The 60,948-nt window shown below is 46.6% G+C and overlaps 1 protein-coding gene across 2 annotated transcripts; it reads right to left on the bottom strand.

Annotated features, from left to right (window-relative positions):
* Positions 1-12,086: 12,086 nt before the first annotated feature.
* On the bottom strand, positions 12,087-32,547 carry LOC144502905 (uncharacterized). Of its 2 annotated transcripts, none has more exons than XM_078227316.1 (2): positions 32,163-32,547; positions 12,087-15,979 (listed from the first exon to the last, which is right to left on the bottom strand). In XM_078227316.1, exon 2 carries the CDS (start codon positions 15,949-15,951, stop codon positions 14,872-14,874), a length of 1,080 nt encoding a protein of 359 aa, XP_078083442.1. In that variant the 5' UTR covers positions 15,952-15,979; positions 32,163-32,547; the 3' UTR covers positions 12,087-14,871. The 2 variants fall into 2 exon arrangements, with proteins under 2 accessions (XP_078083442.1, XP_078083443.1); XM_078227317.1 differs by lacking the exon at positions 32,163-32,547 and adding an exon at positions 31,087-31,204 and having other exon boundaries at positions 12,093-15,979.
* Positions 32,548-60,948: the final 28,401 nt, after the last annotated feature.

The following is a 60,948-nucleotide window of genomic DNA, read 5'->3' as shown; positions in this document are numbered from 1 at the left end:
GACATGATCTTTCCCTAACAAATCCATGCTGACTATCCCTGATCAATCCATGCCTTTCTAAGTGATGGTTTATCCTGTCTGTCACCACCTAAGTCAGACTGACTGGCCTAAAATTTTCTGGTCTATCCTTCCCACATTTTAAATAGTGGTACAACATTCGCAGACCTCCAAACTTCTGATATCTCACCCGTATCTGGTGAAGGTTGGAAAATAATCCTCAGAGAATCCACTATATCATCCTTGGCTTTCTTTATAAGCCCGTGATGCAATCCATCCAGCCCTGGTTATTTGTCTACCTTCAAAAAATGTTACTCCCTTCAGCACTTCCTCACTCATTATTATTATATCTAATATTTCACACTCCTCTTTAATTAAAATGTCTGCATCATCCCTCATCTTAGTGAAGACAGAGCCAAAGTACAGGATATGTGCTCATTTGGAAGAAGATGGACCAGTTAGTGACAGGCAGCATGGTTTTGTACGGGAAGGTCATGTCTCAGCAACTTGATTGAGTTTATTGAAGAGGTGACAATGGTAATTGATGAAGGAAGGGCTGTGGATGTAGTTTATATAGCGTTTAGTAAGGTGTTTGACAAGGTCCCACATGGGAGAATGGGACAAAAATTAAAATCACATGGGATTTTGAGTGGGATGGCCAGATGGATACAGAAGTGGCTTGGTTATAGACCACAGAGAGTAGCGGTGAAAGGGTGTTTTTCAGAATGGAGATATGTAGCTAGTGGTGCTTTGCAGGGATCAGTGCTGGGACCTCTGTTGTTTGTAATATATATAAGTGATCTGGAGGAAAATGTGTGTGGTCTGATTAGTAAGTTTGCGGAAGACACAAAGATTGGTGGAGTTGCTGATCATGCTGAGGATTGTCAGAGGATACAACAGGATATAGATAAATAGAAGACTTGGGTACAGAAATGGCAGATGGAGTTTAATCCAGACAAATGCGAGGTGATGCATTTTGGAAGATCAAATTTAGGTGTGAATTATACTGTAAATGGCAGAACCTTTAGGAACATTAACATACAGAGGGATCTGGGCGTGCAGGTCCACAGTTCCGTAAAAGTGGCAATACAGGTGGCCAAGGTGATTAAGAAGGCATATGGCATGTTTGTCTTCATCAGCCAGGGCATTGAGTGCAAGAGTTGGGAAATCATGTTGCAGCTATACAAAACATTTGTTAGGCTGCATTTGGAGTATTTTCTGCAGTTCTGGTCACCACACTACCAGAATATGGAAGCCTTGGAGAGAGTGCAAAGAAGGTTCACCAGGATGTTGCCTGGTCTCGAGGGTGTTGGCTATGAGGAGAGGTTGAACAAACTAGGATTGTTTTCACTGGAAAGCTGGAGGCTGAGGGGAGACCTGACAGAGATCTACAAAATTATGAGAGGCATCGACAGGGTGGATAGTCAGAGGCCTTTCCCCAGGGTGGAAGTGTCAATTACAAGGGGGCACAGATTCAAGGTGAGAGGGGGAAAGTTTAAGGGAAATGTGCAGAGGAAGTTTTTCATGCTGAGAGTGGTGGGTGCCTGGAACGCGCTGCCAGAGGAGGTGGTGGAAGCAGGTACATTAGCAACATTTAAGAGGCATCTGGATGGGTACATGAACAGGGAGGAAATAGAGGGAAACGGACCGAGTAAGGACAGGTTTTTTTTTACTTTAGTTAGGGCATCATGAATGACATGGGCTTAGAGAGCTGGAGGGCCTGTTCCTGTGCTGTACTTTTCTTTGTTTTTTGTACTCATGAAAGCTACAGACAATCACTGACATTGCAAAACATGGCACCTGGAGAAAAATGTAATAAAATACGCCAAGGTGCTTCACAGAGGCATTATCAAACAAAAGTTGACCAAAACCACGTAAGAGATATTAGGGTAGAGGTTGGTCAAAGAGGTAAGTTTTAAGGAGCATCTAAAAAGGAGAAAGAGTTTGGAGAGAAGTTTATGGCAGGAATTCCAGAGCTTAGGGCCCAGGTGGTTAAAGGCATGACTATCAGTGATTAAACAATTTAAATTAAGGATGCACAAAAGGCCAGAATTAGAGGAGTGCAGATATCTGGGGGGAGCTGGAGGACTTTGTGGATTTAGGGAGGGACAAGGCCATGGAGGGATTTGAAAACAAAGATGAGAATTTTAAAATCAAGGCGTCGCCAACATGGACCAGTGAGGACAGGGGTGATTGGTGATGCAAGTTAGGATACTTCAGCCAATCAGAATGGCTGAAAAATACTTCCAGGTCAGGTGTAGCACAGCTACGGGGTGTAGCACAGGGCGGCACGGTGGCACAGTGGTTAGCACTGCTGCCTCAGAGCGCCAGGGACCCAGATTCGATTCCCAGCTTGGGTCACTGTCTGTGTGGAGTTTGCACGTTCTCCCCGTGTCTGCGTGGGTCTCCTCTGGGTGCTCTTGTTTCCTCCCACAGTCTGAAAGACATGCTGGTTAGGTGCATTAAATTCTCCCTCAGTGTATCCGAACAGGCGCCGGAGTATAGCGACTAGGGGATTTTCACAGTAACTTCATTGCAGTGTTAATGTGAGCTGACTTGTGACAATCATAAATAAACTTTACTTTAACTGATGCCACGTAAGGCTCTCCTTAAACTGCCCCACATTTAGTCAGCCCCACTCCCAAAAACCCTCCTATTGTCCCGATGCGACAAACAGCCGTCCTATGGCCTCCCTTAGTGAAATTCCCACTTTGATACTAAATCAAGGTCATCATATACATCATGGGTTCCTAAAATTGTTTCACATTGGACCCTCACAGCCAGGCCTGGGATTCTTTCAAACCTATCTGTCTGAATGGGATTTGAACCCTTGTTCCAGGTGCTGCTTTAAAAGCTTAACATTTAAATCCCGAATTAATGGAAACATTTCCTCTTCTATAACGCAATAGCATTTTTAATTTAACAGTGCCATTTTCTTGACATCCATCCAATTCCATTCTCCAACTGTGCGTGGGTTACTTGCACTTAATGAGAACATTGTTATCACATTTATATCAGATATAATAGATACACAGAGTTTAACAGCACCGGACTGTATTGTAACAGGCTGCAATGTCAGTGCTTTAGTAGATTTCATAAGAATGTAGGAGCCAGAAAATGTCCATTCTTTGCAGAGCCCATCGTACTGCAATTTTGTTTTTTTTTCCTTTTCTGAAAGTTACGGGAGAGAGATTCGTTTCAGCTTCTGCCCAGAATGGCACGATGTCAGCAGATTTTGCTGCGACCAACTTCTGCATTTTAAGGTTCCCATTCCATTTTGAAGCTTATAGCAAGCAATAGACAACACTCAACATCCACCTCGCTGCATCTAGTCGGTTCGGGGAGAGCAAAATATTGCCCAAATCCTGCGCCGGGCTAGGCAGTCCCGTCAGTCATGGGCAGCAGTCAGACCTGGGCTCTTATTCCCATGACAGACTCCTGCCTTGTTACCACCTGATACAAGTGGGTTGCTGTGCAGGCTCCAATCACAGTTCTACAATTACATTTTAATATTCTCTTAGATTTCCAATTAATGCCAGCCTAATTTTTTTTTTAATTCAGTGACATGGCAGACCACTATCAGTAACAAATGCATATGATGATCATGCACTGTCCCACGTATCACCAATGTTATGTCTAAAGAAACACTCAAATTGGTAACTAGATACTTTTATCTCCTGACCTTCTAAAATATTCCATCAAGAATAAGCAATGCAAGAGACCTTCTAGTGTATTTAGTTCTTACTCCCATTAAATCACCATCTAGTGTTCAGTTACTAATGTGCACATCCTACACATCTCTTCCTTCACCTGGGATCACTAAAGTCAACTGTCGTGTCCCTTACTAATCATTCTGCCTGAGATCAAATAGCTCACAAATAGCAGAATGGGTGAGGAAGAGCATTCAACTTATCTAATTCAAAGATTCCCCCATCACAGCATCAAACTGTCTCTTGATTAACTCGACGTTTTTTATATTTATTCTGTGGATGTCGCTGGCTAGGCCAGCATTTATTGCTCATCTCTGATTATCTTTGAGAAGGTGGTGGTGAGCCGCCTTCTTGAATCACTGCAGTCCATATGGTGTAGGTACCACCCACACTGTTGCTAGGAAGGCAATTCCAAAATTTTGACCCATCAACAGTGAAGGAATGGCGATATCTGTTTCCACGTCAGGGTGGTGTGTGGCTTGGCGGGGAACTTGGAGTTGATGGTATTCCCACACATCTGCTGCCCTTATCCTTAGTCGGTGGTCACAGGTTTGGAAGGTGCTGTCGAAGGGAACTTGCTGAGTTGCTGCCACTGTGCCTCGGATGGAATGGATGTTGAATGTTGGTGGATGGAATGACAGTCAAGCGGGGCTGCTTTGTCCTGGATGGTGTTAAGCTTCTTGAGTGTTGTTGGAGCTGCACCCATCTAGGCAAGTGGGGAGTATTCCATCACATTCCTGACTTGTGCCTTGTAGAGAGTGGACAGGCTTTGGGGAGTCAGGAGGTGAGTTACTCTGAGTGAAAAACTTACTCCTGACATCTCCTCTGTACCTACTCCCCAGCACCTTAAACCTGTGTCCTCTTGTGGCAACCATTTCAGCCCTAGGAAAAAGCCTCTGACTGTCCACTCGTTCAATACCTCTCAACATCTTATACACCTCTATCAGGTCACCCCTCATCCTTCGTCTCTCCAAGGAGAAATGGCCGAGCTCACTCAACCTATCCTCATTAAGCATGCTCCCCAACCCAGATTTGTTTATACACTGTGTTGCAGGATAGAAGCAAATAGAGGCTCAGACTCACCACCGGGCCAGGGGACGCGTGGTACTGACCTCTTGTCTCTGATGTCATCCCAATCAAAGTTGTCAATGGTAAACACGTTGTAGACAGAATCTCACCATTGATACTCCCAATGTTTCAGGGAAAGAACTGTTGACATCCATCTTCCTGAAGGTTCACTGGCTCAGTGCACCATTCACTGTTACAAATCTGGAAAGGCCCCACTTCAATTCTTGATTGGGTTACCTGTTCCTAATACTCTTTGTGCAAGTACAGGAAACAATTAACTGAGGACCTCCGATTGTTTGTATGTATGATAATCGATACTCAAGAGTGGGTAATAAACGTGTGAATACAAACCAACAATGACTGCTTTTCAAAAGTAACTCACTGGCTGTGAAGCACAATGGGACGACCTGAGAATATGGAAGACACAATATTAATCAAATTCTTTCTTTTTTTAGACTTAGATATGGAATAAGGACCAGATGTTTGATGTGTAAGCATCTCTACCTTTGTTCTGTCTGCCTAATGTCCTCATCCCCTTCCAAATCACCATTGCATTAAGTGAACAATGTCAGATTCTCAATGTGTCTCAGGGTAGACTTTCCTATGATATGTCTTGTGCTATGTACCCTGTATTATCTCAGGTACTCTGTCTTGTGCCATACGCTACATGTTATGCATGTACTCTCCATGGGGCCATCTAATGTATTCTTCCATGTAACCCATAAATTGAGCATACCATTTGTACTGTAATATGTACTCTGCATTGTACTATGCACTCTGTATTGTTCAATGTTCCCTATATTTAATGCACAATTTACATGATTCAGTAATAAGGACAGCACGACTCCCATTGTGGATAAATGCATTCCATGTTTCAATGTTTAAACACAAAATTTGGTATGATAAGGGATCTCAGCAAACAAGTAGGTGGAATAGATGAACAACTTCAGCATCTTTGGTGGGGGAGGACAGAGGGTTATCAACTGGGGATCATTTCCCCGTTTTGCAAACATTATTTAATTGCAAGAAATGAAGAGAAACTGGGTAACAGCAACCCAGTCCATTTATTGTCGATTGTGGGAAAGTTACTGGGATTTGGCATGAGAGATGGAATAACTGAGCCCTTGGGTATCAGTCGAACAAGGAGAGTTGGCATAAATTTATGAAGGGTAGATCACATTGGACTAATTTAGTTGATTTTTTGGAGGAGGTAAGTAGAATGGTGGATAATGGATGGCATCTGCATGGACTTCCCGAAAGTTTTTGATAAAGTTCCAGACAAGAGATTTATTAGCAAAAACGAAATAGCTTGAAATGGACACGGGTTGGAAATTGGGCCAGCGAGTACAGATAAAAGAGGGTTCTTTGAACGGCGGGATGTGGCATGTGATGTTCCTGAGGGGTTTCAGCTTTCACCACTTATATAAATAGTGTGATCGAAGGAGTAAAGAGTTGATGTCTAAGTTTAGAGGTGGCACTAAGTTAGAGGCACAGTAAATTGTGAGGATTGAAGCAGGAAGTTACAGAGGAACGTGGATAGATTAATCAAGTGGTCCAAAGTGTGCCAAATGGAGTTCGATGTGGGTGAATGTGAGTTCATCCACTTTAGATCCAAGAAAGACAAATGAGAATATTTTCTTAAGGGTGAGAATCTAGGAATTGTGGAGGAGCAAAGAGATTAAGCAACGGTCAGTATTGTTCTTATTTGATTTGAAAACAATGGTCTTATTGTTGTGGAAAATAATGAATCGAGACCTTGGGCTGCAAGCAGCAAACACACTTGGAAAAGTAGCTTTGCCAGGTCACAGTGATCTTGGTTGCACGAAGCCTGTAGTTTCTTATTCGCTACCAGCTTGAACAGAATGTGTTGTCTGAAGGATCTTTCTCAGCTTTGCCAATGGCCTAGTGCGGTACTGAGCCATTCAGATCCACAGGATCCCAGGCTTGATCCACGGACTCTGCTGAGGTAGCTCCCGCCAGTGAGGATGGGATAAATCGGTCCTCGTGCCTGAGGCTAAGGAGTGAAAACATCAGTCAGATTCCCAACAGTAAGTGTCTCCTGCCAGAAAGTGGACCTGTGAAGATGTCCGACAAGGGCAGGATCAAACTTGGCTAAAATGCTCTCCTAAGATGCACTCCAGGGCGGCACGAATGGCAGAATGATTAGCATTGCTGCCTCACAGCACCAAGGACCCGGATTCGATTCCAGCCTTGGGTGACCTCCGGGTGTTCCGGTTTCCTCCCACAGTCCAAGGATATGTAGGTTAGTGGATTGGCCATGATAAATTGCCCCTTAGTGTCCAAAGATGTGTAGATTAGATGGATTAGCCATGGTAAATATATGGTTGTGGGGATAGGGTGAGGGAGAGGGCCTGGGTAAGATACTCTGTCAGAGTCGGTGCAGACTCGATGGGCCAAATGGCCTCCTTCTGCACTGTATGAATTCTATGATTCTGTGATTGCTGATTAGCCTTGTGACTTACTCTCTCAGGATTACATTGAGTATGTGGCACAGGAAGAGGCCATGGGCGGCAGGGTGGCATAGTGGTTAGCACTGCTGCCTCACAGCGCCAGGGAGCCAGGTTTGATTCCCAGCTTGAGTCACTGTCTGTGCGGACTCTGCACGTTCTCCCCATGTCTGCGTGGGTTTCCGCCCACGATCCAAAAGACGTGTGGTTAGGCCATTAGCCAGTCCATGTCAGTGTTTATGCTGTACTTGAACCACCTCCCATCTTTTCTCATCTGAAGTTATCATTATAACCATCTGTTCCCTTCTCCTTCAAATGCTTGTCCAGCTTCCTCTTAAATCCATCTATTCTATTTACTTCAACATTTCCCTGTGGTAGCGAGTTCCACATACTCACCATTCTTTGGGTCAAAAGAAGTTTCTTCTGAATTCCCTAATGGATTTCTTTGTGATGATCTTATATTAATGGCCTCCAATTATACTCTCTCCCCACAAGAGGAAACATTCTCTCTGTATCCAGTCTATCAAAACCTTTTATTAAGAGAAAAGAGACATGTTTGTCAATTTTTTCCTGACTTGTATGCCCCCGCATTTCTGGCATTATCCTTGTAAAACCTTCCTGCACCCTCTCCAGAACCTCTATATCCTTTTATTATAATTATGGTGACACAGTACTTTAACTCTGGACTAACCAAGGTTCAGCATGTCATAAGTTCCATACTATTCCTCTGGTAACACAGCCTAGGATTTGGTTTGATTTTCTATGGCCTAGCTAACCAATTTCCAGTGGTGGCTGAATGACGGCCTTAGTTTAATACTTTGGTGAGTCGGCAGTGGCCTTCAGGTGACTAGTTTCCCAGCAAGTAACATTCTGCAGTGAAGGGAATCAAAGGAAGAAAATTACTTCCATGGACCTGACACCTGTTGTCACTGGTAATAGTTTCTTTGGGATTTGGCAATCCATAGAGAATGATTTCTGGAACTTCCTGCAAACCAAATAAGCCAACCAATAGCATGATGCAAGGATTGGGTATACACTTCAGCAAGGGGCATCTGAAGATGTTGATGGTAGCTCTTCCATTTGCAGGTTTTACAATCAATGGAATCTTCCTTAACTAGAATCGGTGCTGTCGTGTATAGAACGTACACCAGTCAATTTTCTCACACCAAGCACCAATTGACCAGACTGACATGCTTTTAGCACTTTGTTTGAGGGAGGAACACTGACCAGGAACCATTCCCTGTCCTCTTCAGATCGTGCCATGAGATCTCTCTGGAGGGCGATCCCTCCGTTTAGAGTCTCAACCAAGGTTCACAGTACTTGCTCAGTGTTGAATTGAGGTGCCAGCCTAAATACTCAAGACTCAAGACTATAGTAGAGCTCAGCTCCACAACCTTTTGACCTACAGGGAAGCTTGGGCCCAATTTTAACTCTGTGCAATGGGTGGGTTTTGAATGGGTTAAAAATCAAGAATTTTGCGGACTGAGCCAGTGTGGTAATATAATTATCTTGCTCGAGCATCTTCGGCAGTGACAATACCCACTTTCAGGATGATTTATTTTTCGAAACAAGTTATTATTAAGAAGAGGGAGGCAGTTTAGAGCACAAACCAATAGACTGGGCAAAAATATTCCACCTTTGTCGCCATGCTTAACAAGAGACTGAAGGTTCTGATACTGAGGAATTGGGAGTGTCAGGGAAAGAGACCAAGGTTGAGGAGGTAGGTTTTGAACGTGAAGAGTGGTGTAGTAAAGCAGAGGGTCTTTTGGAAAGAATTCTGGAGAGCAAGACCATGATGATTGAAGATTCTGCTGTTAGAATGTAACCGGTGACAACTTTGTATTGGATGCAATGTGACCAATGGTAACAAGCTGTAAGGGTCAGCTGACCCAGTAAACCATGGAACCAATTACAAAATGATGTGATGATCAGCTGACTCACTCTAAATAAGAATCTGTTGGGAATTGTGGGGAGCTTGGAGTGGCCCAGGGCGAGGCCCCAAATTGGGAGTAATGAAGTTTCTTTATTAAACCCTTTCTTTGATTTAAGTTGGCGTAAGTTTTGTTATATTTTCATTGCCTGCATTTGAAGAGTTCCTTCTGAGGAAGCACCTGCCACTTGCAGCAGAATGGGGTGAGGGAAGGGGAGGGGGGAAGGAGGTACATAGAATGGTCTAGACTTAGGGAGGAGAGCTGCATTGTAGGACTGCACAATAAAAGCGGTGGAGAAAGAGGAGTTTGCAAATGGAAATCTGCATTTTAAAATCGGTATGTTAGACGACAGGGAGCCGAGCTTTAAAACCATCACGGAGGAGGGGCCCACAATTTCCTACATGTTGGTCTCTCACCTCCGGGCCATTTTTGCTGTGAGGTGAGCCCGGGCTTGGTGACGGCTGCCTGCCATTTACGGCCACTCTTCACACGTTGGGTGGGATCTTCCAGTCAGGATGCAGGCCCCTCACTGAGGTTGTAATATAGTCAATGGATGGAAGTGGCTTCCTGTGGACAGGCTGGGGGTGATGGGAGGGAGAGAAGCTCTTCAATCTGTTAGGGAACACCCCTCTCCCATCACTCACCAATGCTGAGGTTGTTGGCCGTCCAATGGAGGAGGTACCCTCCACGATGGTGGCCTCGCCACTGTGGCCCTTCCGATGGTAAAAACTGTTTAAAAATCTCTTTGGAGAGCACCTCCATCGTGAGGTTCCCATCCTGTCACTCCTACGTTGGCGGCCAAACCCAAACAGTGGGACTGCTGATGTGCCATCATTGGAGGACCCCCTATTGGATCTCCAGCCTCAGCAGCCCACCACAGCAAGCGGGCATCTTGGCCACAACTGTCCTCCTGGTCAAAAATTGCATTGGGTGTTTGGCGCTGATATGACATGGAGTAATTCACTTGACTTCAAGGTCCCGAGCTCTGTGGAAAAATTCAGCCTGGGGTGTCAGTCAGTTAGCAAGGGGCAATAGATGAAAGGACATTAGCGTGAAATGATGTGTAGGGCATGGCCATTTGGGGTGAGTGGGATCAAAGGTTATGGGGAGAAAGCAGGATTAGGTTATTGAGTTGGATGATCAGCCTTGATTGTGGCGAATGGAGCAGCAGGCTCGAAGGGCCAAATGGCCTCCTCCTGCTCCTATCTTCTATGTTTCTATGAGTAGCCCAAGGCTGGGAACAGAATGGAGCATGTGGGTTAAAGATGTGGATGAGGATTTCAGAAATGGTGGTGTGAGATAGAAGTGAAAGTCAATATTGGTGCACAGAAGTGGCCTTGAGCTCAACTAAGGGTGGAACAGAACACAGGTTGTACACTGTGTTCATGCAGTCAGGGAAGGGAATAGGATTGGCGACTGAGATCTGGTGAGAGCTGAATAGAACAGCTTAGACATTGCCAATGTTCAGCTGGAGGAAGCTGAGCTTATTTAAGAATTGGGCGAATGTAACAAATGCTTGAAGGTTGTTTATTTTCCTTCACCCAAAACAATGTGTCTCAACCACAATCTTAGAACAGTACCCTCTGTTCCATTATTGTGACATCCTTTCCCCACATCGGGGATCTTGTAGTCTGCATATTATTGTATGTTTGTGCTTAATTGGAGCCAGTTTTATGCTGTGTTGATTGAAGCTCAAACTCATTGTAAAATGGTTAGAGTGAAGACTTTTGTCTCATCAACTTTGCACAGGAATCAAAGTCAAGGGCCGGAGGGGAAAGGACAGTGCATGAACCTGCAGTGCCCTCGAAAAACTGAGCATGAGCCAAAGCCATTTTTAGTTTCATCGCCAACATGGCAAGGGCACAGTACTGGAGACAGTGGCACTGCCACTCACTGAGGAATGGTCCTGCAATGTGGCTGGAACTCCCCCACCTCTCATTGCTAATAAACATCTCAGTAACCGACACTGAGCTCATGGACTGTGAAGCTGTAAGTTCCTGTGCATAAAAATAGTCTCCAGGAAACAGACTGCAATGGCTGCTGCGCTGTCGATTGACACGAATGAATTGCTACGTGCAGTGATTCTCCCACAGTGAATGGTCGCATTGCTGTGACAGGGAGCTGAGGAAAGCTCTGGCCCTTCGCCACAGGGAGGAGATCTTCCTGCCCCTGTGGCTTGGGACAGGTTTCCCTAAATGGGGGGAAAAAGGGGATCAGTTCCTTCATGGCTCAGCGAGCACAGGCCACGCAGCAGCTGGTGTGAAGCTATGAGAAACAGGAAGGTTTTGAGTTCAGTCCCTGGTTTGTTGCTGCTAACCGATCACAGCTGGCTGAACATCTGGGCTGTGCAGTTGATTTTCGGAATCCCTAGAGTATCATAGAATCCCTACAGTGCAGAAGAAGGTCATTTGGCCCATCAATCCCACTCAGGCCCTATCCCCATAACCCCACGTATTTACCCTGCTAATCCCCTGACACCAAGGGCAATTTAGCATGGCCAATCAACCCTAACCCACACATCTTTGGAGTGTGGGAGGAAACCAGGGCACCTGGAGGAAACTCACATAGACACTGGGAGAATGTGCAAACTCCACACAGACAGTGATCCAAGGCTGGAATTGAACCCAGGTCCCTGGTGCCGAGAGGCAGCAGTGCTGACCATGGTGCCATCATTACGTAGGGTGAAGCTCAATCAGCCCCACTTTCAGCTTCATGATTAGCGATGGGAAATGCAGCCATATGGACACATGTTGAGAGGTTGGACCTGGTCATGAGCTCCCCACCTGAATTCCGCACTAACATCACTGCCTCAGACTTAGGCAGTAAGAACAGCATGGGAGAGTTGGTGTCATCTGCAGAATGGATCAGGAGAACATACTCTTTTAAAAAATTAATGCAGGCATTGTTTTATTAAAAATCGTTTATTATTGTATTTTTGCCAGCAGTAAATTTGCACTACATCTGAGCTCAACAGAAAAGCATTAAACAGAATGTTTAATATTGTCCAGCTTTGAGAGAGTTTCATGACGAAGCTCTAGATCTAAACATGGCTGCCTGGCATGGCGGACAGTGCCACAGAGTGTGGGGTAGGAATTCACTGCCACGAGCTTCACCTGGAGAGCTCTCCCCTTTGTTAGTGGAGTGTACGAAGAGACACCGAACGATGGAACTTCCCTTGGGAAGAAACATTCGGAAAGTCAGTCCCTGAAGATGGCCTTGTGAACTCCCCTTGCCCCCTGCAGCTGGTGACACAAGTAACAGGGTGCCTTTTAAGAGAAATGCTGTACTGGGGATTGGGGCCTAATATTAGGGACGGGGAGGGGGGAAACAGAGAAATGATAAATCATTTCGAAACAGGAAGAAATTTTGTGCTGATTACTATCATAGTTTTATGTTGTAGATTAATAAAACAAGCATAAAATATTTTTATTAAAATTGACATGAGCTTCCTCAAGAATATACGAGGCACAAACTGCAGTCATGCTGAAAACTGCACACAGTGTGATTCTGTGTCTGAAAAGGTTAACAACCAGGGCCTATTAACCCAGTGTTTGAATGATCTACATCTGAAGATTAACCTGATGTTGATAGACCTGCGTGCACTGTCTGTTTTTATTTCGGGGTTCCTTAGAATCCCTACAGTGCAAAAGAGGCCCCTTAGCCCACCAAGTCTGCACCGACTCTCTGACAGAGCATCTTACCCACACCCCCTCCCTCGCCCTACCCCATAACCCCACACATTAACGATGGCCAATCCCCCCCAACCTACACATCTTGGGCCACTAAGGGGCAATTTAGCACGGCCACTCCACCTAACCTGCACATCTTTGGACTGTAGGAGGAAACCGGAGCACCCGGAGGAAACCCATGGGAGAATGTGCAGACTCCACGCAGTCACCCGAGTCTGGAATCGAACCCGGGTCCCTGGAGCTGTGAGACAGCAGTGCTAGCCACTGCGCCACCCATCCGCGATCTTAAAAGTTTGAATTCACAACCCCTCCCACCTCTTCACTCCATTCCCCAACCCGCACAGAGCAGAGGCTGCAGCAACCTACGGGGCTGGGGAAGGAGAAAGCAGAGGAGGGGGCCTGACCCCCCTGGGTAGCTCTGTCTATGAAAAGGGGCTCTTTGTCCTGTTTGGTGTCGATGCTTGCGTGTCAAGGCCAGACAGTGAGAACAATGCACTCACTTCGGAAAATAACCTGTGATAAACCGAATTAAAAATAGATTTCCTCAATTTAATAAACTGAATTGTCGTCATGGGTAATGTGTCATGATTGCACCATGTTGAGTAAACTCAGACCCCCACGTGGTCGGCAGGCGGTTTTGGGGTTAAATCCAGTCTCCTTACCCCCTAAAACACACTGGCACTGAATTGACTCTGTAGCTGGTAACACTCTGCCTTCCTCCTGGAACTCTGTACGTCAGGAACACATGCAAGGAAAGTAACCTTTTGGAGTTTATTAGATTCTAAAGCTTTTCTCACAAAAAAAAGTGTGCCTAGTTTCACTAAAACTAAAAGCAAAGGAGAGTTCACCTCGAAAATCTGTGCTCATAAGCTTCCTGATTGAATGTTGCAGTTTAGTTTGATAAACTTCCTTCAAGGAGCTTTGCCTCTGTTAAACTGCTACACGGTTAATTGTGTTCAGATCCTGCCTGAACAACAATTCTTAAAAAAAAATGTTTATGTTTATCTGTTCATGAAACCTTAATGAGCATTTAGGGATGGGAGGTACATCGCCACATTTGAAATGGAAACCCTTTTTTCAGATGATTACTTTTGGTTGCTGCCAATGTGATGGGAAAATGCAAGTGTTTAAAACATCCAGCAATTCTTCACCAATAAAAAGTTTTTACTTTGGTTGCAATATATATATATATGGCTCCTTTGGGTGGTCTTTTAATTAGGTTGCATTTTGTGGGTACACACATTGCTTTAAGTTGGCTTGTTAGTAACGTTAGACAGAATGGTGAAAAAGTTTAATTACTACATCCCAGTGTGCAGGAATGCTTGCCATCAGCTAATCGACCCGTGTATTTGAGGTGTGTAGTATTCTGTCCTCAGCGAGGCTCAAAGGCGTGGACTCAAAATCTTTTCCTCGTAATACACGACTTTCAAATATCCAGCTCGATGGCCAGAATTTAGTTGCACGAGAACGGATCGAAAGTGGCAACACGACCGAAAAGTTCCAAGTCTAAAAGCCAGCAAATCAGTTGGCTGAGGTTCTGATTTGGAGTTACCTGGTTGGACACAATGGTTTAAATTCGAAGGATTGTCTGAGGACTGTATCTGCAATCCTTCAGAGTGGTGAAACTTGCCCAAAGAGCAACTTCAAGCATTCCTGGATAGTGGAATCTCCTTGTGGTTATCCCATTTAAAGAGCTATTCCCCCCATTGTCATGGGAATCAAAATCATTCTCATTGGCCTAGGGTAATGTTTCAATGCTGTGTTAAGAGAAATTATAAAACTTCATTTTTAAAACTTTTCTTTAACTGTTCAAAATTCTTGCAGTTTTTGGTGATCTTCCTTCTATATATCTTTTGTGCAGAAATTTTTTGAGAATTTTTTTCAAAAGCAACTGATTGAAAATTTACAGTTTTGTTGCAAGCTGAGCAAACACTCCAGATAGTCAACATTTAAATAGTCCTCTCTTTACATCCCATATTGATCTCACGTTGCTTCATCCTTTGATTGCTTAAATAGCTTTGCCATCACCGGGCACACCATTGGGATTCGGGATCAATGGGATTTTCTCTAGGTCGCTGAGGTCTACACTGGCCTCAGCAACATTGGATGCTTCATTAAGCCCCTTTGGCTTCTGGCCCTCTGAACTGCCCTTTGTCTCGGCTGCATCTGCAATGGGGGACTTGCTGCCCACGTCGTTCGCAGGCTGTTGATTGGAGTTGGTGTTTGGGTCTTCTCCACTTTCCGATTTCTTCTTTGTCCCCTTAGACTTGCCCTCCTCCTCATCATTTTCCTTGTTTTGTTTTCCATCTCCTTCTCCCTTTTGCTCTTTCTCCGTGGGCAGTTTATCACTTCCATCCTCTTTGCCGTCTGTTTCAGGTGCTTTATCGGCCTTGTTTTCTACTGTGCCCGATGTTTGGCCTTCGCTTTCTTTTGCTCCTGGTGCTGTGACACTTCCTCCCTCCTTGTCTGGGCTCTGAGAGCATTCTCCCTTTTCAGCTACATCGGCCTCTCCTTTGGGTGGTGTCTTCTTTTTGAGGTTGTGGCTGGCGTTGAGTATGTCTGCTTCCAGTTGCTTAGAAGAGCTTCCCCCGTCTTCCTTGGTCTCATCGTTGACCTTCTCGGGAATTTCATCAAACGTCTTGGCAGATCCGCCTTTGTCTTGCTCATCCACATACTTCTTCTTGGGGTATGAAGATGGGTAGTAGGCCGAAGCCTTGTAGTTTTGCTTTACCAGTACCACCGTACACACTATGACAATCAGTAAGATCAGAAGAATCCCACCGATGATGATTAAGCTCAGGTGCTGCTGAATGAACTTTATGATAGCAGCCCCAATGAGGATAGGTGGTGAAGTGGTAGCAGGAGCCTCACTTGAGAAAATAGAGTTGGTGCTGCTGATAACTGTTGAAATCTCGGTGCTTGTAAATGACACATCAGTTGTAGTGCTGCTGTCAGTATCAAGAGCGCCAGATGATTCTGCTGAATTTGAAGCTATAGATCCAAATGTGGTGCTGCTGCTGACGGGGTTTGTTGCTCTTGGGCGTACACATGTCAGAACAAGGAACCATATCGCCAGCAACACAGCCATTGTTATCTTCCACAGTTAGCTCAGAAATCTATTTAAATCAAGAAAGAACAAAACAACAGATTAGAATTTACAAAGGTGGTACTGTTCAAATACTATGGGGAGGAGCACTCCTAAACTACAGAGATCAGCGAGGTCCCAGATTCGAGGCAGGAAAACGAGGGGCGGAATCTTCCCGAGAAGTGGCAAAGTGACAGGGTCTGATTGAAGACTGGCAAGTTTCTCCCCCAGCGAACCAAGCTGGAACTCTCTCCGGATCTTACGGCACAGGTGAGCTTCACACAGTCATATAGAGGGATGGGACCCACACATGCTGGTAAAACCAACTGCAGAGATCAGGGTGCCTTGTTTAAAGAACGCTCCTGTCAAAGCAAAAAGTAACTTCTGCCCGACCCCACCAGTGAGGTCTCAGGGCCCCCAGAGGTGGCATCGCCGCCCCCCCCCCCCCCCCCCACCGGTGATCACAGCCAGCATTCCCCCCCGACCTACCCCGGTGATCAGAACCGGCATTCTCCCCCCCACCCCCAGTGATCAGAGCCAGCATCCCCCCCCCCCCCAATCGCCCTGGTGATCAGAGCTGGCATTTCCCCGGCCCCCATTGATTAGAGCCAGCGTTCCCCCCCCCACCCCTCAGTGATCAGAGCCAGCACCCCCCCCCCCCTCCCGGTAATCAGAGCCGGCATCACCCCCCCCCCCCCCCCCCCCACCCCCAACCACCTCAGTGATCAGAGCAGCCATTCCCCCTGCACCCCCTAAACAGTCAATGATGGCAACCTCACACCCTTAAAATTGCCAGCATCAAATCCTCACTCCCAACTCCCCACCCAAACCATCACCGACATACCCAGCATCTTCTGTCACCCACCACCACAAATAAATGAGTCCCCCCACCCCATGCATGAGGCTCCCATTAGGGTCTACGCCGGCACTGCCCCCTGGCACAGGTTGGCACTGCCAGGTTTCTTGCCACTTATTGGCAAGATTCTGTCCTGGGAATTAGAAGTTCTGCAGCTCTGGGTTAGAGAAGGAAAAATAAAAATCAATTAAGTAAGTCCCTGCCTGTGATTACTCTCCAGTGACCTGTATTTGAATTGTGCACGTATAGACACCAGGTTTGGAGTGGATTTAGACTGTGCGTGTGAAATGCCAAATGGGTGATAGCGAGTCACAGCCTGTTTTACATCTCTCCCAATATTTAAAACTGTGGGCATGCGAGCAGAAAGTGAAAGAAATAGCAACAGCCTCGATGAAACCAAAGCGTGCAGAGAGTGCAAGATGCACAAGTTCGGAAGTGGAGAGCTGGGGTCACAGTGATGCACGAGCGCTCATGAGCAACTTTTGCTGGTCAGGTTAGAGGAACCAAATCTATGTTTAAATTTAAACCAAAGGCAAGATAATTATATCACTCAAGTAACTCAGTTACCGGTACAGTATTACTGACATAGATTGAGCCATGAGGTACAATGTTACAGAAAAGTGATGTGTGGTAAGGTATAAAATGAGCTACAAGTTACACTACGAGATAGTGCAGGATGAAATCTTGTTACTATACAAGTCACACATGGCACAATATCACTGACGGAGCCAGTTTTGAGATCTCCAAATCCCGCTATGATTCGCTTGGTGAATGAGGTGAAGCAGCTGGCATTGACCAGGTTCCTGAATATTGTCGACCCGCATCGTCTCTCAGCTGCCCCTGCAGTTCCTACTCTGTCAGTTATCATCACACAAACCAGCCTCCCATCCATCGACTCTGTCTACACTTCCCGCTGCCTCAGGAAAAGCAGCCAGCATAATCAAGGACCCCACACACCCCGGACATACTTTCTTCCAAGGGCGGCACGGTAGCACAGTGGTTAGCACTGCTGCTTCACAGCTCCAGGGTCCTGGGTTCAATTCCTGGCTCGGTGGAGTTTGCACATTCTCCTCGTGTCTGCGTGGGTTTCCTCCGGGTGCTCCGGTTTCCTCCCACAGTCCAAAGATGTGCGGGTTAGGTTGATTGGCCAGGTTAAAAATTGCCCCTTAGAGTCCTGGGATGTGTAGGTTAGAGGGATTAGCGGGTAAAATATGTGGGGGTAGGGCTTGGGTTTGATTGTGGTCGGTGCAGACTCGATGGGCCGAATGGCCTCCTTCTGCACTGTAGGGTTTCTATGATTTCTATGATTTCTTCTGTCGGGAAAAATATATAAAAGCCTGAGGTCACGTACCAACCGACTCATGAACAGCTTCTTCCCTGCTGCCATCAGACTTTTGAATGTCCCTACCTTATATAAAGCTGATCTTTCTCTTCACTCTAGCTGTGACTGTAACACTACATTCTGCATCCTCCCCTTTCCTTCTCCCTTATGTACCCTATGAACAGTATGCTTTGTCTATATAGCACGGAAGAAACAATACTTTTTCACTGTATCCCGATACATGTGACAATAATAAATTATAATTTTAACCATGTTTCATTTAAAGCTCCCTCCAGTGGAGGCATAACACAGGCGAGATGCAAAGTGCCTTTGGCATTGCCCTATGTCTCACCCACTGGCTGAAGAGATGCCCACATCATCTCTCTGAGTGAAGGCCCATAGCATCTTGTGCCACTCGGGCACTTAACAGGTCAGCAGCAGGAAACCAAGGACCCTGGGTGGGTGCCTGGCATGCCAAGAACTGCTGGCCAATCAGTTCTCTGTACTCTGTCCTCCCCGTCACCAAACTCACCACAGGGGAGGACACGATTCCATCCTGTGAGCGCGACCATGCCAAAACTTAAGAAGTACTGCGTATTCGAACGATTAGGCCACGCACAAAAAAAGCATTGGGAGGGGACCAACCCGGATATATAGCCTGTTTGACAAAGGCATCACGATTCAGACACTCCCTACCTACCATGGGTAAAACCTGGAAAAATCGCTCTCAAATCTCCCAGAGGCACTAAAAACCTGTCTGGGAGAGCACATTAATCATGGCTTCTGTCACTTATTGGCACCTACCTTCTGCATGACATGATCTCTGCTTCAGCCAAGAACCCTTTTGAACAGAATCAGTGCCTCAAATCTGCAACTCTCTGGAAATGGAATCACCAGTTGCCTGATCTGGTCTTACTCATGTGTAACTTTTAACCATAAGCTTTGGTCCTCCCTAACCAGCCATTTGTAATAATTTGTCAGTGTGAATTAAATCCATTGATTGTTTTATGGACCACAATCAAATTGCTCCTCATATAAAATAAACCATGCTTCAAGCCTTCCTTGGTGGTTAAGGTGCTTGAAACTGGGAATAAATCCCAATGGCTCTCCACTGAGCCTTTTCCAAAGTTCCAATATCACCTACTAAACAAGGGGAATAAAACTGATGACAGGATTCTCAGTGAGACCTGACTAAGGTCTCGTACAAAGGTAAAAGGACAGTCCTCTGAATGCAGCCCAGTTTGCTGTTTACTTTAGTGACAGCTTCACAACACTGGCCATAAACCTTCAGAGAGCCATAGACAGTGACACCGAGATCTTGGCTGGGATTTTCCAGGCCTGCTCAACGCGGAGGTGCAAATCCCGTTCTGGCCATTAACTCTTGTGAGAGGGCCATAATTGGATTTGGACTGGGGAGACCTCAGAATGAGATCTTCCCCACCCCCAGCAAAGGCATAAACCTGATCATTAATTTAAATATATTTAAGAACATATTTTCTGGGAACATCAGATTTTCCCTCCCTGCAGGCGTGATGTCATGTCGCCAGGAATTATGCTGCTATGCAGTAGCTGAGACGATCACGCCAGGGGCATGGAGGCCAGTGTAGCCCCTGGGTGGTCAGGGACATGGCTGGGCAAGGGGTGGAGCCAGGGGCAAGGCCAAGGAGAAGGGGGCATGGGGCAGACAAGAATGGGAGAGAATTGTTGGCAGGGATGGATGGGGGAAGGTTGGAAATCGGCAGCGAAGGTGGACTGGGGGGGGGGGGGGGGGGGTGAGATTGTCGGTGAGGCTGGATGGGGAGGGGTTCCGATGTCTCTTAACTTTGAGATTGGGGCACCTTTTAAAAATGGCGCACTGATCTCAGTGGAGCCGGCCCTGTCGGTATGTTTAGGTACCGCCCCTCAATATTAACAGGGCGAAACAGCCCCCTCTCCCCCCCACTTTTTTTTGACCAAGTGTCAGAAGATCTGGAGAGAAAATCTGGCTGCTTCTCTGAGGAGAAACGCGGCAATTATCAGTCAGAACCTGACACTTTTCTACTTTCTGAGAAAAGTACACACCTTTTTTCCTTCTTCACTGCCTGTAAAATGTTTGTGAACTTCACATTGATCCTGTCCATGTGCATAACATTGCACTTGTCTAAATTAAACACTATCTGCAGTGGCGTAGTGGTATTGTCACTGGAAAAGACCCAGGGTAATGCCCAGGTTCGAATCCCACCATGGCAGATGGTGAAATTTGAATTCAATAAAAATCTGGAGTTAAAGGTCTAATGTTGACCACAAAACCTTTAGGGAAGGAAATCTGCCGCCTTTACCTGGTCTGGCCTACATGTGACTCGAGAGCCTCAGCAATGTGGCTGACTCTCAATAAACGCTGGCCCAGCCAGCGACGCCCATGAATGAATAATAAAAAAAGAAAGTGTAGACCCAAGTTCCCAATATTTAAAAATGTTCACCTCCACCAAGCTGTGAGAGAAAGCTCAGGGTCTTCACGTTCAAACCTGGAAGAATTCCATCCAATCTGATGTTCTGACACTTTTATAAATAATTGGCTTATAATCGTGATCCCAAACGCATCGCAGGTCACACTAAGCAGGAAGTCTCAATCCAATCCTGGCTCAATGAGCTAATCTCGCCCAGTTACACCCTCTTCACACCTTGGCTAGCGAGGGAAAACATTGTCCAGGGTTAACACTCTGGATCACCTACAGTTTGCGGATGTGGGGTCAGTACAGGATCAGGCTGGGTGGGGATATTCACCGGGGCCCTACAACTGCCAGCACTCACTCACTTGTATTCATGAAACATAGCCATTGGCCAAGCCGTTCTGGAATTTGCTGGAGCCCAGTATGAGGCACTGCAGTGAGGAAAGGGAACAGGAAAACTACATCGGTTCATTGTAGAACAAATCTTAAAAACCAAAAACCTGCAAGTGACTACAACTGAATTCCCCAGGTTTAAATGTTAACATGATCTCTGGACCTGATTTATTGCCACACATTCTGCATCTAAGCCCTTTAAATGTCTTAGAGCCTTGCAACTCACAACCACTTATCTGGGCATAGACGTAACATTTAGATTCTCTGCTCTCACCAGCTCAGTTTTTCAGCCTCAAGGATGTGATGTACTTCAGTCATGACTTTGAGGTGCAGTGAATCAGCACACCACAATGCCAGCATTGCTCTGCAGTGCTAACACCACTGAGTTATGTAACTGTAGGAGGCCACTTCATTTCCGGTGGGCCCCTGTATCACCTCAATGCCTGCTTTCCCCATACCTACTCGGGTATCTGTGAGGTTCTCAATCTATGCCATCCCTGCCCTCCCTTCCACCCCCCCTCATTCTCCACCTTCAATCACCTGTGTAAGGAGACCAATACTGAAATTCATTTCAAAAGTATTTCCCTTTTCAGAACTCTCTTGGTGGAGCCCACATCCCCTTGTCTGGTGCGAATGGTCATCATTTTGCTCGGAGCAGTGGCCTCCAGTGTTGCCCCGTGGAAGCACTAACTCCCAGGGTGTGGAATCCCTGTCTCCAGCCCACCTCCTTTGACCTGGCTGGCTTGGTAATGGGCAGGTAGAGGCTTCAGCCCCAACAAGGCCTATTTGGATCTCCCCAGCCAGAGATAAGAATGCAAAGAACAAAGAACAATACAGCACAGGAACAGGCCCTTCGGCCCTCCAAGCCCGTGCCGCTCCCTGGTCCAAACTAGACCATTCTTTTGTATCCCTCCATTCCCACTCCGTTCATATGGCTATCTAGATAAGTCTTAAACGTTCCCAGTGTGTCCGCCTCCACCACCTTGCCCGGCAGCGCATTCCAGGCCCCCACCACCCTGTGTGTAAAATATGTCCTTCTGATATCTGTGTTAAACCTCCCCCCCTTCACCTTGAACCTATGACCCCTCGTGAACGTCACCACCGACCTGGGGAAAAGCTTCCCACCGTACACCCTATCTATGCCTTTCATAATTTTATACACCTCGATTAAGTCTCCCCTCATCCTCCGTCTTTCCAGGGAGAACAACCCCAGTTTACCCAATCTCTCCTCATAACTAAGCCCCTCCATACCAGGCAACATCCTGGTAAACCTCCTCTGTACTCTCTCCAAAGCCTCCACGTCCTTCTGGTAGTGTGGCGACCAGAACTGGGCGCAGTATTCCAAATGCGGCCGAACCAACGTTCTATATAACTGCAACATCAGACCCCAACTTTTATACTCTATGCCCCGTCCTATAAAGGCAAGCATGCCATATGCCTTCTTCACCACCTTCTCTACCTGTGACGTCACCTTCAAGGATCTGTGGACTTGCACACCCAGGTCCCTCTGCGTATCTACACCCTTTATGGTTCTGCCATTTATCGTATAGCTCCCCCCTACGTTAGTTCTACCAAAATGCATCACTTCGCATTTATCAGGATTGAACTCCATCTGCCATTTCTTTGCCCAGATTTCCAGCCTATCTATATCCTTCTGTAGCCTCTGACAATGTTCCTCACTATCTGCAAGTCCTGCCAATTTTGTGTCGTCCGCAAACTTACTGATCATCCCAGTTACTCCTTCTTCCAGATCGTTTATATAAATCACAAACAGCAGAGGTCCCAATACAGAGCCCTGCGGAACACCACTAGTCACAGGCCTCCAGCCGGAAGAATGCAGTGTGGTTGGGTCCCTCCAGAGTTTCAGTGGGAGTCCCACGGAGCAACCATAGTTCCCGAGAGTCAGCAGACCGCTTGACCATTGTATGTATGTGGTCGAGTCTCAGGCCGATGGTCCCATACATCCTTCTCGGGCGGCACGGTGGCGCAGTGGTCAGCACTGCTGCTTCACAGCCTAGGGACACAGGTTCGATTTTGGCCTTGGGGGACTGTCCGTGTGGAGTTTTGCACATTCTCCCCGTGTCTGCATGGGTTTCCTCCCACACTCCAAAGATGTGCAGGTTAGGTTGATTGGCCGTGCTAAATTGCCCCTTAGTGTCAGGGGGATTAGAAGGGGTTACGTGGATAGGGCCTGGGTGGAATTGTTGTTGGTGCAGGCTTGATGGGCCAAATGGTCTCCTTCTGCACTGTAGGATTCTATGATTCTCAGCAGAGGTTACTGGACAGCAATCAGTGCGGATTTTCACCAAAGGTGCTAATAAATTTCTAACACTGCACGAAGCACCCCAACTTATCAGTAAACTCAGCCCTGGCAATGGTCTGACCTTCCTGGTTTTTATATCTTGGTACCCCACTGACTTTTTTATTTAATCATTCATCGTTGGCATTGTGGACAAGGCTAGGGTTTATTCCTTAAGATGATGGCGAGCTGCCTTTTAGGCTTCCTAGGCTATTCCACGGCGGGGGGGTTGGGAGTCAACCCCATTACTGTCGGTCTGAAGTCACATGTAGGCCAAACCATGTAAAAGTGGCAGATTTCCTTCCCTAAAGCATATTAATGGACCAGATGGGTTTTTCTGACAGTTTGGTAGTTTCACTGATGCTAGGCTTTTATTCCAGACTTTGAGTTCACAGCTACAGCGGTGGGATTTGAATTCTTACCACTGGACCATTAGTCCAGGTCTCTGATTATTAGTCCAGCAACATAACCACTAGGCCACCGTAACCCAGCTGGTGGCATTGCCCCAGAGTTATTATTTTCCAGATTGGGTTCCTGAATCTGACTGTTGTCGGGCTTCCGCCAAAGAACAGTGCAGCACAGGAATAGGCCCTTCGGCCCTCCAAGCCTGCACCGATCATGATGCCTGCCTAAACTAAAACCACATGCACTTACGGAGTCAGTATCCTTCCATTCCCATCCTATTCATGTATTCATCTAGTTGTCCCTTAAATGCCGCTATCATACCTGCTCCCACCAGGGCAATGCGTTCCAGACATTCATCACCCTCTCTGTATAAAACACTTGCCTTGCACATCTCCTTTAAACTTTTTCCCATGCACCTTAAACCTATGTCCCCTAGTACTTGGCTTTTCTACCCTAAGAAAGAGCATCTTGAATTAGTGGATGAGGGTGGCGCTCAGAGTCGCCTCCATGTTTGAGTGGCCTGCCAACATGCACTGTGATGCTTCACCTGATGAGTGGCCACTTGGGTACAAGACTAAAGGGCATCTGCTGACCATGGAACCAGGTCCAGTGTGTCAGCATCATCTTCAGGACAGAAAGGGAAGAAAAATGTGGAAAATAATTGGAGGCGGTCAGCCCCCGGGATTCTGTTCGATTTTGGATGGAGTGAGATGTCTCACATTCTTGGACAATGCTGCAGAGGAAACCACAGCATATGTGGTGTTACTTCAAATGTGAAGTTTTCTTTGAGCTCGATTTGGTTTTTAGGCTAGTTGTGGTTTTTTTTATTTTGGCTAAACATGAGAAAAATTAAAAACACGAAACTAATGATCAGACAAAGGCCAGAAATGTAATTTAGTAAAATGCAAATACTAGATTGTCAATGGTCCTTGAAGCACTGGGAACGGTAAAAAAAATCCACATTCTAGAAAAGGAAGAAATTTCAGGTCAGAGGCCTGATGAGTCTAACAGAAACTGTCATCATGTTGCTATAAATCTGGAGAGTTAACGCAGGCTCCAAGCATTACAGGGAGGCCAGCTCAGCAACCCAGTGAGAAGCTGTGGTTCTGTGGCCACACAGGAATGCCTTTATTTTAGCTTTTGAGTCCCTGTTGGTTTCTATTCACTTATTGGCAGAACGGAAGGAGAGGGGGGGAAAATGAAGCAACGGTAGCTGCCAGGAGAGATGAAGTTATGGGTAAGAAGGCAACAGTTAAGAACAGGGAGTTAAGAGAGTTGGAAGGACAAAAATGAGAGAGGTAGGAAAGAAAGGAGAAATGAACGAGACAGCACTTCACAGAGAGGAAAAAAGCGAGAGCTGGAAGGAAAACAGAAAGAGAAAAAAGCCGAAATAGTGAGTGTGCGAGAGAGTTAGAGGAAGTGAGACAGAGTAGGAGAAAGCAAATGAGAGGCCAGTGAATGCGAGAGAGAGAGAAAGTCAGCAAGGGGAGGGGGGGGGGGGGGTGCGGATAATGGTAATTACAAATAAGAGAGAGAGCAAAAGATGAAGTGGGGGTTGTGGATGAATATTAATAAGAGGCAGGGAGAGGAATGTATTAATGATGGATGGGGAGTGAGAGAGAGCAAGTAATGATCATAGAGAGAGCGTATATAAATGAAGAAAGTGAGGGAGTAATAGAAGAAATGAAAGAGAGGAAATTTGAGAGGGAATAGAAGTATAAAGTGGGAGGAAATATTAATGATAAAGAAATGGTGACAAAAGACCCAGGAAAAGAATTGAGGGGGATTACGAACTTGGATACAAACTAGAGCATGGGTACACCATTCAGCCCCTCAAGCCTGATCTGCCATTTAATAAGAACATAGCTGATTTAACAGTATCCTCAAATCTGCCCCCTGCCTACCCCTGATAACTTACCCCAAGAATCTATTCATCGCTGCCTTAAAAATATTCAAAGACTCTGCTTCCACCACCTTGCCAGGAAGAAAGTTGCAAAGACTCATGACCCTCTGATTGCAAAGAATGTCACCTCGTCTCAGTTTTGAATGCAAGAGCCCTTATTTTTAAACTATGACTGGTTCTAGATTCTCTCACAAGAGGAAACATCCTCTCCACATCCACCCTGTCAAGACCCTTCAGGATCTTATACCTTTCAATCAAGCTGCCTCTTACTCTCCTGAACTCCAGCGGATACAAACCTAACCTGTCCAACGTGACAACCCATCCATTCCAGGTATAAGTCTGGTAAACCTTCTCTGAACTGCTTCCAATTCATTTACACCTTCCTTAAATAAGATGACCAATACTGTACACATGATGTGGAGATGCCATCGTTGGACTGGGGTGGGCACAGTAAGAAGTCTCACAACACCAGGTTGAAGTCTGACCAATTCATTTGGAATCGCGAGCTTTCGGAGTGCCGTTCTTTCGGAGCAGCGTTCTGAAAGCTCGTGATTCCAAATAAACCTGTTGGACTTTAACCTGCTGTTGTGAGACTTCTTACAGTACTGTACACAGTACTCCGAATGTGGCCTCAACAATGCCTTGTACAACTGAAGCATAACCTCCCTGCTTTTGTGTTCAATTCCCCTCTCATTCTAGTGACTTTTGGGAGACACTCGAGATGGATAGCACGTGCACAAGCTGAAAATAACTATTGATGAAGGCTAAAAATACACAACCAAACTGTAAAGAACAATTGTTTGACTCGTGCATTGAAGAAGGAACCTTAAAAAACAGGAGTACCTAGAAATGGGAGGGGAACAGTGACGAGGAATCGGAGAGAGATTGTATCAAGCTGGTTCTGCAGGGAATTGTCTGCTGTGGGACACGAATATGTTACAGGCTGAAGTAAAGGTTTTGTTCAGTAACCCACATGAGTCCAACGTGGCTGTTTCTGGTTTCCTACCTCTAAAGGATATGCTAAGAATAAAAGCAGCAGAGTACAAAGATGTATCATCGCTGAATGAGAATCTGAAACCAGCTCAAGGGAAACAAGATGCAAGATTTATTTTAAGCAAATTAACTTGCGATTTTAACATTTTAAAAAAAAACAAATCGACTCGATTGATAGTACAATTTGTTGAGTAGATTGGCAACCCAGTAGTGCACAGTGTCCATGAGTGAACAGCAGGGCAGCCATCCCCACCACTGCTTTGTGCCGCACCATTTCACCAAGTGATTAGAGCGTTGCTCCATCAGTTGACCACAGTCTTGGCAATCTAGCTCTACATTTTTTGTGCAGTCATGAGGTTTTAACAGGTATTTTTATTATCCCAATAATTTTGCAAAGGCTGAAATATACATTCAAATATTAACAGCATTTGTAATTGCCTTTGTAAAAAATGATTTTACTTGATTTGATTTATTGTCACATGTATTAACATAGTGAAAAGTATTGTTTCTTGCGAGCTACACAGACAAAGCATACCGTTCATAGAGAAGGAAACGAGAGAGTGCAGAATGTAGTGTTACAGTCATACAAAGAACAAAGAACAGTACAGCACAGGAAACAGGCCCTTCGGCCCTCCAAGCCTGTGCCGCTCCTTGGTCCAACTAGACCAATCGTTTGTATCCCTCCATTCCCAGGCTGCTCATGTGACTCTCCAGGTAAGTCTTAAACGATGTCAGCGTGCCTGCCTCCACCACCCTACTTGGCAGCGCATTCCAGGCCCCCACCACCCTCTGTGTAAAAAACGTCCCTCTGATATCTGAGTTATACTTCGCCCCTCTCAGCTTGAGCCCGTGACCCCTCGTGATCGTCACCTCCGACCTGGGAAAAAGCTTCCTACTGTTCACCCTATCTATACCCTTCATAATCTTGTACACCTCTATTAGATCTCCCCTCATTCTCCGTCTTTCCAAGGAGAACAACCCCAGTCTACCCAATCTCTCCTCATAGCTAAGACCCTCCATACCAGGCAACATCCTGGTAAACCTTCTCTGAACTCTCTCTAACGCCTCCACGTCCTTCTGGTAGTGCGGCGACCAGAACTGGACGCAGTACTCCAAATGTGGCCTAACCAGCGTTCTATACAGCTGCATCATCAGACTCCAGCTTTTATACTCTATACCCCGTCCTATAAAGGCAAGCATACCATATGCCTTCTTCACCACCTTCTCCACCTGTGTTGCCACCTTCATAGTTAGGGTGTAGAGAAAGATCAACTTAATGCAAGGTAAGTTCATTCAAAAGTCTGACAGCAGCAGGGAAGAAGCTGTTCTTGAGTCGGTTGGTGCGTGACCTCAGACTTTTGTATCTTTTTCCCGAAGGAAGAAGGTGTTCTCAGGTATAGTAAGAAGTCTCAACACCAGGTTAAAGTTCAACAGGTTTATTTCGTATCATGAGCTTTCGGAGAGTTGCTCTTTCACTCACCTGCTGAAGGAGCAGTGCTCCGAAAGCTCGTGATTCCAAATAAACCTGCTGGACTTTAATCTGGTGTTGTGAGACTTCTTACTGTGTCCACCCCAGTCCAACGTGGCATCTCCACATCATTCTCAGGTGTGTCATTTACTTTAGACAGGTACACCCCTTTAAATTTATCCATCAGCCCATCAGAGAGGTTACATTTGGAATAGGAGGACTTAATTAAAGCACAAGGAAAGAGTCAAGTGATTTTATAACTAACTGATGAATGGATTCATTGAACCTTACTGCAAAAGGAGATCATTTGGCCCATTGTGTGTGTGCTGGCTCTTTGTAAGAACTATTCAGTTCGTTCCACTTCCTTGATCTTTCCCCCAAACCAACAAGTTTTCACTCACCAACAGTCTTTTAGGCTATTCCTCTGTATCATCTGGAGATTGATCAGGTTGACTGTGGGGTCTGATCAAAAAATTGATCCCAATAAGACTTGAATAGAAATGGGAGGAAAGGGTCGCAACATTGAGCAAGGACATTCTTTTTAAGCTTTGATGAGCAGTACGGCAAGGAATCATGTCACAGGCTTATAGATGTGGACGTGTACCCAAGATTCAACGCATAGCTACCAAATATTGTTCTGGGATCATAGAATCCCCACAGGGCAGAAGAGGCCATTCAGCCCATCGCGTCTGCACTGACTCTCTGACAGAGTATCTTACCCAGGCCCTCTCCACCGCCCTATCCCTGTAACCCCATGCACGTTCCCCGTGGGTTTCCTCCAGGTGCTCCGGTTACCTCCCACAGTCTAAAGATGTGTATATTAGATGGTTTGGCCGTGCTAAATTGCCCCTTAGGTGTCCAAAGATGTGTAGGTGCAGACTCACTGGACTGAAAGGCCTCTTTCTGTACTGTACGGATTTTATGTGTGAAAGGCAGAGAGTTGGAGTCAGGGGAGCTGCTATTCATTGCCTGAGTTGAGGCAAACTACATCATGTTGAATATGAGGGAAATATGTCTAAGGGTTTAGAGAGGAGACGACCAGGAAAATCAGAGGGAATGGAGAGCATCTGCAGGATAGTCTCAGCAGCAGTGGATTGTACATTGTTGAGAGTGCTGTCAGTACTTTATGGAGGAGGCACCATTTAGCTGGGAAATGTAGAGAGGATGGCCCCTCTCATGGGACAATCTAGAATGAGGGGTCACTGTTTAAAAATAAGGGGTCATTGATTTAAGACAGAGACAAGGGGATGTTTTTCTCTCAGAGGGTCATGAGACTTTGGAACTCTCTCCCTCAAAAGGAGTCTTCAAAATTTTTAAGACAGAGCCAGATAAATTCTTAATTAACAAGGGGCGTGGTGAAAGTTTATCGGAGCTAGGCAGGAATGTGGAGTTGAGGTTACAATCAGATCAACCAATTGTAACCTCAGAGTGGGCTGCTTCCATCCCAACCTGGGTGGAGGTCTGTAGGCCGGAGGAGGGTGGTCCTCCAGCCAACAGACTGAGAATCAACAATCTACTAAATGGCAACATCAGGAAAGTGCAGGATCTTGCAACAATTAAATGGGCCAATGGAATGTCTGGCACCACCGAATGAAGTGGTTAAATGCAACGTTATTCTTCAGGATCCCACTCACCAACTTCACAGCACCGCCCAATGCAAATTGGCAGGAAGGAATAAAACTCGGCGAGGGAGTCACCAGCTCCTCCCGGTAATTAACTCCAGGCCTCCCTCAATGAGGAGGCAGTGTGGAATGGATAGAGAACCAAGAAAACAAAACTCTTTGAAAATTGGGGGACAAAAAATCCCTTTGCATTCTCTAGCTGAACAACTATCTGAAAGTATTTTCAATTTTTTTAAAATGTTTTTTTTTTCAGGGAAGTGGGCATCGTTGGCAAGGCCAGCATTCATTGCCCATCCCTCTTGGCCCTTGAATTGAGTGGCTTGCTAGACCACTACAGAAGGCAATTTATGAGTCTCGCAAGTAGGCTTACATTAACACCGCATAGGAGTTACTGTGTTGCCGCACTTCGGTGCCTGTTCGGGTACACTGAGGGAGAATTTAGCATGGCCAATGCACCTAACCAGCACGTCTTTCGGACTGTGGGAGGAAACCGGAGCACCCGGAGGAAACCCATGCAGACATGGGGAGAACGTGCAAACTCCACACAGACGGTGACCCAAGCCGGGAATCGAACCTGAGTGAGGCTAACCACTGTGCTGTGGATCTGGAGTCACATGTAGGCTGGGCCATGCAAGGGCAGCATATTTCCTTCCCAAAACAAGGCTGGTTAACCAAATTGTTTTCTATTACTTCACGGTCACCATCACTGAGACTAGTTTCAAATTCCAAATTTTTATTAGTTGAATTTTAATTCCACCAGCTGTCACGGTGGGGTTTGAACCCACCTCCCTCAGAGCATTAGTCTACACCACTGGATTACTAGTTCAGCATTATTACCACTACTCCACCGTTTCCCTTGAAGTTTGACCCTGAAGTGATTTAATCCTAAAACTCAGTTAGCACTGCTGCCTCACAGCTCCAGGGACCTGGGTTCGATTCCCGGCTTGGGTCACTGTCTGTGCGGAGTCTGCATGTTCTCCCCGTGTCTGTGTGGGTTTTCTCCGGGTGCTCCTGTTTCCTCCCACAGTCCGAAAGACGTGCTGGTTAGGTGCATTGGCTGTGCTAAATTCTCCCTCAGTGTACCCAAACAGGCGCCGGAGTGTGGCGACTAGGGGATTTTCACAGTAACTTCACTGCAGCGTTAATGTCAGCCTATTTGTGACACTAATAAATTAACTTTTAAAAAAAATCTCAATCCCACCAATCAGCCCTGAAATGGTTAAACAAAACATCAAGTTACTGGCCTTCAGGAGAGACCTTGGTTCAAGGTAGACCCAGCACTGTCCACTGAATCTCCTTCTACTTGAACCTGCGTCAAACAATTGTTTCTGTAAGATAGTCTGTGAAGGCCCTTATTATTATGACTTTGAGTCGAGTTGTTGGCCATGAGCTGAGATACAGTGCCATGGAGTAGCTAAGATGGTAATATATTTGAGGTGCCCCACTCACCAGTTTCACAATATTGTTCATGCAGTTGGCAGGCAGGATCAGCCAGACTGTCAGGGTCCACTTGACAGTTCACAGCACTCCCAGAAATCGAATGGCCTGCTAATATCTACCGCCTTGCCTCAGTTGTGTTAGGGATGTTTATCCCTACAGATAGAGTAAGACCACAATACACAAGCAGGAGGAGAGACCTGGTGTCGGAGGAGAGGAAGGAAAAATTCAAGACGCAACGGGCAGAAATGAGAGGTCGAGGGAAGGAGACCATAAGGAGCAAATCAGGCTGAGTTGCCAGAAGCGAAATATGAGATGAGTGTAACAAAGCAAAAAGAGTGAAGGGGGGGGGGGGGGGTAAAGAAAGACAGGAATATATGAACAAAGAGAAAAGGCATTAATGAAGAAAGTGAGAGTACAGAATATTCTGCAGTGATTGGATGGATAAGTGCAGGAAAGAAAGTGTTGCAGTGCCAAGCAAAAAGAGACAAAAAAAATCTGAAAAAAAAGCTACATTTTTACCTTGTGCTGAATGCACTTCCAGCAATTTCAATTTTCATTTCAGATTTCTATCACTTTGTTTTACTGACTCAGAGTGAACCGCTCTTTACAATTATGATTCCACAGCACATATTTTAGTTTGAAAGGTAATAACAGTGGGGGGATATTTCAGTGGAGAACAATGGGTGAAGACTTCTTCAGTTTGGGCTGTCAAAGGGGCTCTACTTCTGAGTTGCTAAACAATGAAGAACGATCTTCCCCCTGTAACATATAACCAGCGAATCCTACACCTTTTTAAATAAGTAGGAAAGTAAACTTGGAAATGGAGAGGGGGGGGGGGGTGGAGGGATGGGGAGAGGAGAGAGGGGTCAGGAAAAGGAGAGAAGGCAAACTTTTTGCATAAATATTTAGGAATTTTTCCCCTTGCACTGGAAGCTGAAACTCAGACTACCTTCACAGTAATCTACATCACATGGCTTACAAAGATACTTGTTGCAGCTGCAACTTCAGGACGCAAGAGTGGGAAAGAAAAATCTCTTTTCTGCCGCAGCTCATAGCAATTCAGAGAAAAAAAAACTTCGACTTACCCCGTTGACCTTTTGAAATAAAATAAACGTCTTCTCAAGTGAGTGGCTTTGAGTGCAGGGGGGAAAAACGCTCTTGGAAATAAAGATACAAAGTTGGAAGGGGTGGGGGAGGTTTAAAAAGTTCTTTGCCGTTCTATGCAAAAGTTTTTCTTCTTGCGATGAATTCCCTCAAGCCATGGGTTCGGAATTAGGCTTGTGGGGTCTCCTCACTCTCTCTCTCTCTCTGCCTCTCTCCTCCTCACCAGCTTGTTTTTATTAGCTTGGAGTTTAATGTGGGGAGAGCGCTGCAGGGATGCAGTACTTATCAACAGCAGACTTCCTGCCAGACGCTTGTGAGCTGTGCAGAGAGCAGATCCCTTACTTAATGCTGCGAGGAGGCAGTTACAGTGTGTGTGAGCGAGAGAGAAGGGGCTGTATGCGTGCGTGTGTGTTTCAATTGAACGGAAGATTTCAGTGAATCATTGGTTACTAAGAAAAGATAGAAAGTGGATGAACTGAAACAACGTCTGCTGTCAATGTTTTTTTTAAACATGCCCTCCAGAAAACAGAAACTGTGTCTCAATGTTCTATAAACAAAAGGGGAGAGAGAAAAAAATAACTTGGTATTTTGAGTTATGGAATGTGTTGTATGTATCTGATGGAGAGTTATTTGTGAGGGGGGAATACCCCCCCCCCCTCCTCCCCCTCCTCTTGAAGAAGCTGTGGAACTTTCACCTCTGGGTTTGGAGATGATTGGTTCAAGTTTCCATTCCAGAGGTTTGAACGTGTAACCTAGGCTGGCACGCCAGTGCAGTACCGAAGGAACCCCGCACTGTTGGAGGTGCCATCATTCCGATGAAACAATAAGAAAAAACTCGAGGCCCCATCGCAGGAGAGCATAAGAGATCCCTCGGCACTCTTTCAAAGGGGCACAGATGTTATCCTTAGTGCCCCGTACAACATTGATCCAGCTAGGAGCATCACATTGCTGTTTGTGTTAGCTTGCCATGGCTGCCACATGCTCTACGTTGCAATGACCACATTTTACAAGTACTTTATTGACTGCTTTAGGATGTAATGAAGTCATGAAAGGTGCTGTGTGTGTAAGTTCTTTTTTTCTCCTTTTCCTGCTGATGGGGGGAGCTGTTCGATGGATGCCTGCTGTTCTTTGGCATCTCCTCAAGTGGGTGTTCTTCCAGTGAACCTAAAGAAAGAGGATTAATGGAGTATTCAACAGAGGCTGCATCACATCCAAGCCAGATCCTGTTCTCCCAAGATGTCCATTGGTGGTCACTTGGGGATTTGTTAAGAGGGTCTATGACTCATTTTTCCACTTGCCAATCTCAGAATACAGAAGCCAATTGTGGACAGCTGCTTAACGCTGCCTTGGCTGAGTTCAGTTGAATCAGCACATAGCAGCAATCAAAGCTGGGATCTCGCATTACAGAAGGGGGCCATTTGTCCCATCAAGTCCATGCCAGCTTTCTTTAGAGCAACCCTGTGTGATCCATTCCCCAGCATTGTCCACATGGCCCTGGAGTGTGTCCTGCTCTTTATGGCCCGCTGGGTAGTGCGGCTGCCCTCTCAGTCTAAATGGTCACTGGGAAGATGTTAAGAGGGATTATTTCTCAGTTTTCCACTCGTTAACCTAAGAGTATGGAAGCCAATTGTGGACAACTGCTTAATGCTGCCCGGCTACAGCAAGGATTACTCTCTGCTCTATTCCAAAGATTAGTTTGACAACCATTAAATGCAAGAAGTGACGTTTTTAAATCGGCATGTTCTTAAAGGACTGGCTTACAACATTGACCTTGGGTTCATCTCCCACTCATACAAATCGAATGAAGATGTCCTCTCTCCATCAGCTGTTGGCATCCTATATAACAAGAGTTTAAGCAGCATTAGTCTCTCAGGCTAGATCTTAATGAGTGCACACTTAGGGCACTAAATTGGTCCTAATTCATCACAAACTGACTTGTATTTGGAAGATAAGTTCTTACACTTGCTATTTCTATTATACTTTTAAATGCATTTGTATCGATTTCTTGCCTGCTACATTATTTGAATTTTAAACAGGATAATGAATTTATTCAAATACGTTAGGCTGTGCACTAAAAACAGAAGGAAGAGGGATGTCACCTCATAAATTGACAATGAGAAGGTGTAAAGATGGTTGGTGTCGGCAGTGGGAGAGCTGTATTGCCATCGCTCTGCCAAGTTTGAAGCTAAGGCACAGCATCAGAGTGAAGGAAACATTGGCTGAGGAATTCTTTGGAGCTACTCGTGGAGTTTCTGCCACACCTTGGAATCGTTACCATTGGCAGAGTGGAAACAGCTCCTAAGAATTGCCCAGTCATTTATCATGTCTCCTCTTGATAATGACACTGGGTCACTAACATTCACATCTCAACTGTCATTGAATCTCCACTTTATGACATTTTTAATTAATTGCTTCTGATTGAATGATCAGATTATTTTTTAAAAGATGCACAACGTTATCAGTCTAGAAGTTACTTTTACAAAGAATAGGGAAACCGGAAAATTCTTGATTCAAGAGTTTGGGGATTGTCCCTGAGTGTCAGGCAGACTAAGAGGGTAAATACGTGCGGTTACAAGGATAGGGCCTGGGTGGGATTGTTGTCGGTGCAGGCTCGATGGGCCAAATGGCCTCCTTCTGTACTGTAGGGATTCTATGATTCTAAAAAATGAGAAGCTCACAATCAGCACACAATCCACCATTCCAATTGGTTATTGATTATGTTCTATGGAATAGCCCAGTGAGGTAAGTAGTCACTGTGTCACATGCTCCAGGACTGGCTGTGGTCAATTAAGGACACAGTCAGATAGTGGATTCAAGTGGTCCTGTATTTCGATTTGCCATTCTGTCTGCAATCCCTCGACATAATAAAAAAAATTATTATATCTCATATGTTGTTATGTTAATATGTTATTGCTATAGCTATGGATACTCTAAACCTAAACAGATGCTCACCGCAAACATTTGGTTGTAAGTTAAAAATGTTGGAGTAGAATCATCAGTCAAATTGCTGCCCTTTCATCTTCAGACTCCAATGTTTAATCTACCCTTGAGTTGGTGGATGAAAGTTTGTTGTCTCTGTCGCTAAGGTCTGTTAACAAAATGAGCTCAGGGCAACCAAAATACCGATCTTCCAGTGGACACAAGTTACATAGAACACTGACCTTAAATCAGCAGTTAGAATCTCATTCAGAGAAGCCCCAAGTGTGCTTTCTGTGGAAATCAAAATGCTATTGGAACGTAGGGAATAAGAGCAGGAGTAGGCCATTCGGCCTCTTGAGCCTATTCTACAGTGAAGAAGGAGACCATTCGGCCCTTCAAATCTGCACCGACCACAATCCCACCCAACCCCTATCCCTGTAGCTCCACGTATTTACCCTGCCAATCACCCTGGCACTAAGAGACAATTTGCCATGGCCAATCAACCTAACCTGCACATCTTTGGACCGTGGGAGGAAACCAGAGCACCCGGAGAAAACCCACGCTGACACGGGGAGAACACGCAAACTCCACACAGACAGTGACCCAAGCCGGGAATCGAACCTGGGTCCCTGGCACTGTGGGGCAGCAGTGCTAATCACTGCCACCGTGCCGCCTTTTCTGCCATTCAACTAGATCATGGTTGATCTTCTACCTCAATGCCAAGTTCCTCCCCATATCCATCGATATCTTTCATCGAGAAATCTATCAATCTCTATCTTGAACATACTCAATGCCTGAGCCTCCAGAGCTCTCTGAGGTGGAGAATTCAAGAAATTCCTTCTCCTCAGTCTTAAATGGCCATTCCATTATTTGGAGACTGTAATCCTCTATGTTAGGGGCTGTGAGTTCATAAGAACATAAGAAATAGGAGCAGGAGTAGGCCATCTAGCCCCTCGAGCCTGCCCCGCCATTCAATAAGATCATGGCTGATCTGACGTGGATCAGTACCACTTACCCGCCTGATCCCCATAACCCTTAATTCCCTTACCGCTCAGGAATCCGTCCATCCGCGCTTTAAACATATTCAGCGAGGTAGCCTCCACCACCTCAGTGGGCAGAGAATTCCAGAGATTCACCACCCTCTGGGAGAAGAAGTTCCTCCTCAACTCTGTCTTAAACCGACCCCCCTTTATTTTGAGGCTGTGTCCTCTAGTTTTAACTTCCTTACTAAGTGGAAAGAATCTCTCCGCCTCCACCCTATCCAGCCCCCGCATTATCTTATAAGTCTCCATAAGATCCCCCCTCATCCTTCTAAACTCCAACGAGTACAAACCCAATCTCCTCAGCCTCTCCTCATAATCCAAACCCCTCATCTCCGGTATCAACCTGGTGAACCTTCTCTGCACTCCCTCCAATGCCAATATATCCTTCCTCATATAAGGGGACCAATACTGTACACAGTATTCCAGCTGCGGCCTCACCAATGCCCTGTACAGGTGCATCAAGACATCCCTGCTTTTATATTCTATCCCCCTCGCAATATAGGCCAACATCCCATTTGCCTTCTTGATCACCTGTTGTACCTGCAGACTGGGCTTTTGCGTCTCATGCACAAGGACCCCCAGGTCCCTTTGCACGGTTGCATGTTTTAATTTGTTTCCATTGAGATAGTAATCCCATTTGTTATTATTTCCTCCAAAGTGTATAACCTCGCATTTCTCAACGTTATACTCCATTTGCCATATCCTCGCCCACTCACTCAGCCTGTCCAAATCTCTCTGCAGATCTTCTCCGTCCTCCACACGATTCACTTTTCCACTTATCTTTGTGTCGTCTGCAAACTTCGTTACCCTACACTCCGTCCCCTCCTCCAGATCATCTATATAAATGGTAAACAGTTGCGGCCCGAGTACCGATCCCTGCGGCACGCCACTAGTTACCTTCCTCCAACCGGAAAAACACCCATTTATTCCGACTCTTTGCTTCCTGTCGGATAGCCAGTCCCCAATCCACTTTAACACACTACCCCCAACTCCGTGTGCCCTAATCTTCTTCAGCAGCCTTTTATGGGGCACCTTATCAAACGCCTTTTGGAAATCCAAAAACACCGCATCCACCGGTTCTCCTCCATCAACCGCCCTCGTCACATCTTCATAAAAATCCAACATGTTCGTCAAGCACGACTTTCCCCTCATGAATCCATGCTGCGTCTGATTGATCGAACCATTTCTATCCAGATGCCCTGCTATCTCCTCTTTAATAATGGATTCCAGCATTTTCCCTACTACAGACGTTAAGCTGACCGGCCTATAGTTACCCGCCTTTTGTCTCCTTCCTTTTTTAAACAGCGGCGTAACATTAGCCGTTTTCCAATCAACCAGCACTACCCCAGAATGCAACGAGTTATGATAAATAATCACAAACGCATCCACTATTACCTCTGACATTTCTTTCAATTCCCTGGGATGCATTCCATCCGGACCCGGGGACTTGTCCACCTTCAGTCCCATTAGTCTACCCAGCACTGCCTCTCTGGTAACATTAATCGTATTAAGTATTTCTCCTGCTGCCAACCCTCTATCGTTAATATTTGGCAAACTATTTGTGTCCTCCACCGTGAAGACCGACACAAAAAACGTATTTAAAGACTCAGCCATATCCTCATTTCCCACTATTAACTCCCCCCTCTCGTCCTCCAAGGGTCCAACATTCACTCTAGCCACTCTATTCCTTTTTATATATTTATAAAAACTTTTACTATCATTTTTTATATTAATTGCTAGCCTAGCTTCATAGTCTATCCTTCCTTTCTTTATCGCTTTCTTAGTCTCTCTTTGTTGTTTCTTAAATTTTTCCCAATCACTTGTTTCTCCACTATTTTTGGCCACTCTGTACGCAGCTGTTTTTATTTTAATACTCTCCTTTATTTCCTTCGTTATCCACGGCTGGTTCTCCCTTTTCTTACAATCCTCGTTTTTTGCTGGAATATATTTTTGCTGAGAACTGAAAAGGATCTCCTTAAAAATCCTCCACTGTTCCTCAGCTATCCTACCTGCCAGCCTGCTCTCCCAGTCTACCTTAGCCAATTCATCCCTCATCCTATCATATTTCCCTCTGTTCAAACAGAGGACACTGGTTTGAGACCAAACTTTCTCCTCTTCCATCTGAATCAGAAATTCGACCATATTGTGGTCACTAGACCCAAGAGGGTCCTTCACAATAAGATCCTTAATTCTACCTACCTCGTTACACAATACCAGATCCAAAATAGCTCGTTCCCTCGTCGGTTCCGTAACATGCTGTTCAAGGAAACTATCCCGACAGCATTCTAAGAACTCTTCCTCCATTCCACCCTTACCGACTTGAGTCTGCCAGTCAATGTGCATGTTGAAGTCCCCCATGATTATTGCCGTTCCGTTTTTACACGCATCCCTTATCTGCTTGTTTATAGCCCTCCCTACCTCAACATTATTATTTGGGTTCTAACGAAAAGAAAATATGTTGTTTGCATACATAGATTCAAACTAACGACAACGAGGTTCATTGAAAGAGATTTTCTCTGCATTGCAAATAAAACACCAGCCTCTGCAAACACCCTAATGACATCACTACTAAACTACATGATTAGCTTTTGAAGCAACCTGCAACCCTTTTAAATATATAACAAAGACTGTGTCCCCTAGTTCTAGAACCCCAGCAAGGGGAAACATCCCTCCTACATCTACCCTGTTGAGCCCTCTAAGAATTTTGCATACTTCAATGAGATCACCTCTCATTCTTCAAGACTCTGGAGGATACAGACTCAGTCTCCTCAATCTCTCCTCACAGGACAACACTGCCATTCCAGGAATCAGTCTGGTGAACCTTTGTTGCACTCTCTCCCTGGAAAGTACATCCTTCCTTAGGTAAGGAGACCAAAACTGTACACAATACTCCAGGTGCTGTCTCACCAAGGCAATTCTTTACTCCTGTACTAAAATCCTCCTACAATAAAGGCCAACATGCCATTTGCCTTCCGAATCGCTTGTTGCCACCTGTATCTTGTCATCCAGATCAGTGAGGCATGAAGGGATGTCTACCATCGCTGTCAACTCGTATATGCTACCTGCTGTAGCTCAGTCGAACATGCTGATCAGTAAACAGTCACTGTGTGATATGTCTAGTTGCCAGGGTGGCAACTCCCTCGCAGAGAAGTGTGTAGCGTAGATGGTGGAAGAGCGCATTGAGCAGGGGAAATTTTCAGTCCCTGTGGCTCCCTCCATGCAGAGAGTAATGTCTGCACCCAAGCTGAGGGGCAGAGCCAGATGCCATGAGGTGAGGGAGAAAGCAGCAAGGACAAGTCTAGGACTTGTGACTTGTTGAAGGACTGCAGCCAGGAACTGAAACAGTTCGAAACTGAGGAGTCATTGCGTTGAGGAGCTAAGATCGTGAATAGGACATAGATCTGGGACTTTGGTCATGAATATTCTCTGTAAATAGTTTGTTCCTTGAATTTACTCTGTCCCTTCAGTGTTAATACCACTTTGATGCCAATAGAATAAACAAATAACCTTCATGTTGTCCATGTGCTTAAATCACATGTTACTTTAGCAATTTATCAACAAGGATACCCAGGTTCCTTTGGACATCAACACTTCCCAGTCTCTAATTAAGAAATACTCCAGTAAGAAAAGCAGAAATGCAAAGTGGATAAGTTCACATATTTCCATATTACATTCCATCTGCCATGTTCTTGGTCACTCACTCAGTCTCTCTAAATTCCCTTGAAGCCTCTTTACATCTTTCTCACAGCTCACATTCCCACCAAATTATGTGTCATCAGCAAACTTGGAAATATTGGGCCTGATTCTCCCATTGCTGGCAGGTCCGGTCGGGGGAATTGCGTCGTCGACCTTTTTCCGGGATTTGCGCATGCGCCGGGAATGCATCTGCATCTCCCAGAGCCGGAGAACAGTCAGAGTCCAGACCACGCTGGAAACCGGCATGAAGAGAGGTAAGTGATTTGAATCTTTTTTTCATATGTTTTGCATGTGATTATCGGGAACTTGCTGGGCCTGATTGAATCTCCCACCCCGCCAGGAGTACTTCATTCCGGCGGGGTTTAGAGGAGCTCCCCACGTTCGGGGAACTAGTGGGAAACCTCGTCGGACTGAAGGGAGGGGCAATTGGGTCCCTCCAGGGGGTCGGGCAGTGGGGGTGGTGCCCACTGGGCATGGGCACCCTGGCAGCGACAGCCTGTGCCCCCTGGTACTGCCCAAGGGACAAAGTGCCCATGCCCAGGGGGCAACTTGGCACTACCCACTGGGCATCGGGCAGTGCTTGGGGCGGAGCCTATTGTGGGCAGGCCTAGGGGCAATCAGTGGGGGCGGGGGGGTCCCACTGCCACTCTGCATGGGGATCAGTCTGGGCTGGAGGGAGGCCAGCGATCGGGGCGGGCTGGGGGGGTTGGTGGTCTGCCAGAGGGTGGGGGGTGTCTGCTGGGTAAGGGGGGGGATCGCCACTGCTGGGGGGGTGGGCTGTATATCAGGGCGCTCTGGAATGGGAGGGGGTCAGGTCTGGCCCGGGAATTGTCATGGGGGCCGCGTTGGGGCAGTGGGGGGGGACTGGAGGGGCAGCACTGCGGGGTCCCGAGCTGGCTAGTGATCGAGCTGGCCAGCAAATGGGGAGACTGACAGATCGGGACCGCTGTGCATGCGCAGGGTTCCAGAACTGTCAAACTCTGGCAGTAATAGACTCCACCCCCTCCTGAGATTCCTGATTGCGACCTCTGCAGTGCACAGAGCAGGGAGATTCGAGTGTGAAGCTGCACTGACAAAACAGTCGTGATCTAGAACAGTTTCCCCACCAATTCAGTGCTTTTGGGAGAATCGCCCCCATTGTGTTTGGTCCCCACATCCAAATCATTGATATATAGGTTGTGAATAGCTGGCACCCAAGCACTGATCCTTGCAAAACCCCACCAGTCGCAGTCTGCCAACCAGAGAATGACCCATTTATTCTTACTCTCTGCCCATTTACCAATTCTCAATCCATGTCAGTATATTTCCCCCAATCGCATGTGCTCTGATTTTGCTTACTAACCTCTCACGTGGAACCTCATCAAAAGCCTCCTGAATTACATCACACCCACTGATTCTCCCTTATCCATTCTGCTACTTACTTCCACAAAAAAACTTTATAACAGGCTTGTCAAACATGATTTCCCTTTCATAAAACTGTTGACTCTTCCCAATCCTACCATGAGTTTCTTCATACCCAGTTGTCACATAGTTTAAAATAGATTCTAGGATTTTTCTTGCTATTGATATTGGGCTAACAGGGCTGTAGTTTATTGTTTTTTCTTTCCCTCTTTTCTTAAATGGGGCCTCACAGTGCCAGGGACCCGGGTTTGATTCCCGGCTTGGGTGACTGTGCAGGGTTTGCACGTTCTCCCCGTGTCTGCCTGGGTTTCCTCCGGGTGCTCTGGTTTCCCCCCACAGTCCGAAAGACATGCTGTTCAGGTGCATTGTCCATGCTAAATTCTCCCTCAGTGTACCCGAACAGGCGCCGGAATGTGGCGATTCAGGGATTTTCACTGTAACTTCATAATGTGACTACCTGTGACTAATAAATAAACTTTAAACTTTAGTGGGGTTACTTTTACTACCTTCCAATTTTACAACCTCCCAAAGATGTGTGGGTTAGGTTGATTGGCCATGCTAAAATTGCCCTTAGTGTTCTGAGATGCGTAGGTTAGAGGGATTAGTGGGTAAAATATGTAGGGGTATGGGAGTAGGGCCTGGGTGGGATTGTGGTCGGTGCAGACTCGATGGGCCGAATGGCCTCTTTCTGTGCTGTAGGGTTTCTATGATGATTTCTATGAAACTATTCCCAAATTTTTTGTAAGATGACCAACAATACAGCTATCTCTTACTCTGGGATGTAGATCATCAGGTCTATGGGATTTATTCGAATCCATTAATTTTTCCAGTTTTTTTTTACAAATTATATTTTTTATCAGGTCCTCAATCTCAGTCTCTTGATTCTCTAGAATTCCTGGGAGGTTTTTGGATCTACCTCCATGAAGACAAAGACACAGGGTTGAATTCTCCCACCCTGTTCTGTTGTGGGGTGGGAATGTGGAGTGTTTCCCATTCCGGAGGCCAGCAGGAAAACATGCCAAATCTTCCAGCCCTGACCCCATCAATTAAGCACTCAGGGGTTTTGTGTTGTATTCCGTGGCAGGGCACGCATGTTGGCATGTAATCCACCGTCCTATCCAGGGGCCAGATTGAAAAGGTGTTCACCATCACAAATCCATCATTGAAGAAAGAGGATGGACATCCTGAGACTGAAGACAGATCTCCGGGAACATTCAGATGCCGGAGGATTGACCTCTCTGGGACATCGAATCTGGAAGGACCACCTGCAGATTGTCCTCCCACCCACTGCGTTGGTGTTCCGGGATCCAGGGTTTCCGGCAACCTTCATCCTGAACTCCGGAGGCAGCCCCAGGCATTGTTAAGGTGAGTCCCGGCATCTGCGCGCCACATTGTCCCATTAGCAGGATGCAAATGAGTTACAAGCCAGCCTCTAGCTGGTTTCCTGACCCAGGAACCAAGGGACAATCCCGTGGGAAATTCACACTGGTGTAAAACCAATTCTTGGGCCTCCTGTCGCATTCTCCCCCTGCCCCCACTCCCCCTGTCTGCATGGTTTCCCCAATGTACCATGCCTCGGGACATCCTTTCCTGCAGCGTATCAGGTAGACAATGTTGGCCGAGTTGCAAGAGTAGGTACCGTGTACCTGGTAGATGGTGTTCTCACGTGAGATGATGGCATCTGTGTCGATGATCCGGCACGTCTTGCAGAGGTTGCTGTGGCAGGGTTGTGTGGTGTCGTGATCACTGTTCTCCTGAAGGCTGGGTAGTTTGCTGCGGACAATGGTCTGTTTGAGGTTGCGTGGTTGTTTGAAGGCAAGAAGTGGGGGTGTGGGGATGGCCTTGGCGAGATGTTCGTCTTCATCAATGACATGTTGAAGGCTCCAGAGGAGATGCCGTAGCTTCTCCGCTCCGGGGAAGTACTGGACGACGAAGGGTACTCTGTCCACCGTGTCCCGTGTTTGTCTTCTGAGGAGGTCGGTGCGATTTTTCGCTGTGGCGCGTCAGAACTGTTGATTGATGAGTCGAGCGCCATATCCTGTTCTTATGAGGGCATCTTTCAGTGTCTGGAGGTGTCTGTTGCGATCCTCCTCATCCGAGCAGATCCTGTGTATTCGGAGGGCTTGTCCGTAGGGGATGGCTTCTTTAACGTGTTTAGGGTGGAAGCTGGAGAAGTGGAGCATCATGAGGTTATCCGTGGGTTTGCGGTACAGTGAGGTGCTGAGGTGACCGTCCTTAATGGAGATGCGTGTGTCCAAGAATGCAACGGTGAGTCTGATGGTGGGATGGAACTTGTTGATGTCATCATATAGTTGTTTCAGTGATTGCTCACCATGACTCCAAAGGAAGGAAATGTCATCGATGTATCTAGTGTATAGCATCGGTTGAAGGTCCTGTGCGGTGAAGAAGTCTTGTTCGAACCTGTGCATGAAGAAACTGATAGCCAAGTTCCGCACACATGAGGACGGCCTAAACCGGGATGTTGGATTTATGTCACATTATCAGTAACCCCCACAGCTTGCCTCCTGATCTTGCAGAATCTTACTAGTTGTTCTGTCTGGAGACAATACACATCTCTTTAACCTGTGTTTAATGTTCCCTCCACCCACATTGTCTGTACCTTTAAGACCTGGCTGGCTGTAGGATTCGCATTCTAATCAGTATTCTGCAACTTGATTTTGTGTCTGTTTGCACTGTTTGAGAGCACATTTCCACTCCATCTGACGAAGGAGCAGCGCTCCGAAAGCTTATGGTATTTGCTACCAAATAAACCTGTTGGACTTTAACCTGGTGTTGTGAGACTTCTTACTGTGTTCACCCCAGTCCAACGCCGGCATCTCCACATCATGTTAATTCCACTGACAGCATTTCCACATTCCCAGTGATAAATTCTGCCGGTAATGGGCCCACATTTGTCGTTGCTGATTTTTTTACTTTTTGCATACCTACGGAAGCTTTTAGAACATAAGAACATAAGAAATAGGAGCAGGAGTAGGCCATCTAGCCCCTCGAGCCTGCCCCGCCATTCAATAAGATCATGGCTGATCTGAAGTGGATCAGTTCCACTTACCCGCCTGATCCCTATAACCCCTAATTCCCTTACCGATCAGGAATCCATCTATCCGTGATTTAAACATATTCAACGAGGTAGCCTCCACCACATCCGTGGGCAGAGAATTCCAGAGATTCACTACCCTCTGAGAGAAGAAGTTCCTCCTCAACTCTGTCCTAAACTGACCCCCCTTTATTTTGAGGCTGTGCCCTCTAGTTCTAGTTTCCTTCCTAAGTAGAAAGAATCTCTCCACCTCTACCCTATCCAGCCCCTTCATTATCTTATAGGTCTCTATAAGATCCCCCCTCAGCCTTCTAAATTCCAACGAGTACAAACACAATCTGCTCAGTCTCTCCTCATAATCAACACCCCTCATCTCTGGTATCAACCTGGTGAACCTTCTCTGCACTCCCTCCAAGGCCAATATATCCTTCCGCAAATAAGGGGACCAATACTGCACACAGTATTCCAGCTGCGGCCTCACCAATGCCCTGTACAGATGCAGCAAGACATCTCTGCTTTTATATTCTATCCCCCTTGCGATATAGGCCAACATCCCATTTGCCTTCTTGATCACCTGTTGCACCTGCAGACTGGGTTTTTGCATCTCATGCACAAGGACCCCCAGGTCCCTCTGCACAGCAGCATGTTGTAATTTCTTTTAGACTCCATTTTTATGTTTCCCACTAGTTTAAATTTAATATTCTATTTTAGTTTTTTCAGTTTTTTGGTCCTCCTTTGCTGAAATCTGATCTGCTCCAAATCCTCAGGCTTACTATTTTCTTTGTCAAGTTTATAAGCCTCTTCCCTTGATCTAACACAATCCTTAACCTCTCTTGTTAGTTATGGTTTGATCATCTTTCCTGCTGGAAATGAATGTGGATTTGTTGTAAAACATGCATTAATTCTTTAAGTGCTAGTCATTGATTTTCTGTCATACATTTTAATGTAATTTTCCAATCTACCATAGCCAAATTTCCCCTCATACTTTTGTGGTTTATTTTGCTTAGATTTAAGATCCTAGTTACAGATCGAACTGCGTCACTTTCACACTTTATGTGAAATTCCATCATATTATGGTCACACTTCCTGAAAGGTTCCATTACAGTGAGATTATGAACTAGCTCTTTATCATTGCACAAAACTAGATCAAAAATAGCCCATTTTCCAGTTGGCTCATCAACATATAGTCCCAGAAAACCATGGGTAGGATTTTAAGGATGATAAGCGATCGGCTCTCGCCATCCTGAGGATCGGCACATAATGAAATACCATCAACTCTTGAAATCCCACTGCCATTTAACACTCACTTGAGCGTTGATTGGCAGTGGGTGGAACTTCGGTCTACCCTTGGAAGGAAGGCCGACAAGTGAGAGCTATCAACCAGTCAGGCGAGCTGACAGATCTCCAACCCGACCAGGCATAGCGCTGCAGTGGCCAGATGTGGGACTGCAGTGCTCTGCCTGGAACTAAGTCCCAGGACCTTTGGAAAGGTGAGCCCCGGGGGTGGGGGGGGCTGGGAGCAGGGGGGTAGTGGCACCCTAGATGGTTAGAAGAGGGGCAATCGTGGTATCAGGGGGTTTGCCAGCGAAGAGGGAGTCCTGGGGCTCTAAGGTGCCAGAGGTGAGGGTACCCCAACTCTGAGGGGGCCTTCAGAGGGAGGCACCCCCCTCCCCCACCTTCCTACCCGAGATGGGGAAAAGGTTTTTGTAAGTTTCCCACCCTCCCCATACCCGCTCCTGCCAGCCTAAAAATTGAGGTTGGGTGTGATAGGGCCTTGATAGTGAAAGAAAGGGTGGATTCCATGCTTGGGTCCATGCCCACCGAAGTGTGAAATACATTTGAATGGAAGATATTCGGAATCTCAAAAACAGGCAAAGTGTTGGCGGTCTAATAGGTTGTTTTAAAAGTTTCGAGTTAGTGGAACAAAGAACAATCCAGTACAGTTAAAATGTTAACAGTACTTTGTAATCTTAGTAGACCTATTAGCCCCATCCGCATAGAACGGGTGGGAGATAATTCCCAGCTCATAAAGTAAAGTAATGGACTGGCTCTTAATAATCACTGGAAAACAGGCCCAGAAGGAATTAATCCAAGAAGACTTCAGGAAGTGAGGGTTAGAAGGAATGGGCGCAGTGGCCAAAATGTTTCACTTTGCATTAAATACAGAAGCAGCAACTGAAAGCTGAAAAACAGTCAGCGCTGTTCTGAGTTTAATTGGATCAGAACTATGATTCTGAAGATTATTTGCTGGAAACTTGACAAATTAATTTGTAAAAAACACTGCAGCATGTAATGGAGGAAATGATTCAGAATCATAAGTAGAAACAGAAATTGCCAGATCAGATGGGATTATGAAAAGTTGGTGCTGCGGAACAGATTTATTGGGATGCTTTGAGGATCTAAGGGATTGATTGAATGATAGCAATGAGGTGGATGTTGCCTTTCAGAATTACAATTGATTCAATCCCTCACCAGGGACAGGTAGCTTAATTGCAAATGATATCAGCGTAATCATCAGGTTGTGGTCAATGATAATGTTGTTTGTTGGATAATTGTAGGCAGCACAGATATAACCTCTTGGATGCTTGCCTAGCATTATGGGCGGCACGGTGGCACAATGGTTAGCACTGCTGCCTCACCGCCCCAGAGACCCGGGTTCGATTCCCGGCTTGGGTCACTGTCTGTGTAGATTGTGCATGTTCTCCCCGTGTCTGTGTGGGTTTCCTCCGGGTGCTCCGGTTTGCTCCTATAGTCTGAAAGACGTACTGGTTAGTTGCATTGGCTAAATTCTTCCTCAGTGTACCCAAACAGAAACTGGAGTGTGGCAACTGGGAGATTTTCACAGTAATTTCATTGCAGTGTTAATGTAAGCCTACTTGTGACATAAACCTCTTTTTTGCATAACTAACGGGGATACAAGCAGCAGCCTCTTCCAACCAGTAGTCTATCCCTGTGCAGCATTCTTTCTTGCCTTTTTTTATTGATATCTCTCATTGTTCATCTTCTCTTGTCCCCTGTAGACTCTAAACGCCTTCTACTACACATCCTTTTACCTCCCTGCAGCCGCACTGTGTTTGAATCATGCCACCTCTTATGCCGCCTCCTGTCCCAACTGACTCATTTCAAAACTGAGAATTCCTTACCTCCCTCGGTTTCCTCATCCTCCTGCAATCTTCAGGCTTCCAAACCCCGAGTTTTGGCATCATCTTCCCAGTGCTTCTTCACTCACCTTGTCTCCTCACTTGCTGCAGCAGTGGGATCGCCAAGACGTCTCAGTGTGGAAAGCAGACTGTGCCAGTGGAGTCAGTTGGAGAATCTCTGTTGTTTATGGCATCAACAATCTTGATAAGGATATATGGAGCCGAATGCTGAAATGTGCAGGCGGCAGCAAGTTGTGTGGGAGAGCAGGATGTTTGGGATACAAGTCAAAAAGACCAACAGAGCCACAACAACTGGGCAGATGTAGCAGGAATTAAATGTAACATTACAAAATATACGAGAGCACATATTAATCTTAGTCTGCTGCTAGGTTGATGGAGAAATTGGTTGTCTTTGAGTAAGAAACAGTCAGCATTATGATAATAAACACCCTGTTTCCCCTTTTCATCATTTTATTTCAGAAAGCTAATACAAGCTAATCGATATTATCTATTCATTTTTAAAGAAGAAGTTTAAATTCTCTCCTCTTCCTCCTGGATCCCATCATCCATTCTGAAAATTATACAAAGGAAATAGAGTCATAGAATCATTGAATCATAGAATCCCTACAGCGCAGAAGGAGGCCATTCGGCCCATCGAGTCTGCACCGACCACAATCCCACCCAGGCCCTATCCCCATAACCCCATGCATTTACCCTAGCCAGTCCCCCTGGCACTAAGGGGCAATTTAGCGTGGCCAATCCACCTAACCCGCACTTTGGAGTGTGGGAGGAAACCGGAGCACCCGGAGGAAACTCACGCAGACATGGGGAGAACGTGCAGACTCCGCACAGACAGGGACCCAAGCCGGGAATCGAACCCGGGTCCCCAGCGCTGTGAGGCGGCAGTGCTAACCACTGTGCCGCCTATTCACTTTCTGAGTCACTGGCACAAATGCAAAACAAATTTGTTGACATTGGAGCAGAACGGAGAGATTATGGCCGGAATTCTACCACCTCACTTGCCACGGAACCGGCATGGGCGAGGGTCCGACAACGGAAATCTCCGTTGGCCTCAGGCGGGAATTTCCGATCCCGCCTGAGCAAGGCACTAAAATCCCGCCCAATGGGTGGGATCTTTCAGCTCCCCACCCCCCTGCATAGCATGTTTTGCTTCGGCAGAGGTGGCCCGCCATTGGCCGGCAGTGGGATCCTCCAGTCCTCCCGCTGTCAATGGGGTTTTCCGTTGTTCGCACCCTTCACCGCCGGCAAACCCGCGACGTCACCGTCAGCAAGACTGCCGATGGGAACTGCCGGAAAACCCCGCTCAGTATCTGTCAGGAAAGATTGCACGGGCGTGGGCTTTATTCTCCTGAAAAGAGAAGTCTGAGGGGTGGCCTGATAGAGATCTTCAAGGTTACGAAAGGATTCAATAGGATGGGGAAGTTCAGAAGTAGGAGTCATAAATATAAAATATAGGGAATGCAAGAGAAATGTCTTTACCCAGAGAGTGGTTAGAATGTGCAACTTACTACCACAAAGAGTATTTGAAGTGAATAGCATTGAAGGGGGAGGTAGAAAAACATAAGGGGGAAACTGAGAAGGGTCTCATCTCAGCCAGCCCCTCCACCACCTCTCGCCCGCCCTGCTCACTGCTGGTCCACAGGCAGACATAGCCCTGCTTTTATTCCTATTGCAAAGGAAGGGTTTACACCTGGCTACAATACATGGTAAGAAGTCTCACAACACCAGGTTAAAGTCCAACAGGTTTATTTGGTAGCAAATACCATAAGCTTTCGGAGCACAGCTCCTTCATCAGATGGAGTGGTCTCTGTTCAGAACAGAGACCACTCCATCTGACGAAGGAGCATTGCTCCGAAAGCTTATGGTATTTGCTACCAAATAAACCTGTTGGACTTTAACCTGGTGTTGTGAGACTTCTTACTGTGCTTACCCCAGTCCAACGCCGGCATCTCCACATCATACAATACATGGGACATGGGGTAGCTTGGGTAGTTTCTTTCCCTTTGTAAGTACCCATTCAGTCAATAACAGTTATTCGTCTCACAATCTATTCCCAACAAAAAGACCTTGAAGACATCTCCCTGCATACTTGGCATTAGCCAATGACAGGAAAAGAAAGTTGCTGCTTTCTGAAATGGAATCACCTCATTGATAAAAAACAAACCCTGAGAGATTTCCGAAATGAACATCTATAATAACATAAAGCTGCTTTTATACAGAGTTTTTCACATCATCCCAAAGCATTTCACAGCTGTAGTCACTGTTGTAATTGTTTTAATTAATTGGATGTAACCATTGCCGACAAGGCCAGATTTATTGCCCATCCCTAATTGCCCTTGAGAAGGTGACGGTGAGTTGCCTTTTTGAAAACAACTACAGGCTTGCTTGGCTACTTCAGAGGACACGTGAGAATCGGCCACACTGCTGAGAGTCTGGAATTACATTTTTGGTCCTCAAAAAAACTTTATTTGTAAAGATACATTATATAGGAGTTCAAATTTAACATTACAAAAGCAATTCTGTCTCTTTCAATACCGTGTGGGTGCTTAGAGATATCTCTCCACACTGACCATTCCAGGTTAGATTTACAATATTTGTTTCATATCAAACATTCAGCCTGAGGGTTTTACACGGTTTCCAGGTCTTCAGTGTCCAATGGTGGGAGAACCTTAGACACTGGTCTTTCCCCAATGAGCCTTTAGAGTCAGAGAGGTTTACAGCATGGAAACAGGCCCTTCGGCCCAACTTGTCCATGCCGCCCTTTTTTTCTTAAACCCGTAAGCTAATCCCAATTGCCCGCATTTGGCCCATATCCCTCTATACCCATCTTATCCATGTAACCATCTAAATGCTTTTTAAAAGACAAAATTGTACCCGCCTCTACTACAACCTCTGGCAGCTCATTCCAGACACTCACCACCCTTTGTGTGAAACAATTGCCCCTCTGGACACTTTTGTATCTCTCCCCTCTCACCTTAAACCTATGCCCTCTAGTTTTAGACTCTCCTACCTTTGGGAAAAGATATTGACTATCTAGCCCCTTTTGACTTGATCTGTGCCCCTCATTATTTTATAGACCTCTATAAGATCACCCCTCAGCCTCCTGCGCTCCAGAGTAAAAAGTCTCAGTCTATCCAGCCTCTCCTTATAACTCAATCCATCAAGTCCCGGTGGCATCCTAGTAAATCTTTTCTGCCCAAATGAGCCAGCCGGTGTGGCAATGGGGAACAGGCGGCCCACCCCTGCTGGAGGGAAGAGAGGCCATTGAGGCCCCCCATACCTCCCTCCCGACCTCCTGGTGGAGGTCATTGAGGCCCCCCCCCCCAGGAGATCGGGGTTAAGGTGGGCTGCCTCTTGGGCAGTGCCAGCCCTGCCAGGGGCAAACTGGCAATGCCCAAGGGACACCTTGGCACTGCCCACCATGCATTGTCCAATGCTAAGGGGCAGAGCCAGAGCGGGTGAGGTCTCCAACAGGTGGGGCCCATTTGTAGGCGATTGGTGCGGAGGGACCCACTACCACTCTGGGAGAGGGAGGGAGTGAGTGAGGGCCATTGGGGCTGGCAATCAGGGGAAGGGAGCTCAGGACTGCTGAGGGGTGAGGGTGGTTGGAGATGGACTTCAGGGGCTGTCGGGAGGAGATCGGGGCTGGCGGTGGGGGAGGAGCATTGGAGCTGGTCATAGGGATTGGGGTGGAAGTGTTCACAAGGCTAGCGATGGGGGGTTACGGGGTAGCCCAGCGACTAGGACGGCTATTGATCTGGAGGCTGGCAATGGGGGGGGGGGGGGGGGGGGGGTGAGTACGCATGCGCCAATCTCTGTGCTGATAGACCAGATGTGGAGATGCCGGCGTTGGACTGGGGTAAACACAGTAAGAAGTTTAACAACACCAGGTTAAAATCCAACAGGTTTATTTGGTAGCAAAAGCCACACAAGCTTTCGAAGCTCTAAGCCCCTTCTTCAGGTGAGTGGGAATTTTGTTCACAAACAGAGTTTATAAAGACACAGACTCAATTTCAATTGAGTCTGTGTCTTTATAAACTCTGTTTGTGAACAGAATTCCCACTCACCTGAAGAAGGGGCTTAGAGCTTCGAAAGCTTGTGTGGCTTTTGCTACCAAATAAACCTGTTGGACTTTAACCTGGTGTTGTTAAACTTCTTACTGATAGACCAGCACATGCACAATGGCCCACTCAGCGCTATGCTGCCAGCCTCTCCAGCGGGAATAGGTCATGCCCCCTTATTTTCAGAGTGAATCACTTTAGGGCACATGACACACAGTGTCAGAGATTCACTCTGGAAATCACACTGAAGAAGGTTAGGATTTACTCCCGTTTTCCCGCAAATTGGAAACTTAGAATGATTTTGGGAGAATCCCGGCCACGATGTTTATAATTATAGTCAATGTTTACAATGATCATTACATGTCACACATATAGTCCGAGGCATTCTGCACAGTTTCCAGACAGTCATTGTATTATGGTGCAAAAGACTTGACGATGGCGTTTCCTCATTGTGGCTTTAATGCACCCCTCAGTGTGTAGGCCTTGGAATGTGCCAGTCTGTCACACTCGGTCATGGACAGCTCTTTGCACTGGAAAGGCATCAAATTTCAGGCAGATGAAAGAGTGTCTTCACAGACTTGATGGTCCTCCAGCAGCGGTTGATGTTTGTCTCAGTGTGCGTCCCTGGGAACGGAGTTCTCTGTCACGGAGCTGCTCATGCTGAACCTTGACTAAACTCAAATATATATATATATCATTACAGATCTTCATTGCAAAAGCACATTTCAGATGGAGGGATGGGCACCTTGAGGTGGTGCTGAGATTCCAAATGTGTATGAAGGATCTGAGGGGAAGGGCCCTTCTCACTACCAGCCAAACTACGCCTTGGTGCTTGTTTGAAAGTTCTTGCAGTGAGGAGTTGATAGATTGTGTCGGATGGTTCCCTGAGCAGACTGTGAAAGCCATTTGGCGCAGCACTCCCTCAATACTACAGAGTGTTTCAGCTTTTGATTTGATTGATTTGATTTATTATTGTCACATGTATTAGCATACAGTGAAAAGTATTGTTTCCTATCTGCTCGATTATCTGGAGCCAGTCTTGAACTCACAACCTCCTCACTCAGAAATTAGACTGAGCCTTGGCTGAGGCTGCTGTCAAGCAGAGCAATCTCTGGGAGCACGGTTATACCATTGCTAAATATCGTGACCCCCAAAGAAAAGTTTGTTACAATAACATTTCACGCAGAAACACCTACAGCTGATTTCCATCCCATTAATTTGAGCAGGATTCCGGTTTCAGGAGTGTAAGGGTAGTGTGTGAGCTCACTGTACAAACCTAGCTTCCAATTATATTCCAGCAGGCTGCCTAGTTGGTGATCATAGGAAACTAATATCATTTTGGAGCTCCTCTTCTGAGGCTGGGATGAAGATGCAATGTCCATTCAAAGGGAGAGGGAGCCTTAAAAATATCTGAAAGTGCAGCAAAAACTCAGCAGGTCTGGCGGCACCTGTGGAGATAAAAACAGAACGAATGTTTCAGGTCTAAAACCTTTATCAGAAGAAGGAACTCTCCCTCTAAATCAAACTCAGGCTCGACCTGACTTAACTCCTCCTGCTGCTGGTACTCGGTGTCAAAAATGGAAAAGTCTCATTTCTCATCACTGAATTCCTCATTTTCCAACCATGTGTTACCCGATATGTAAAACCCTCCGACACGTGTGTTATCTGGTATCTAAAACCCTCTGACCCGTGTGTTATCTGTTATGTAAAACCCCCTGACACGTATGTTATCCAATATGTAAAACCCTGTGACCCGTGTGTTATCCGGTATCTAAAACCCTCTGACCCATGTGTTATCCAGTATGTAAAACCCTCTGACACGTGTGTTGTCCGGTATGTAAAACCCTGTGACCCGTGTGTTATCCAGTATGTAAAACCCTCTGACATGTGTGTTATCCGGTATGTAAAACCCTCCGACCCGTGTGTTATCTGGTATCTAAAACCCTCTGACCCGTGTGTTATCCAGTATATAAAACCCTCCGAAACGTGTGTTATCCGGTATGTAAAACCCTCCAACACGTGTGTTATCCGGTCAGTAAAACCCTCCGACCCGTGTGTTATCCAGTATGCAAACCCTCCGACAGGTGTATTATCTGGTACGTAAAACCCTCCGACCTGTGTGTTATCCGGTATGTAAAACCCTCTGATCCGTGTGTTATCCGATATGTAAAACCCTCTGTCCCGTGTGTTATTCAGTATGTAAAACCCTCCGACACGTGTGTTATCCGGTATGTAAAACCCTCTGACACATGTGTTATCCAGTATGTAAAACCCTCCGACCCGTGTGTTATCCGGTATGTAAAACCCTCCGACACGTGTGTTATCTGGTATGTAAAACCCTCTGACACGTGTGTTATCTGGTATGTAAAACCCTCTGACACGTGTGTTGTCCGGTATGTCAAACCCTCTGACCCGTGTGTTATCCAGTATGTAAAACCCTCTGATCCGTGTGTTATCTGGTATGTAAAACCCTCTGATCCGTGTGTTATCTGGTATGTAAAACCCTCTGACACGTGTGTTGTCCGGTATGTAAAACCCTCTGACACGTGTGTTGTCCGGTATGTAAAACCCTCTGACCCGTGTGTTATCCAGTATGTAAAACCCTCTGATCCGTGTGTTATCTGGTATGTAAAACCCTCTGATCCGTGTGTTATCTGGTATGTAAAACCCTCTGACCCGTGTGTTATCTGGTATGTAAAACCCTCCGATACGTGTGTTATCTGGTATGTAAAACCCTCCGATACGTGTGTTATCTGGTATGTAAAACCCTCCGACCCGTGTGTTATCGGTATGGCGGCACAATGGCATGGCGGTTAACACTACTGCTTCATTGCGCCAGAGACCCGGGTTCGATTCCCGGCTTGGGTCACTGTCTGTGTGGAGTCTGCACGTTTTCCCCGTGTCTGCGTGGGTTTCCTCCGGGTGCTCCGGTTTCCTCCCACAGTCCAAAGATGTGCGGGTTAGGTGGATTGTCCATGCTAAATTGCCCCTTAGTGTCAGGGGGACTAGCTAGGATAAATGCATATGGCTATGGGGATAGGGCCTGGGTGGGATTGTGGTCGGTGCAGACTCGATGGGCCAAATGACCTCCTTCTGCACTGTAGGATTCTATGATTCTATGTAAAACCCTCCAACCCGTGTGTTATCCAGTATTCAACTTATTTGTTAATCCTCATGCATTAACCTCAACTCGTGCATTTCATTGTTCGGAACCTGTTAACTGTTCCCTTTATTTATTCCACAAATACTTTGTGTGAATAAATGATCTATCTTTAATCCTTTTTAATGGACTATGTTTGTACTAAGACGAGTTTAAAAGCAGCAAAGTGAAGTCAATCTCACCCAAAGGAGCATAGTGCCGAGGATAGAGGGTTGCCGTGTTTCTCCTGACAACCTCCCAGGAGTTGATTAACTCCTGACTGTGTAATGGAGCTGCTGTCACTCAGTTGCCTGGACTCTGTCAGAGAGTAAGAAGAGTTAGAACACCAGGTTAAAGTCCAGCAGGTTTATTTGGTAGCACAAGCCACAAGCTTTCGGAGCGCTACCAAATAAACCTGTTGGACTTTAACCTGGTGTTGTGAGACTTCTTGCTGTGCCCACCCCCAGTCCAACGCCGGCATCTCCACATCACTCTGTCAGAGTGATGTGGAAACTCAATTTATGTGTGTAAGTGCTGCATTTATGCTAAAGTCACAGCAGGAGAAGCTGTGAGGAAATTTCCACATGTGTCATGTGACAATTGGCCTTCCAACACACATCTAAAAACTACCTTCAAAAGTGATACCAAGATAAATGTATTTTGACCTGTGTATAAACTGGAACTGTACCATTTACAAGACGCATTGCAGCAATTCACCAAGGCTCCTTCGACAGCACTTCCTGAAACCTCAAACTCTCTCACCTGGGAGAACAAGGTCGGCGGATGGAAGGGGGCACTACCGTTTGCAGGCTCCTCTGCAAGTTACACACCGTCCTGACTTGAAACTATATCACCGTTCCTTCTCTGTTGCATGGCGAGTTTGCAATAGTCAGATACTTAGAGGAGATTTGAAGGGACAACCTTGCTGGAGGTTAGTAGGCGGAAAGCCCGAGAAATCTCAAACCCTATACAAATCTTCAAAACTATACTCAAACCAAGTCTTCCAATTTTTGATAAGTGTCTGACTTGAGTTTTGGGGGGTGGAAGTCAAATGAGTGCAGAAGGAAATCTGATTTGAGGAGTTTGGTTTCGGGAATAGTAACTACGTCCATTGTACTTTTAATGGCCGGGATTCTCCCAAAAAAGTTCTAAATGCCGAATTCGCATAAAAACTGGAGTAAATCACACTGGATTTTTTTAAGCGGGATTTTCAAAATGGACCTCCCACACGCTGCAACACAGAGTGCACTAGCGTGAATCTCGATAAAAATCAGTGGCGGGGCCTATTCCTGCTGGAGAGGCCGGCAGCACAGCGCTGAGCGGGCCATTGCGCTGATCTCGGAGCTGACAGATCGGCGCAGTAAGCCCACACTGCCGGTCTCCCACTCCCTGGCCAGCTCAATTGCTAGCCAGCAGGTCAGAGGGTTTTACATACCGGATAACGCATGGCCAGCACAACAACCCCTGTATCACTGTCCCTCTGATCCCCCCCCATGTCCTGATCAATGGCCAGCCCCGCGCCTCCGCAACATTACCCCTCCGACCCCCCCACGCCCCGATTGCTGGCCTCCCGGACCAGCCACAACCCCCGCCCCACCTCGATCTCCCCCTCCCCCCCCCACCGCAGGCCCAATCACTCAACGCCCCCATCCCTGCAGTCCCAACCCCCCTGACAGGCCGCCCTCCCTCTCCACCCCACTGGCCAACCCCGCAACGTTACCCCTCCAACCCCCCCACGCCCTGATCGATGGCCAGCCCCGCGACTCCGCAACATTACCCCTCTGACGCCCCCCCCCCCCCCCCCCCCCCCGATCGTTGGCCTCCTGGACGACTCTGGGCCAGCCACAACCCCCCACCCATCTCGATCTCCCCTCCTACTGCAGTCCCAATCTCCCGACACCTCCCCCCCCACCCCGCCCACTCCCCAGTCCCGACCCCCCAGCAGGCCGAACTCCCCCACCCTCCCACCCCAATGGCCAGCCCCGTTCGCTGTCCTCCTTCCATCTTTCACCAATCCCGACTGCAGAGTGGCAGCAGGGCCCATCAGCCCCACCAATCACTCCCCCACCGAATCGGCCCCCCATGGCCCGGCCCCCTTGGCACTGCCCGATGCCGAGTGGGCAGTGCCAGGCTGGCAATGCCCAGGGGGCACTCCCCTTACCCCCGACCACCTGGGGGGCCTCTGCGGTCTCCTTACACTCCGGTGGGGTTGGGCTGCCAGCTCCCAGTTAGTTGTAAACCCCACTGGGGTGTGGTTAACCACTCCTGGCAGGGGCGCAGAGGCCAGCGGGCCCAGAGACTTCAGTCCTGGGTCTGCTAATGATATTAAAAATTAAATTTAAATATTCAAAGCAGCTCCACACTGATCTCTGGCGCGGAGCTGACGATGTTGGAATTCTGGTGCTCGGCGACGCGTGGAGGCCATGCCGCCCAACGGGGGGCCCCTAAACGGCTTCCGCTTTTGTCTCCTGGCGCTGGGAGAACCACCCCCAATATCTTTAACATAACGATTTCAGATAAAGAGGGCGATTTTCAGCTTGCATTGGGCATCAGAAAGGACAGCGACGCAGGCTGAAAATCTGGAGAGAATCAAAATGACTGCGTGAAACACGCCCCCATGTTCCTCACATTTCTTTTGACGTAAGATCTGGAGAGAAACCCGGCTGTTTTCAGTCAGACCCTGACACTTTGCCATTTTTTGATACGATTCCGCCCAAAGTGTAGTATTAGGACACTAGTTATTTGATTGTGGTGTGGGATCTTCCCGCTGCCCCCGCCACGGGAATCGTAGCGGGCGGGACACGGACCATGCAAAGATCCGTTGACCTCGGGCAGGATTTCCCGGTTTTGGGGAAAATCCCGTCCATCGTGTCGTTAAAATTCCCTTGTTTTAAACTGGCAAACTGGCCACTTCAATCTTGTGGTAAATACTTGGGTTTTTGGATTCTGAAAGAAACTAAACACTTTACTGGTCTTCTACCGAAGCCAGAACACCTTCACTTAAAGGTGGGTTTTTGGGGCCACACCACACGGCTACCGCCACTGATATTATTGGCTTTGTGTTTCAGATTGATTAAGTTCCTCAGTGGTTGTATCGGGATTCAAACTCATGCCTCCAGATCATTAGTCCTCCCTCTGGATCACTGGGTCAGTAGTATAACCATTGCACCAACATTCCCCTTGGGATCCCATCAAGGGGAGGAGGAATGGGAGATGGTCAGGGATTGGCTACTGTTGGGATGTTGACTCCATATACATACCCAGGCTATGATCAGGCTATGGCCCAGAGCCTTTGGTTTGTGGGAACATTCCATGGAATTCCCTCTCTTTCCTGTTGTTCTCTGGCCCCAAAGTTGCTCTCATGTAGAGAGCCAGCAATGAAAGTGAAAATATGTCTGGGTGGAGACTTCTCTGAGTGAAAGGCATTGAATAGCCTACATTGTATATAACTCAATATTGAAATTGAGAAAGGAGCTTCTAGTTAATATATCTTAATTGTTTAATCCCCACTTGGTTGAAGAATATTAAATTCCATTACTCGTTAGAATTTTGAAAGATGATTTGTCACAATGCTTTGTCACGATGGTGTGTGGGACACACATGATGGACCAGTTGCTCTTTTCCTGCCTGCCCAATTTTGCATAACTCCTTATTGTGGTTTCGCAAAATAATTTGATGTTTGGAGTGAGACTCATTCTTATGAACTTCCCTGACTCCCACCCACGTCCGAGGATTCACTCTATTGGCTGCCGCAACCCCGGTGGAGGATTGACACGTGTCCTTGGGGTTTTTGCTGATCTTTCACTGAAATTTCCCATCCTGCAACACCTGTATCGCCTGGACGACAGGCGGCTGAAGGTGACGGCTCATCACCGCCCTCTCAAGGGAAATGAGGGAAGGGCAGTAACTGCCAGCGATGCTCACCCCCCAAGAGTGAATTAATTCCCCTTCTCCTCCGAGGAAATTTCCAGTTTAAGGAGTCTGTACATTCTCCACGTGTCTGCGTGGGTTTCCTCCGGGTGCTCCGGTTTCCTCCCACAGTCCGAAAGATGTGCTGATTAGGGTGCGTTGGCCATGCTAAATTCTCCCTCAGTGTACCCTAACAGGCACCGGAGTGTGGCAATTAGGGGATTTTCACAGTAACTTCATTGCAGTGTTAATGTAAGCCAACATGTGACACTAATAAATAAACTTTAAATACCTCACATCCTAATGCTCTCCTCTCCTGAGATGATAGAATTTGGCTGGGATACAGAATGTAGGGCACTGTTAGTCCTGCATCACTGACCCAAAAGGTCATTTGTTACTCGGAGATGTTGTAAGATGTTACACACAGCTGGGGCCCATGATCCAATATCCAAAACATGAGGCAGCTTTCAGTAGACTGTGAGTGGCAGCAGGAATCCTTCTGAATCTAAGCTCCTGGCTCCCATTCTAATTTTCAGTTATTTCCAATGGCTATCAAAGCTATCAAAGCTCTCCACATTGGTCAGTGCACGAGGGGAGTTGGCGGTGTGGTTGTATTGTCACAATACTAGTAATCTAGAGACCCAGTGTAAAGCTCTGGAGACCTGGGCTCGAATCCCACCATGGCAGATGTTGAAATTTGAATTGAATTTTTTAAAGTCTAATCATGACCATGAATCAATTATCGTAAACTCATAGAATCCCGACAGTGCAAAAAGAGGTCATTCGGCCCATCGAGTCTGTGCTAACCGCAATCCCACCCAGGTCCTATTCCCGTAACCCCACATATTTATCCTGCTAATTGCCCTGACACGAAGGTCAATTTAGCATGGCCAATCAATCTAACGCACACACCTTTGGACAGTGGGAGGAAACCGGAGCACCCGGAGGAAACCCACGCAGACACAGGAGAATGTGCAACCTCCACACAGACAGTGACCCGAGGCCAGAATTGAACCCGGGTCCCTGGCTCTGTGAGGCAGCAGTGCTAACCACTGTGCCGCCGTGACAGTCGCGTCTTTACCTGGTCTGGCCTGCATGTGACTCCAGATGTGGTTGACTCTTAAATGCCCGTTCAGCAGATAATAAACGCTGGCCCCAGCCAGCGATGCCCACATCCCATGAAGGAATTTTTAAAGAATGTACCAGACTTGCTTCAGTTAAGGTTTAAGATCCTAATCGCTGGATGATTCACTGCAATAATTTTAAACAAGCAATGAGTTTTGATGAGCTTCTCATACCAGACTCCCAGTGAATTGGTCACACGGCCGCAATGAATGTTTGAACAACCGCAGACACATATTTTTAACATTTGGGTGAAAACGCACATTAACAGATACAAAAGGTTGAAATCAAAGACCGGCCCCGGAATATTCCATGACTTCACATTTTTGCAACACCAGGTTAAAGTCCAACAGGTTTATTTGGTAGCAAAAGCCACACAAGCTTTCAGATCCTTAAGCCCCTTCTTCAGGTGAATGGGAATTCCCACTCACCTGAAGAAGGGGCTTAAGGCTCCGAAAGGTTGTGTGGCTTTTGCTACCAAATAAACCGGTTGGACTTTAACCTGGTGTTGTTAAACTTCTTACTGTGTTTACCCCAGTCCAACGCCGGCATCTCCACGTCTTCACATTTTTGCCCAAGAAACGAAAGCAGTGCAAGGTTTGTGAAGCGGCAGAGTTTCCCCAGCCAGCTGTGTTCAAACAACTGGATTACCCACTCAGCGTTTCTGAGGTGACAGTGAGGGGGGAAGAGAGGGAAATGTCCCTGGCTTGGCTGTGGAGACGGAGCGACCGTTTCATGTCAGAGCATGATGCAAAATTTTACTTTTCGCGAAGGAGAGAAAGTGGGAGGAATAGAAAGCGAGGGGGGAGGGGAAAGAAGGAGGGGGAATTCAATAGATAAGCTTTTATTCATTTTAAAGTTTATTTATTAGTGTCACAAGTAGGCTTACGTTATCACTGCAATGAAGTTACTGTGGAAATCCCTCAGTCGCCACACTCTGGCGCCTGTTCGGGTACACTGAGGGAGAATTTAGCACGGCCAATGCACCCTAACCAGCACGTCTTTCAGACTGCGGGAGGAAACCGCAGCACCCGGAGGAAATCCACGCAAACACGGGGAGAACGTGCAGATTCCGCACAGACAGTGACCCAAGCCGGAAATCGAACCTAGGTCCCCCATTCTCTGCCAACTAGTTCACTTGCGTCAATTAAGTCCCTCAAACTGGAACTGGATTACTAGTTGGCAGAGAATGGGGGACCCAGGTTCGATTTCTGGCTTGGGTCACTGTTTGTGTGGAATCTGCACGTTTTCCCCATATCTG

This window comes from Mustelus asterias, chromosome 13 (genome assembly GCF_964213995.1).
Source record: "Mustelus asterias chromosome 13, sMusAst1.hap1.1, whole genome shotgun sequence".
Lineage (NCBI taxonomy): Eukaryota > Metazoa > Chordata > Chondrichthyes > Carcharhiniformes > Triakidae > Mustelus > Mustelus asterias.
This window is presented reverse-complemented; position numbering and strand designations above follow the sequence as displayed.

Excerpts from the sequence above, each read along its gene's own strand:
- LOC144502905 (XM_078227316.1), bottom strand. The coding sequence starts at position 15,951 with ATGGCTGTGTTGCTGGCGATATGGTTCCTTGTTCTGACATGTGTACGC.